Genomic DNA, 72,089 nt, shown 5'->3' on the forward strand with positions numbered 1-72,089 from the left:
GATAAAAGGGCTTTAATTTACCCCATGAAGGACAACTTCTTATTATTATTATTATTATTATTATTATTATTTTTGAGACAGATTGTTGCCCAGGCTGGAGTGCAATGGCGCGATCTTGGCTCACTGCAACCTCCATTCCCTGGGTTCAAGCGATTTTCCTGCCTCAGCCTCCCAAGTAGCTGGGATTATGCCTGGCTCATTTTGTATTTTTAGTAGACATAGGGTTTCAACTTGTTGGTCAGGCTGGTCTCAAACTCCTCACCTCAAGTGATTCTTCTGCCTCGGCCTCCCAAAGTGTTGGGATTGCAGGCGTGAGCCACTGAGCCCCGCCAGACAACTTATTTTAACTAAACTCTTAGCTTCCTTGCTTTGGCTGGAATTAAATCATCAAGTGCTGGTCAGAAACTTAGACTGGCAGTTGATGACATCTAGGCATTCCTGGAATATGATTAGCAAATCAAAACCATGGCAGTCATGGTGCCCAAAACGAGCATGTCCAGTTGTAGACACCACACACACACACACACACACACAGCCTTGGTGCCCAAAATGAGATGTCCAGTTGTAGACAACACACACACACACACACACACACACACACACACACACACACAGCCTTGGTGAATAAGAAGTGGGGAAATATATTTGTTATTACTCAACTAGTGCAGTTTGTTTGTTAGACATGATCTTTCAAAACATGAGGTCCAAAGGGAAAAATTATGAAAGGGCCCTGGAGAATAAAAAGTGTGGGAATCATTGCTGTGGTCCAGCTGTCTGATGGAAGACTTGATTCTTAATATCTCCACCAAATGATCAGCCCCTGTTTGCCTCTCCTAGTGACAGGGAACTCACTACTCTCTGATGCAGAGTAGATGCCTCACCTGGGTTCAACGCCTTCTGTAGTTTTCCTTTGCCCAGTGGAGTGTGGGTAGATGTGATTTCCCACATTTCCAGGCCTGGCTGTGCAGACCAGAAAATACCCCTGATTCTCATTCCCTTGGCACAATCTTCCAGGCTTTCCCCATTTCTCGTGGCTAGATGATTCCAGGTTGACTTTGAAGTCACATAATGGGAGACACAGCACCAAGCAAACTAGGTCCCTGGGTCACCCTTTTCCAGCAGATCCTCTTTGCCAGAAACAAGAGGCATGAGACGAGAAATACAGCTTTTCTAGTGTTAAGACTCTGAGATTTTGGGGTTGTTTGTAACAGCTGTCAGCAATAATTATCCTGAGGGGCCGAAAACAACACTCATTCGTTTTCCTGGGTTCAGAACCTACAGAGAAATGAAGATAGAAATGAAGATAGAAATAAATGATGTTTTTAAGGATAAAAGTTGGGTTGGAGAATGTGCACAGGTGTGGCCACAACAATGGCCTTCATAATATTGCTCCCTGCAGTTAGACAGACTTGTTCATCCCATCATTGGCAACTCTGTACATTTCCAGAGTTCCTTCTTATGGTCATGCTCTTATAGATATATCCTAAAGCAGTTCCTAAAAAGAGCAGACTTATTTGTTTTTTCTCCTGAACTCATTGATCAGGTAAGTGAATCCACCTCTGATGAGGAAGGAGCCTAGTGAGGAAGCAAGACAGGAAGTGTTACCCTGGATAAGGTCCCACCTCATGGAAACAGGAGGCCAGGAAACCAAGGTTCTCATCCAAGGTTCCTTTCAGACATGAGAGTTACTGAGTTACTGTGAGTATAAGCTCCTTGAAGACAGGAGACATATCTCCTCCTTGTGCCTTTCTCATAGCACCTAGCACAATGCTAGGCACAGAGACAGTGCTGAGTCAATGCTTGCCTATTGACCAGTGACACCTCATGAGCATATATGACATTTCCCCCACTGGTTCACTTCAGAAGGAGGAGAAATTGCTGTGGTCTGACCCCTAACACTGCCAGTCCTTGCCTAACCTAACAACTTGGGAGTGTGAAAGGCCAAACTAATGACCCAATCCTTCCTTGGGGAGATACCAGTCCTCTCCTTCTGCCCACCAAGTCCCATGCTGGGCAAGACACTTGACCCTGCTGAGTTCCTGGCCAGCACGTTGCCCCGGGGGTCACTGTGTACCTCTGAACCCCACGTTGACTGCAAGTTTCTGAAGTCAGAGACTGAATCTTATTCATGGTATCAGTTGAGAAGTACCTGCAGCAGGTTGTGGCTGAAAAAAGATGGGGATTTATTCTTTCTCTGCTAAAGGAGGTCTAGGGTAAGAAGACAGGCCTGGAGTGACAGCTGTGTGACATCTTTGATGTCACAGACTCCTTTGACCTGTTTTCTTTACCATCATTAGCTCATGGCTTCCATCCTCAAGGTTGACTTATGGGTATAAAATGGCACTCCTATGTCCACATTCCAGGTAGCAAGAAAGAGGTGGGAGAAAGAGTTATAAGGCCCCCAGCTGAGTCTATTCCTCTCCTTTTTTGGAAGTTCCACCCAACAAAGAATGCCTATACCACATTGGCCAGAATATAGCCAAATGGTCACATCTCTTTAAAAGGGTGCCTGGGAAATACATGTTTTCAGTTGGACTCATTGCTTCCTCTACGAAATCCAGATTGTGTTATTAAGGGAGGAAGGGAGAGTGGGCAATGGCAGGCAACTCAGTCTCTGCCTCACTCATCTCTATATCCCTGGCAGCACCGACCACATAGTAGGTACATATATGTTTCATTTAATTCATTTGTTCTTTCAAAAAATATTTACTGAGCATCTGCTTGGAGCAAGTTATATGTCTTCACATCAGGGAGAGAAACAATGCAAAATAAACAAATAAAAGTATAATATAATGTTAGGTAATAATAAAAGCTATGACACCAAATAAAGCAGGGAAAGGGTGGGTTTGGGGGCAATGTTAGAGTGAGTGGTCAAGAGTGGCCTTTCAGAGGAGATACTGTTGAAGCAAGAACTGGAATGAAGCAAGAGAGTGAGGTATGCCAGGTTCAAAGCGGGAGAGTGCTCCTGGAAGAGGCCCTGCTATGGAGGTGTGCTTGGCACATTCTAGAAACAGAAGGCCAGCAAAGAGAAGTAGTCAGGAGCCAGATTATGTTTGATTATAGAGACTTTAAAATTTCCCCTAAGAATGCTCCTCTGGATACATCCTAGAGCAGTATGAATGAGGGGGAAGGTATGAGAGACTGAGCAGGGGACTGCTGTGTTCAAATCCAGCTGCCTACCTGTTCTGTTTTCTTTTTCTGATCACTCACTTAGACATATATTAGATGCTGTCATTCTATTTGCTGGTTTTTTTTTTCTCTCTCTCTCTGCAGTGCAGTGTGGATAATTTCTTTAGATTTGTTTCCACTAATTTTCCCTTCAGATGTGTTAATATTTTGTTTAAGCAGTACACTGGGTTTCTAATTTTCATTATTATACCATCTCATTTTTCAAAGATTTTTGGTTCATTTTCAAACAGCCTGATTGGTTTCTTATTCCTTCATCATGCACTCATTCCCTCTTCTTCTTATTTATTTATTTATTTATTTATTTTTGAGACAGGGTCTTGCTCTCTTGCCCAGGCTGGAGTGCAGTGGTGTGATCTCAGCTCACTGCAACCTCTGCCTCCTAGGTTCAAGCAATTCTTGTGCCTCAGCCTCCCAAGTAGCTGGGATTACAGGCATGTACCACCACACCTGGCTAATTCTTATATTTTTAGTAGAGATGGGGTTTCTCCATGTTGGCCAGGCTAGTCTTGAACTCCCGGCCTCAAGTGATCCGCATGCCTTGGCCTCCCAATGTGCTGGGATTACAGGCGTGAGCCACCACGTTCAGCTCATTTCCTCTTTGATTTCATTAAATACATCAAGTTTGACTGCTTTATGGATTGTATCTATTAATTCCAGCATCTGCAGTCCTTGTGGAGGGGGGCACCATCGTTGGTTGATTCTGCTGACTCTCCCTTATAAGGATCTGTTTATCTGTGTGTTAGTGTTTTATGATTGTGACTTATGCTCCTATGAACAATATCTGTGGTAATTCACTGAAGCTTAGTTTTAAAGTATACACCTTCAGGGAATATATGTGGCTTGCTTCTGCTAAATACCCAGGTCTATTTGGATTCTTCAGGCCGCACAGGACATGTGAATAGTGGCCCCAAACACACTGTGAATGTGGGCTTGTAATCAGGAATTCTTAAAAGGAAAAAAATTTTTTTTCTTTGTTTCTTCTCCACCAAGAGCCAAAGCCTAGACCAGCACCTTTCAATCTGTGGAATGAATGTTCCTCATTTATTAACTGAGGTGTGTCCTTCTTGGGAGTTCTAACTTATTATGAGAATTTTCAGTCTGACCTCCAACCTTGCTAGGGCCTCAGGCCTTGTTTTCTACTCTTCCCAACAACCACCCAGTAGTGCACAAGGTCTGTGACGACTTTGTCTTTTTGCCCCTGTAGAACACATACACCATTAGCTCCATTGTTGGTCTACCCTATAGATTCAAGCTTTTTTATTGTTTCCGGCATTTAAGGGATTCCTTTTCTCTTTTGCTAGCTTAGCCATTCAAAAGGAATATGGTTTTAAAAAGACTTTATTCGTGATTTTTATTGTGCTAAACAGGGAGGGTTTCTGATATATTTTATAAAAATTGCATGGCCATATTTACATTTTAGAGGGTCATTTTAGGTGGTAGGAAGAGAGGGGATTGCAAGGAGGATGATCTCCTAACAGGAGACCATTTAGGACTCTATTGCCATAGTCCAGGCACAAGATTTGATAGCTTGGAATAGGAGATAATGGTGCAGTGCAAAAGGGTTGGATTTGGATTATATTCTGAAGTTACTGATGAGAAGATTTACTGATGGTTTGGATGTGAGGTGTGAGGAAAAGAGAGGAGTTGAAATGACTCCAAAATTTTGGGCCCGAGTATCTGAGTTCAGAGTACATCTCAGTAAATGAGGGAACGATATGCATTGATAATATTCCCTCATAAGAAAAGGTAGCTGGAAATGTAGGTGGTTGGAGTCCTTTTTTCCAGGATCTGATCATTCCTAGGAAAGTGGACCAATGGGCTTCTAGATCCACAAAGGTGGGGAACAAATCTTGAAGTGTAGTGAGGCTGTTGAGACCTGAAAATCATTCTCTACCTTCCCACCATGCTCCTCCTCAGTTAGATCCACACTCTGTTGTCCTCTAGGATTAAATATAAAATATAAAGGAATGCCTGCATGGGAAAAGGAGTGAGTGCCCATCACTGAAGCATATGCACAGGCTGGATCAGTGGTTCCCAGGCTTTTGGATCATGGTGACCTGTAAAATTAAACTAAGCACCATTGATGGATGAATGGATAAGCAAAACTTGATATACACATACAATGGAATATTATTCAGACTTTAAAAGGAATAATATTCTGATATATGCTACAATGTAGGTAAGCCTTGAGGGCATTATGCTAAGCAAAACAAGCCAGATACAAAAGAACAAATGCTGTATGAGTCCATTGATAAGAGGTACCTTCAATTCAAATATCAGAAAGTAGAATTGTGGTTGCCAGGGACTGGGAAGAGAGGGGAAATGAGCTGCTGTTTAGTGGGAACAGAGTTTCAGATGAGATGGTAAAAAGGTTCTGGAGGTGAATTGTAGTGATAGTTGTACAACACTACAACACTGTGATTGTACTTAATGACGCTGAACCATACACTTCAAAATGGCTAAAATGGTAAAAAGAAAATTAACTTAAGCAGACTACATCATAACTTTGCCAACTTTTAGTTCTGTCCATTAAAGGTATCAAAAACCAAACTGCAATCTGTCATAACCATTATGCCATCCACAGAAATGAGACTTTTAACCCTAAGAAAGTAAGTGCTTTCAAGACACAGGATAATTCTTTGAATGGAAAAGTTTTGGCTTTATGGAAAAGCTAAACAATAAAACAATAAAATAATAAACAATAAAATACATGGCTTTAATTTCTTTTACATTCCACACTGGACTAGTGTGGCCAGTGTCTGCAAAGTCCTGGGATGGCTGGATGGCCCCCTGTTGAGAAAAGTGAGGAGGGACTCAAGAAGGGTTGGATTCAAGCCTCTCGTGACATATTTGCTTAAGGGATGCATGGGTGGTTGGAAGGTGGGCTACAACTAGGGTGACCACATGGGACAGTCCTATTTGTACCTGCTACTCACCACACTCATTAACAGTGCCCCCTGGTCACTCTTCAAACCATACTTGTTTGGGTGCTAAATGCTGTGGCCACCCTGGTATCCTATCTGTGCAGGAGGAGAAGCTGGCCAGGGGGCCTCCTGCTAGGAGAATCTGCTCAGTGAAAGTCATGCAATCTGTGTTTGTAAAGGGCCTTCCCAGGTCTTGGCAAGTGGCAGCTTCTTGATACACGACAGTTATTTTTATCCAGGCTGTCTAGAAAAAGCACAGGCTTCGGAGTCCTCAGATTTTGGATTGAACTCGTTTATTTAGATGACTTTCAGTTAGAGCATTTAAATTCCTTTAGCTTTGTTTTATCATTCAGTGGTCATCGAAACTCTTCTTCATAGGTATATAGTGGAGAATATAAAAGGGGAAACATAACAACTTCTTCCTTCCTTCCTTTTTCCTTCTTCCTTCCTTCCTTCCTTCCTTCCTTCCTTCTTCCTTCTTCCTTCCTTCTCCTTCCTTCCTCTTCCTTCTCCTTCCTTCCTTCCTTCTTCCTTCCTTCCTCTTTTTCCCTTTCCTTTCCCTTTCCTCCTCCTCCTCCTCTATTCCCTTTCTCCCTTCCTTCCTCCTTTTCCTTCCCTTTCCCGACAGATGGTATATTCATCTTTGACTTTAATCCTCAGATTCTTCCTGACCCAGTTAGAGGACTTTCTTGATTCCAGCAGGTGATTCGCTTGTTGGGTGTCTACTTCCTCCTGTCCACGCGAGCATTTTATTTGAATACATTCTGCACTGGGACTGTGCAGGTGTTCTATACAGGTGTTGGTGATGAGGGTGGGGCAGAGAGATAACACTGGTGAGAAAAGAAAACAGAAACCTTCATGTTTCAACGGCTTGGCAGCTTGGGTTGGAATGATATATTCCCACCTGAAATGGTCCAAGAACCTTTCAACCGGTGCTCTCAAGATGGGCAAAAGCTGTCTTCATTTCCAATTTTATTGCTAATTTTCTACGGACTTCTAAATATGATCTTTCAGTTTGGCACCCCATTGGTCTTTGGTTTTCCTGCACAGATTGACTATTCTCTGCTTGAGGACAGGAATGGTTGTTCTCTTCTTGAAGGCGAACACAAGCTGGAACCTCTCCTAAGGGTTCTAAGCTACTCTTCTGGGCTCTGACAATGTCTTTGGGTTGGTACATGAAGAGGCTGACCAAGTCCATGATTTATTTGAGAGATGTTGAATTAACCGGAAAATGATTTCTGCAGGGGAGATACTTTTGCACTGGCCTGTAAAAGGAAGGCAGGAAGGGCTTTACTTGGCAGGAAGGCTGGGGAGCAGCTGTGTTGGAACCCCGCGACACCCCACTCTCCCTGGCCAGTCTTGGTCTTCTGCCTGGTACCCAGGGTGCTTCACAAATATTAGTTGAACAGGGATCGTGCTTCAAGACCAGGCTCATGTTTCACCTCTTCTGAATCCTCCTGGAATTGCCCAGACAGGACTAGTCACTCCTCCCTCTGGGCTTCCGGAAGCAGTACACATTGGGGCATCCAATCATATTGTATTGTAATTATCTGTGGGCTCCAGACGAAGTCCTCGAGGCAGAGGCTGTGTCATCACACCTTTCCCCAACTCCTAGGATGGTGCCTGACCATAACAGGGACTCAGCATATGTTGAGTGAATGAGAATCAGGGATCAGCGTGTCTGGCACTGGTAGTGGTCAGGGAGGTCCTAAGGAATTGGGGGCTGGCTGAATGTCAGGGGCCATTGATTGTTAGGCTGCAGGGCTACAATCTGCTTGGCAATACATTCATTCCTCATTTCCCAGAGATTGTTCTCGTAATACACTGGCGGCATGCCTGAGCCAGGCTCTGACTAGTTCCTAAAACAAGTTAAATCTTTCCCTTTGGGACAATTCCATCAGCAGGGCTAGAGGAGCATGCTTCTCTTATGACCGTGGCTTTCACAGTTCTGTCCGTTGGGTCATTTCCCCTTTGGTTCCTCAAAGACCCTAACAGCAGCCCTGTTATGCTTGGCCGGGTTTCTGGCTGGTGAACAGATGAGCTCTCTCTTCCCAGATCTTGGGGTGAAGAGAGCTATATCCACACCCCCACCCATAGCTGCCTGTGCGTGGCTGTGATGGAAACTAGCTTCTCATCCAACAGATCTCAGTGGAGATTGGAAAGTGCTCATCGGAGGAGGGAGTTGTGTCATTGTTGGTACATGGATGGAAGCCAGGCTGCAAATGAGATTAGTCTTCCCATCACCCTTGCTTTCTACTCCAAGGGAAGGACAATGTCAACTGCAGAGAGCCGGGGCACTATCTGCCTCGAATGGACTGAGTTTCATCAGATGAGAGTCACGGAGGTGAACCCCAGGATGACCAGACAATAGAAGGTGGAAATATCTGTGAAGTCACAGTCCCAGGTAGTCCCTACCTGCAGGATGGTGCATTTTAACCCTTCAAGTCCTACTTAACACACCTGGGGCTTGAGCATGACTTTTTTCACATCTGTAAATTAGCCTCAACCTGAGTCATTTCAACAGACTCCACCCTGCACATGATCCCAGAGGGAGCCTGGGATTTGGGTCTTGGGAGTCCTTCCCTGCTGGATCTTTTGGCTAGAAGGCATGCAGGGGTATCCCTGAGATACATATGGCCTAAAGGGAACATGCAGATGATTTACATCTCTCACTAAAAACGGAAGCGCAAATTTAGTTGAGAAGCACAATAGAAAGGTGCGGAAAGAGCACTGGATCAGGAGTTAATTCCAATTTTGATACTCACCCCGTTCTGTGAACTCGAGGTAATCATGTCATTTTATTTTGTGTTTTATTTCTGAAATTCATTTAACAAAGATTAATATACTTTTTTTTTTTTTTTTTGAGACAGTCTTACTCTGCCACCCAGTCTGGAGTACAGTGGTGCAATCTCAGCTCACTGCAGCCTCTGCCTCCTGGGTTCAAGTGATGTTCATGCCTCAGCCTTGCGAGTAGCTGGGATTTATAGATGTGTGCCACCATGCCCGGCTAATTTTTTTTTTTTTTTTTTGTACTTTTAGTAGAGACGGGGTTTTGCCATGTTGGTCAGGCTGGTCTTAAACTCCTGACCTCAGGTAATCTACCCGTCTCAGCCTCCCAAAGTGCTGGGATTACAGATGTGAGTCACCGTGCCTGGCTGAAGATTAATATACTTTTAAAATAAGTGTCTTGAACTATTTCATGTGCTTTACAAATAATAACTCATTTAACTTTTATAATAATCACCAACATAGGTATTATTATTAAAGCTATTTTATAGATGAGGAAAATGAAGGACAGAAATGTTAAGTAACTTGCCTAGGATAACACAGCTAATAAGTGATGGATTAAGTCTGAGGTCTCTCTAGATTTCAGAATCTTCATCTGTAAGATAAGGATAGAACTTGTTATCTTGGCCACATCAGCATTTAGTTCCTCTGTGTTCCCACTCCACTTGTATCAGTGGCCTGGTCAGCTCATTTGTACAGAGCTTCTTGGACAGAGCTTCACTTGTACTTCTGCCACTATTGGAATGAAAGCCCTTTAAAATGTAAGCTAGATGAAGATGTGGGCCTTTGCCTGTTCATTGATGATAGCCCAAATGACTATCAGAGTGCCTGACACATAGTAGGCACTCAATAGATGCTGTTGAATGAATGAACAAATTGATCTCATCACTCCTAGCTCTTCCCCAAACATGGCTTTCTGAAGGCATGGGCTGTGTCTTAGTTATCTCTGGTTCTCTGGGCTCCAGCATATTCCTGGCACAGAAAGATGCTCAAACTGAGTGAATAAACCCACACGGTTGCCCTTTGTCTTAGGTCAGAAGTCGTCGTTAGTCATGAAGGTATGAGCACACTTAAATGCTGTAATCCAATGGACATTGACACCAGTAAGCTATGGAGTAATCTTTTGTGGTGGAAAAAAAAGATAAGGTGGAGGAAATGGAGTTCTTTCAATTACTGTGTAACAAACCACTCGCAAGTGTAATGTCTTAAAACAACAACGATTTATTCTTTCTCCCAACAGTTGAGCAGTTTTCTGCTCTTATGTTGTATAGCCAATGTTAGCCAAGTAGCTGCTCTAAGCTGGGAGCTGCCCGAGGCTGGGACATCCAAGATGGCTTCCCATCCTCGGGCCCTCTCTTCCTCATGTAGTCTCTCATGTTCGTAATGTAGTTGAAGGTTCTTTACAGTCCGACAGCTGGATTCCAAGAGGCAAGAAGAGAAAGCTTCCCAAACTCTTGAAGCCAGGCTTAGAAACTCTAGAACATTATTTCTACCACATTCATGTGGGCAAAGTAAATTGCAAGGCCCTACCAGATTCAAGCGGAGGGAAAGACAGACTTTACCTCTTGTTGTGAGGAGCAGATGTGTGTAGAAAGATGGGAGAAAGTGTTGGTGGCAATATTGGAGACTGTCACAAAGGTATAAGAGGAGTGGTGGCAGAAACCCCAAATTATCCTCAGGCAAACAAGGAGCTGTTAAGGTTTAGGCTGTGGTTTGCCTGCCAGAAAGTAACTGGTTTCCTACTCAAGTGATAGATACCTGGAGTGTTAAACTTCTCCAGTGCATCCTGGGGAGTCTGAGCTGACCAGATCACTGGGAACTATCAACTTTCAAATTCTTCTTTTCCAGGTTATGACACCTGGAAAAGGCATGGAGAGAAATGATGTGCATAGCACATCGCAAGGCTGTGCAGGACCAGGGCTGCTATTGCCAAGTAGCTAAGAGCATGGCTGTTAGGTTCAAATGTTGATTTTGTCACCAAAAAGACTAGGCAATTAATAGAATCCTGTGGAATTCTGCCTCCTTGTTTATTTAATGTGGATAATCGTACCTACTTTATAGGGCGACATAGATCCTGGTGAATAGTATGAGATCCGGAACCAGACTGCCTGAGTTCAAAACCTAGCTTTCCCACTAATCACCTGCTTTACCTTGGAAAAAAAATACTTAATTGCCCTTAAATGCATCAGTTTCTGATTCTGTAACGTGGAGACAATAATACTAATAATATAATTTAGATTGGTGCAACCTAATTTGAAAGGAATGACAAAAACTGCAATTACTTTTGCATCAAACTAATAATATTACATAATAATATTACAACAATAATATTATATTATTATATTATAATATATAATGTACATATATTTAATAAACATATGTAATATCACAATAATCATAGTGTACAGTGTTGTGAGGATCCAATGAGTTTGTAGAAACATCTAGAAGAATGCCTGCCACAGGATTCACAATCAGTGGATGTTATCTACAGTTATTAGAGTATGTTGGTGAAAATTAAAATGAGATAATGCTTGCAAAAGCCTAGTACATGTATTGCTCATGGTAAGTGATAGCTCTTTTTGTTAGGAAAATGGGTCCTTTGGCCATTTACTCTCTTTCCATGCTCACCCTTGGCGAACTTTGGAGCAAAGGATCCCAAAGTCTCTCTTTAATTGTTCTTCTGCAAGCAACGAGTATCTTATCTAATTGGCTAGATAGAGTATGTGATTTACTGTGCTGCTGTTTACTAGTGGGCAGCGAGAGTCACCCTCAGGCAGGGACAGATTTCACCATCCCCCTTGCCTGGCTTTTGCCTTCTTCCTGCCTTCCTGGGGGAGTTCACCAAAGGGGAGTGTGCCATTAAAAGAGGAAATGCCTTTTTCTCCCTGTCACAGGCTCACTTCTGACTAGACAGATGAATTGAGATTGAATCCCTTCTTTAACAATTCAATTCCTGGTTTGTTGTTACTGTATCTTTATTGTATCTCGGTATCCTCATCTGTATGATGGGAAAAGCAATAGCATCTACCTTAGAGAGTTCTTGGAAGAGTCAAATGAGGCAATATTTATGGGAAAGGCTTATATTGTGCCTGGCACAGCGCAAGTGGTTAACTATAGTTAGTAGATTACGGTTGTTGTTATTATTATGTACATGCAAAGGCCCAGCTAAAATGTCCCTTCTCTGGGAAGTCTCCCAAGCTCCTCCAGGTGGAAGTTTGGAAGTTAGCATTCTTGGAGCTGGGTTTGGAAGTTAGCATTCTTGGAGCTGGGCGTGGTGGTTCCAGAGGCAGGAGAACTGCTTGAGGCCAGGTGTTTGAGGTCAGCCTGGGCAACATAGTGAGACCCTGTCTCTTTACAAAAAAAAAAAAGGAAGTTAGCATTTTCTTCTCCTGGGTTTTCTTCTCACCCTTTCTCTGTATTTTTTTTTTTTTTTTTTGATAGTGTATTTCCATTCCAGTGTTGATTGAGAATAGTTGAGAAGTGAATCTTCTCCTTCATGGTAAGCTCAGAGGTGAGGTTTTGTGCTAGAATCAGTCCCTATGCCTCATTGATCTGTCCCATGTCTGGGCACAAAACAGGAGAAGTATCCACTCTGCCATTTACAACTGTTAATAGAGCACTTACTATGTGCTAAGTCTTTAGGCTGCCCTTTTATGATCCCTTTATCTCTTTAAGGCTGCTTGGGGTGTTTCTTTTACTTTGATCTCACTAGTAGTGAACTACTGGGGGTGGGAGGAGCAAGCTGTGACTCTCTCCAGGGCAGGAGACAGACTTTGGTCAAGCATCTCACAGTTGTATAGCTTTCAGCCCCTTTCCACCCTAAGCCTCATGTCCCTTAGTAAAATGCAGCTCACACCACTTTGCTGTCATTGTTGTTGGGATTAAACAGAATAATTTGTGTCAAAATATCTGGTAGACAGTAGGCCTTTCCCAAAGATAATTACTCTCCTCTGGCTGGGCCTGGGAGCAATTATGTGGTCCTGAAATGTACTGCAATTGTTGCAGGTACCCTCATAGGAGGTGCCCTGGTGGAGATTTAACTTGAGCTTTTGTTCTTTTATTTTAGTGAGGAAGTTGCCAGTTACAGCAAGGTACAGGCAGGAAAAGAAAGGCACTAAGGCCAATTTCCATGAGAAGGGCAGGTGCAGTGCAGGCAGCCCTCATTCTCTTGAGGGAAAGGTATTACAAGATATTTCCTGACTGGGCGCAGTGGCTCATACCTGTAATCCCAGCATTTTGGGAGGCAGAGGCGGGCGGATCCCTTGAGGTCAGGAGTTTGAGACCAGCCTGGCCAACGTGACGAAATCCCGTCTCTACTAAAAACACAAAAATTAGCCGGGTGTGGTGGTGCATGTCTGTAGTCTCAGCTACTTGGGAGACTGAGGCAGGAGAATTGCTTGTACCTGGGAGGCAGAAGTTGCAGTGAGCCGAGATTGCGCCACTGCATTCCAGCCTGGGTGACAGAGTAAGACTCTTAAAAAAAAAAAAAAATTTCCCTTTCTGGAGATTTCAAAAAGAGAAGGTGTTTGCTACAGTAGTCATACAGTGGGTAAAAAGGGATTTGTGAGTGGTGGAAGGTAGACCAAGTTCTGATTTAGTATTCTTGATGTTCTCTTGTATCCTGAGAAATAGCTGAGTATGAGAAAAGGATTAGAAATATACTTTCAGAGCTCAACATGGGGCCCCTGGCTGCAGGTCAGGGATTTGGTCTTGCCATTTGCATGTATCCAAGAAATTATGTATATGTAAGCCTCCACAGTGAGAACCTGTGACAGGTCCGTGGCACTTGCAAATTGAGCAGACACCAGTTCCTCTGTGCCTGATGTCTGAAGAGGACTCATTTTTGTTTACACTTGGTCTCCCCAGGGTTTTGGGACAATTTGTTGGGAGCAGAGGAAACTTCCAGAGGAAAATTCTGGACTTCCTGCTTTTAATGTAGGTGACTGCTTAAGAGATGTTTTGGAAAAAGAAGCATAATGTGATGATATTTGTGCTCTGAGTTTATGGAGCAGTTCATACCGGTTATACTAATCATCCCAGAGGGCATTGTGAAATCCAAAGTGAGATATGGTCCTAATTAACTTGTGTCTTAAGGATTATAGGATGAATGGTTCTTCTGAGGGGAGGAGATAGTCTGTTTCCTGGGCAGGGAGGTGGTGAAGAACGAGGTACATCCGGGATCCAGTCAGAGGTTGTTGGCCTGGGTCGTGAGTCTATCAAGGGGAGTTGTGGGAGGAAATGAAACTGTAGGTGACTTCTGGGCCATGGAAAGCCTTGAATGCCTCACTAAGGGGTTTGGGATACAGCTTTTGGCCGCTTGGGGAGGAGTGGGTCTCTCTGGCTATAACTATAAGGGGTTTCGGGGCTGAAAGAGCTCTCTGTCTCCTGACTGCTGACACAGTCTCCAAGATGGCCACCCGTCTGGGCATCCCAGCGCTATCAGCCCTCAAACTCCTTATCCGCAGTTCGTTCTCAAAAAACAGCCAACGCGGCAGCTCCGGGTGGCCAGGATTGCAACACCAAATGTGTTTGTTCCCCATGTTTGTGAAATACCTCAGAGGCACTGTTCCAGTGCCACCTGACTAGTTTTCTGATTGCCACATGGCCCTGGCTCTATCTGCCAATACTCAACCAGGGCTGACTGGTCAGAGATTTTGAGATGTTTGTGGGTTCAAACGTAGAAACCTCCTTAATGTCTGCTCGGGTGAGGAGATTTTACCTCCTCAAAGCTTCTGAATAACACTTATTGGACTTGGGAGACAGCTCTGGCAGCCTGGAATAAGCAGGGTGACCTTGGACCAGTCACAATCTCTCTGAGCTTTAATTCTTTCAACTGTGTAATGAGGATACGAATTCTTACTTTGCAGGATTGTGACCCACAGGTGTGTTATACAGATGGAAGGTCAGGGAATCAGCTCACTCACCAGGCTTTCTGCCCCTATAGGTCACTAAAAAGCAAGCATGACCTCAAATTTCCGAGTTGTTAAAATTCAATCTTGCATTTAATTTTTGCAAATGAATTGCTGTCAACCTTTGACTGAGAGCAGGAAGAAGCCTGGCTAATATATAACATAATGGGGACTCAGAAGCCCCTGGAAATTGGCTAAGGATTGGTCCCGTGGTACTCTGCCTAAGGATGGGGGTTGCAAGAGATATTTGGCCTTGTGTGTCACTTCCTTCATTGACCTCCTACCAAAGGGAAAAAACTGAAGTTGCAGAGGGAAGGTGCTGACCGTTTTGGGGCTTGTATTATGTGCCAAGCACACAGAGAATAGTTTTGCATGTGTTTTCTCATTTTGTCGTCTCCTCGATCCTAAGAAGTAGCCAATATTACCCCTGAATAACAGTTGCTCATTCAGTAAATATTTGCTGAGTGATTACTATGTGCTAGCTATTGTTCTAGGAACTAGAACATATGAGAAACTGAGGTCCAAGGTGGTGACAGGACTCGGTCAAGGTCACACAGCTGCTGTGTGGCTAATATGCATACAATCCCACCTCTCTTGGGGTTTATTCCAACGTTGTTTTCATTCCAGGTGCTGGACAGACATAGATGCACATATATGCATACATATGTATATACACCCAAACACATCCACACTCGTGCACACACCTGCATATGCACATAAATAAGCACACACAGGCACATGTAGACACACATTGTGCAAACACACACATTTTCACACACTAATGCTCACACACAAATACACGTGCACAAATATGCCCACAGATGCATACCACATACACTATTCTAACACATATTCACAAACACACATGCACTTGCACACATTTTCATACACACTATACCATTTATTGGGGAAAATTGTTTTAAAACTTTTGGCATATTTCAGATAAGCAGTATTATCAGACATAATCTCAAAGATTTCATTCTCTGTAGTTCCCTCCCTCCCTCTATCTCTCCTTCCCTCTCTTCCTTCCGCCTTCCTTCCTTTCTTCCTCCCCATTTCTTCCCTTACTCCTCCTTTTTCTTCTTTCTCTCCCCATTTTGAAACCAGACTTCTCTTCCTCTTTCTAGCCAATAATTTTTTGTTTGTTTGTTTTTTAAGACAGAATCTCACTCTGTCGCCCAGGTTGGAGTGCAGTGGTGCGATCTTGGCTCACTGTAACCTCTGCTTCCCGGCTCAGGTGATCCTCCAGCCTCAGCCTCCTGAGTAGCTGGGACAACAGGTGTGAACCACCATGCCTGGCTACTTTTTTGTATTTTTTTTGTAAAGACAGAGTTTCACCATGTTGCTCAGGCTGGTCTTGAACTCCTGAGTTCAAAGCAATTCACCCACCTTGGCCTCCCAAAGTGCAGGAGTTACAGGCGTGAGCCACCGTGCCTAGCCTAGCTACAAAATCTTATCAGGGAATTATCAGGACTATCAGACTCAGGTTGGAATTTTCTTTTTTTTTTTTTTGAGACGGAGTCTCGCTCTGTAGCCTAGGCTGGAGTGCTGTGGCCGGATCTCAGCTCACTGCAAGCTCCGCCTCCCGGGTTTACGCCATTCTCCTGCCTCAGCCTCCCGAGTAGCTGGGACTACAGGCGCCCGCCACCTCGCCCGGCTAGTTTTTTGTATTTTTTAGTAGAGACGGGGTTTCACGGTGTTAGCCAGGATGGTCTCGATCTCCTGACCTCGTGATCCGCCCGTCTCAGCCTCCCAAAGTGCTGGGATTACAGGCTTGAGCCACCGCGCCCGACCTCTCAGGTTGGAATTTTCAACCAGAAAGTAAAGACTCCCTCCAAGGCTACCAAAAGCTGAATCTGTTTGCCAAATTCTGCCTAGGTTCTTTCCCACATGCAGCTGCATAATCTCCAGAGTCCCCTCCCCACCATCAGGCATGGCATGCTCAGGTTCAAGTCGAGTTCTTGCAGCCAGGCATCCCCAGTCCCAGCACCCACCTACCAGCTCTCCCGTGCATGTGCCAAGTGCCTGTGAAGGCCTCTTCCAAGTCTTTCATCACCCCTCAGGGTGGGGATGCATCTATTTTGGTGTTTCAACACTTTGCTTCCACCTGGCATTTCATTTGCCAGCTAATAGGTGAAGTAACTCATCTTGCTACTGGCAACATGGAAACTGTGCTTTATGGAGAGCTGTGCTCTGGTCCATAAAGTGTTTGTAGGGACATGGCAAGTCCAACCTGGAGTCCTTAGTGGCCACCAGGAGGTAGGCTGGATTGCTGGGCTTCAGTCCAGCTCATCAGTACAGGCAATCAGACTCTTCAGAGTATTTCATCATCCCAGCGACTCAAGGTGGGGGTGGTGGTATTTGAGAAACTTTGGCAACTCCCGTCTCAATCCCTGAAGAGTGCCAACAGAGTCACTTTTCCCAACTCATCTATTTTCCTTGGTATCAGGGACATCTCTCACTCAATAAATCTGAATCACCTTTGCTTTTACCATGAAAGGATCTTGAAAGCGTGCTTAGAGACTCCAAGTTCTCATTGGGACCGTTGGACTCCAGGGTCTAGCATTTACCCAACTGACCACATTGCCCAACTGGATGCATTTGCTAGAGGCAGGTCATTAAGTTCAAGCGCTTGTAAACAATTCCCAGAGAACGGGGACAGCTGATTCTGCAGACAGCTTAGGAATGGTTTTAGCAACATGCACTTCGTCTGGGGCAAGCTACCTCTACTACGTGCACGCACACAGACACATATACACATGCACACACATATCCCACTGGAGAAGATAAAACAGGAAGATGGAAATAGGAGCTCTAGTGAAGATGATGTTGTGGAGGAGAACAGCGCCCAGTAAGAGAAGGGGAACCCAAAGCCAGGTGCCTCATGGGCATGGGGCCAGACTTTGGGATTGTTTAGTGATAAAGAAATGGACTTCCGGAGGTGGGGTTCTCCTGGGCACTGAGCCGATAGCCTTATATGGTGATTACTTACAATCAAGTCTTATGTTGTAACTAGACCATAAACTTTCAGCAGGTAGGGATCAGGGCTCATGCTTATTTTCCCTCTTCTGTTCCACTCTAACTCAGAGCCTTACGCATAGACAGTGTTCACTAAGTGCCTGAAAGGAAAGGAACTTAGGCTACATTTATATCACATGCTGTCACGTTCAAACCTTTTACCATGAGTTAGCCCCTTCTGGTTGCTGAGCTCACTTTCAGGCATGTGACCCCCTCTACTCCTTTATCTGGCACCCGTTACCGTGTGGAACAGCATCAGGCTTCGGTGAGCTGTCTTCTAGCAGGGAGGCAAGATTTACACATACAGAGCAGCGTGTGGTCACAGGCTACAGTGGGTTCACTGAAGCGTGGTGAGTTTAGACAACACGTTGGTCCTGTGACAGCCAGTAAAAGGAGTATTTATCTCTTCCATTAAGAGGAGCTACCAGGGAGGCATCCTTGGAGCAAGTGAGATTAAGGGGTGGCCTTGTGAGAAGGAAGAGAAGAGACTGGTTTAGGCCAAAGGAATAGTGCAAGCAAAGGGACAGTACCAGGCGCACACATTTGTTTGCTCTTTCTTCCTCTTGTTTACTCATTCATCTATCCAAAAATACTTAATGAGCCCTGCTGCCTGCCAGGCACTGTTCCAGGCTCTAGGGACAGAGCTGTGGGCATGTCTAGTCCGTAAAGTTTATAAAGATAACAAACAAATATTACAAGTGAGCAAAGCATTAACTAGAAAAGCACTGAGTGTCTTAAGGGCATTGAATAGCTAGGGGCAGAAGTAGGGCTAATAAGGGCTGAAGGATAAGGGGGGCAGCCTGGAAATGTGACATGAGGCGTTGGGGAAATAGCAAGAAGCGTTCCAAGCATGAAGTTCCAGGGATAGGAATGAGCTAGACTCTCAAAAGTCACTTGAAGTCCTGCGTGGCCAGAGTGTAGGAAGTCTAGGGAAGGGCAGTGGGATGGAGGGAAGAGTGAGTGAACAAGGTGGGGGTGGGAAGGTGAGGAGTAGGGGGTGGATAAGGTCAGGCAGAGGTCACACAGAACCTTTTGGGCCACGATAAGGATTTTGAACTTCTTCTAAGGTAAGCCAAGCAAGTAACACTGTTGACTTGAAAGCGGGTGCAAGCAGTGTAAAGATGCAGCAGCCCCGTGAAATATTCAGGGCAGGAATCTCTAGGGTGGGGAGTGAAGGGAGAGGGAAGCATTGAGAATGAGTCTAGGGCTCCTTGCTTAAGTAACTGGTCAGGTGGAGCTTCTGTTTACGGAGGTAAAGAGCACAGAATGGGGACAGGTATTAGGGGATGACACAGTTTTGCAAATGTGGGTTGGAGGGTTTATGAGATTCCTGCATGGGATATTGAAGATCTCATCTGGAACCCCTGAGAAGATCTTCTCTTTTTCTTTCTGCTTTTCCCTTTCCTGGGCCTTAGCCTCTGGAATATGTTCCATGAATGATCTTTTATTGTCACCAGCCCTGGTTGGCTGTGAGAAGAGAGGGTGGCTGCCAAGTATCTATTCCAAGGTGTATCTGTCCATTTTTCTTTGCTATAAAGAAATACCTGAGACTGGGTAATTTACAAAGAAAAGAGGTTTATTTGGCTCACAGTTCTGCAGGTTGTGCAAGCATCACACAAGCACCTACTTGACTTCTGGTGAGACCTCAGGAAGCTTTTACTCAAGGTAGAATGTGAAGGGGAGCCGGCATGTCATGGTGAAAGATGGATCAAGAGAGAGACACACAGGAAGAGGTTCCAGGCTCCTTTAAACAACCAGCTCTCTTGTGAATTAACAGCACCAGAACTCATCCATTACTGTAGGGAGGGCACCAAGCCATTCATGAGGGATCCACCCCATTATGACCCCAACACTTCCCACTAGGCTCCACCTCCAACACTGGGGATCATATTTCAACATGTCATTCGAAGGGGACACAGATCCAAACTATATCACTAGGCAAGCACAACTCCCAATGTATGAAGGTTCATTGGAAGGTCTGTTGGAATGATAGAAATTATTCCATTCCATTTCATCCCATTCATTTTGTTCAACTCGACCAGTATTTTCTCTCTTCTTTTCTTTTCTTTGTTTCTTTTTTTTGAGATGGAATCTTGTTCCGTCTCCAGGCTGGAGTGCAGTGGCACAATCTCGGCTCACTGTAACCTCCACCTCCTGGGTTCAGGTGATTCTCCTGCCTCAGCCTCCTGAGTAGCTGGGACTACAGGTGCACACAGCACGCCTGGCTAATTTTTATATTTTTGGTAGAGACAGGGTTTCACCGTGTTGGCCAGGATGGTCTCAATCTCTTGATCTCTTGATCCGCCCGCCTTGGCCTCCCAGAGTGCTGGGATTACAGATGTGAGCCACTACGCCCAGCCTCAACCAGTATTTTCTGTGTGCCTGCCCTGTACCCAGCACAGGCTCATGGGGTTAACATGACCACTAGGGAGGCAGACATGCAAGATAAAATTTTACACTTTCTGGAACCATAGACAAAGTACCCTGGGAGAAGAGTCAAAAAGTACTTGAACTCATTTCCTCATGTTTTTCAGAAGCAGAAACTGAGGCCCAGAGAAGTGAAGAAACTTCCCTGAGTTGACATAGTGTTTAAAAGCAGAGGCAGAGCTGGAACCCAGTTCTGAGTCCCAGACTAACATGTTTGTCCATGTTGTATGAGGCCTCCTACTGGCACACGTCTTTCCATAAGTGACATGACACAGATAGTGTAGGAGAGTTTGATAGGCAAGAACTCTAGCTCTAGAGTCAGACAGTTCTGGGTTCAAATTCCGGCTCTGATATTTGTGACCTTGGGCAAGTTATCAACTTCCCTAAGCTTCAGTTTCTCTATTTCTAAAGTGAATATTAGTACCTCTGGGACTAATAACAGTACCTCCAATGTCTGCCTATATTGAGGATTGAATGAGTAGTGCTTATGAAGCATGACTTACTCGCCAGTTGTCACCCCCTGCACTGCTACCACTCTGGTTGAAGCCCCTATCATTGTGGGCCTAGATCTGGGCTATTTTTTTGCGTCTGCTTTCACCCTAGAGATAGCATCTGAGTGGAGCTTCTTGTGTAATTGATTTATTACATAAGGGATGTAGGAGAACCCTGTATGTAAGTGCGGGAGGCTGGAGAAGGCAATGGAAGGGGTTCAGCACAGATATGGTTTCAGATGGAGAACAGCCTCAGTCTGATCCCATGGGCAGTCTGAAGCATGAATGGCCCTGCAGAGCTGGTCCCTCCTTGTGGCTGAGGGACTGGGTATTCTACTTCCAGTTAGTTGGGGGTGTGTGACTCCTAGGCATTTCCCTGTGAGATGGCTCCTGACTATCCACAAAGGTAATACTCTGGAGAAGGGTGCATTGCTCACAGCAGCTTGGGGGTGGGTGTGTTGGTTGGGACCACAAAGACATCTTGGATGGGGCCCCAACACTTTGGTGCTAGCACATCTTTAAACACTCACAAATCTCTCTTTCTAACAAAGAGAAGGTAAGTCTGAGACAATGGAATCTATCTAGCCTTAACTGAATCAACACTGTGGATGTTTTGATTGCCCCTGCATTTTCATGGTAAATGATACTGCATTTCTCCTTGATAGTGATACAAAATTTAATTTGAAACAAGTCCATTAACATTAAAAAAACTGGGTTGATTTACAGACATATTAGTAAACGATGGTACAGGTGGTAGCTGGATAAGGCAAATAAAATACAGGGCCCTCCAGAATATTGGAGTTTGAGGGAGGCCATGTTTGCAGATAGAGCAGGAAAGATCCAAGGTCCCAGATTGAAGTGGGGACTTTATCTTTCACTCTCAGTGGCCCTAGACGACTCATTGCATTAGTGGAGGAAGCACTGTATCAAGAGGACCCTCTGTGTGGTCTGAGCAAATCATTCATGTTCCAATCACTCATGGGTTCCAGCCAGCCTATGTGGGAAATAGAGTCAGGATTATATTGGTTGCTAGTGTCAGAAACACAAATAAGCGTCTTCAGGAAAGGGGCATTATTGGTTCTTGTAACTGTGAAGTTCCGGGACAAGACAGCTTCAGTTCTCGTTGGATTCAGGGATTTCAAGTGTCTTCCCTCTCCTAGCTAAAGTCCCAGAATTGAGTCTGGCAGGCTTCAGATAGGTAGAGGTTTCTGATTGGCTAGGCCTTGGTCATGTGCCCACAGGTGGGTGGAAGGTTCTGATTGGCCAGGAGTTGGTCGTGTGCCCACGGGTGGGTAGAAGGTTCTGATTGGCCAGACTTTAGTCATGTGCCCATAGTGGCCAGGGGTTATGAAGGGTGGGAGAGCAGGCAGGGTCAGCCCTTTCAAACACTGTAGATTAGAATGGGGTGGAGGAGGATGGTGCTGCTTTATGGAGAACCACCTTGCTGTTATCAGATGAAGGGATGAATATGTAAGTAAGAGATGTCGTACCCAACAGAGGACTTTCTGTAAGGTTGTTTCCAGCTCTTTCCTTTGCAGCTGCACTCTGTGCTGACCCCTGATGTTTGCGGAAGAGGTTGAGGCCCCCTCGGGGAGCCTTCCTGTTTTCTAGCCTCCGCTCAGGAATTGCACCTTCTTACTCTCACTTGAAGTGCCACTTGAAGTGCCCCCTACCCTCATCACGTCGTCACCTCCAATACCTCTATTTACCAGGAGAAACCTGCTCTTCATCCTCCTCTGCCTAAAACCCTCTACTTCCGTTTGCAAACAAACCCCTGAGAGCCAGGGCTCCTCTGAGCCTGCTGCTCCTCTTACTAGCTGAGCATCTGAAGGCTCTAGATCTCAGCATCTCCATCTATAAAGAGGATCATAACTGTGCTGCCTCCTAGGGCTGTGGTGAGATTTACATGTTACTACAAGGAAAACATTTCACACCTGACTGCTCGTGGTTAGTTCCATCGATGCGACCTGTAATTATAGTTACGGAATACGAGGCTCTAAACAATCTGCTGCTCACTCTGTACTCAGCCTCATGTCTATGCCTCTTCCCAACTCCCTGAACTCCCCAGCCATGTTGGGCTCCTCCCCATGACCTGAGTACACCTATTTTTTCTTTCCTCCACATTTGCTCATGCTCTTCCCTCTGCCTGCAATGCCCTTTCTTCCCTAGCACCTTAAGACCTGGCTCATGTCCTATTTTCTCTGGGAAACCTCCCCTAGTCAGTTATCATGACCTACCATCCCCACTCTAAGGCTAAGGAATGATTCCCCTTCTGTTTCACGTTTCCCCAGGACTCAGGGGTGTTCCTTTATTCTAGTACACCTCAGTGTGTGTTTCTGTGGTTGTTTTGGGGTCAGTCTCCACACACAGGTGTGAGTTTCCTGTGGGTAGGGACGTGTGTTCATCTCACTGCTCTGCATTCTCAGCATGGAGTCCCACGCGTAATAAAATGCTCAGAGCTTGTTGGGTGAATGAAAGAATAGCCTGTGTACTTGTCTGCTTGAAGGTGAGGACTGTGTCCAACTTCATCTTTGTTTCCCCAATGTCTGGCACCCAGCAGGCGTTCACTAAATTATTCTTGCATGTAATCGAAGGATAGATAAGGCAGATGTGTGCTGGCAGGTGAAGCAAGGAAAGGTATGAAGGACCCAGGAAAGGGAGAATTTGGACAGTGAAATCAGGGGCCAAGATGTGGTTCTGGAGCACTGAGGGGGAAGCTGGACGAGGGAGCTGGGGGAGTCGTGGGAGGCCCAGCCTCTTTTCCCTGAGCTACGCTCTTTCCTAGCTGTATGGGAAGGAAGAGACCCCACCCAGCCTGAACAGGGGTATTAACATGCTCGAATGGCTCGAGGAGTGTTTCACAGGCTTATCTGTTAATAATAAAAATGAAATTATGTGAAAAATACAACAATGTGTGGGTTGCAGGACAAGTTAATGATTTCTCATGTAGTCAGATGTATGTCCCTTGAATGGAGGCAGGTAATGGCGGTGGTAATAATACCCTGGATCTGTTGATAGCGTCTTTCTTCTGAGGAGCTCAAAGCACTTTCTATTCTTATCTCATCTCTCTTTCTGACTTCCCAGGGAAGTCAGTCTGATTATCCCCATTTCTCAGGTGCCTATGTTCTGTGACTCACACTGCGCCTCTGGAGCTCATCCCTTCGTCCAGCCTGGGTGGGGCCCATGTGACTCCCTCCTCCTTGAGCACTGTGCCTGGAGCACCCTCACTTCCTGGGTGACCAAGAAGGCTTGGCTCACTATACAGGGTGCTCTGAACTGTGGGTCTATGGGAGCTAACCACACCACGGGAAGCAGAGGGGTGGTGGGGGCAGGGCTGAAGAGAGGAGGAGGTGGAGGAGGAAGAACCTGAGGAAGGGGGAGGGATGAAAGGTCTGGAGGACTCAGAACGCTAGACTCTGAACATGCTGAGGGCAGGGGCCATGTCCTGTTTGCCTTCATATCCCTAAGACGAAATCCAGTGCATGACATGGCATAGGTACATAGGCCGGATACATGGATGGTCAGGCGACAGGTGGACATGCCATGGTATCTTTCAAGACCCAACTCAAAGATCACCTCTCCGAGAAGCTTTCCTTCGCCCTTCCACTGGACTACCAGCATACCACTGCTGGATTCATAACCCTTGGCGCCTCTCAGGCAGCTCTGTGGTAGAGTTAACTGTCTATGTGTCAGATGTCCCCATTTGGGTGTCAGTTCCTGGCCCAGGCATGAGTCTAACTTGTCTCATATCTTTAGGGTCTGTTAGCACAGGATGTCTCACGTGAGGGTGGGCAGAGAGAGGCACAGGAAAGGCTGGGCTTTGAAGTCAGAAAGACCCAGATTTATACGCGGGTTCCACTGTGGCTCAGGAAACCCCTTAGCCTCCTTGAGCATATGCTCCTTTCCCCCTTCCTCATGATAAAATGGAGCCGAGAAAACCCACTTTGCTGGGTGTGGCAAGGCTAACCATGGTGGCATTGCTTGGCACCTAGAATGTGTTCGGTATTCATTTCCTATGATTAATTTTAGATTTGGTGGTTTCCAGCCCTGGCTCGGCATTAGAACCACCCTTCTCAGGAATAGACATACTTGGAACTCCACCCCTGGGAAAATTCTGAGCCTGTGGATCTGGGGTGGGGCCAGGATCTGCCTGTTAAAAAGGGTCCTCTGGTTATTCTGATGTTGGAGGGTCTCAGTGTTTGTGAAATCAAACAAATGATTGAATGTAAGGTAGAACGTAAGTCCTTGATTTCTCTGGTCTCTAGGGTTCAGTGAGGGGACATAAAAGGCTCCTTGGTAAAGTGGTCTCTTCTAGGAGGGTTGCTTGGGGGGTCCAAGAACTCAAAGCATTTTCTCTTCTTATCTCATCTCTGCAGGTCCAGCCTTGCCCATCAAAGCAGATGGAATGGAGAGGAAGTTCACCCTGGCTTCCTTTGCACTACCCCTGTGACCTAAGTAAGTTGGCCACCTTCTCTGCACTTCGTCTCGCCACTTTGTTCAGCAGGCATTCTCCATGTTTTACATTTGCAGACCAGATGTGGGAGGCAGAAGAGCTCTGTGGACTCCATGACCATCAGTCAAGGGGGTTGTGAGGTGTTGCTTGTTTTTGCTAGAATTTCTCAAGCGTACAAAAAATTAGAGATAGAAATGAAAGTTCGTAACTGTTTAGAGTTCCAGCTGGCATCTGATAGACCCCTAAGGGACCTCCATGCAGACTGGGGTGCCAGCCGGGCCTTCTTTCTGAATCAGGTACCCAGAACTCTCCAGTCGTTGAAAGGCAGACTCTGTATAGGTCAAGGGGTTCAGCAGTGCAGAAGGAGCCCAGGTTGTGAGGCCTGGGTCCAGGCTGACTTGCTGCTGACTTGCTATGTGACTCTGTACGGGCCAGAGAGCCTCCCCAGGCCTTGCTGACTTTGACACATGAGCTGAAATTCTTTCTCTGAGGCTTGTGATCCTGAAAAGGAATTGGATGTAGTGGAGAAAGGAATTTGTCCCAAGCAGGAGAGCAGTAAATTGCCAACAATGGAAGGTTGGAAAGGCCTGTGTCCATAGTACCAGGTGAGAGTCATGGACTACTGGGTCCAGGCTGAGCCTGGACGTGGGGCTTGTAGGAGACTGTAGGATCACAGATTTGAAAGTGGTAGCGGTGAATGGAGAGTGGGGATTACACAGTGCGAGACATTTTCTCACATACTATTTTCTTTAGTTTACATGGAATCCTAAGAGATATTATTGTGTCAACATTCATAATAACCAAGTCATTTTACAGGTTAGAAAACTGAGGCTCAGAGAGATGAAGGTCCCCAAAGTCACATGGCAATTTGGTGGTGCCAGGATTTGAACCCATGGCTGTCTGACTCTACCACCGCCCCACTACAGTTGACTTGGGGCAAGATGGGTGTCCCAAAGCATTTCGGTTGATTTAGATTTTTGATTTAGATTTTTTCTGGAGTGGTTCTCCAGATCTTTCCCCTAGGTGAGGCAGGGGCCGTCCCTTTCCTGGGAACAGGCACTCTCAGTGTTTGAGAAGGAAGGGGCAGCAACATGTGGTGGGGTCAAAGGCATCGGGCACAGGCCACTGTCATTCCCAGTGGGAAATGGATCTCCTTCTCAGGAACCTAAGCAGGAGCTGGAAGTCGTCCCTCTGCAGGCAGTATCTCAGGTGATGGCCCTGAACAGGTGATTGTTTTGCAACTAGTCAGGGAGGGTGGACAGGTCTTGAGGTCTAAAAAGCACAGATTTCCAGACCAGGTCTCACCCAGGAGATTCAAAGGGCAGGATTGCGCAAGGATGACCTCTAATTGGGCCCAGAAAACGAGAAAGTCAACTTCTTTTCCGTGTACTGTGAGTGAGTCACCTTTCCCAGAAGCCAGGCCGTTCTCTGGTTCCTCCTGCAGGCTCAGAGTGGCCTGGCCAGGGTGGAGCAGAGCAGGGAAGGTGAGGAGCCAGTGACAACTGCGTCACACTCCGTCTTCCCCATCTCCGTAGGGAGCATGGAGCTTAGTGCGTTAGACTGAGTAAGAGCCCATCACTCATCCCTGACCCTCCCCACCCCATCCACATGTCACAAGGTCACAGCTGGGTACCGAGGCTGGCGTGGGGCAGATCACTGTGCCTGTGGTACAGAATGGGGTGTGTGTGTGTGTGTGTAAAAGCCACAGAAGCCATGGTACAATCTGAGGGGCAGACAAGCTTTTTGTTCCCCAATCTCATCTTTCCTGCTTGGTGTGGATAGGCTTCACAGTCAGACATCTGTGTTCCAATCTCAGCTCTCCCCCTTCATTCCCACCTCCCCAGTCCACCTCTCAGCCCTTGGATCTCATACTTACAGAGCAACCTTGGACAGGTCATTGCAACCTGCTTGAGCCTTAGTTTTTCTCTTCTGTGTAATGGGAATAACATTACCCACTTCTCAGAGTTGTGAATTATCAAGCAGATTAAATAGAAGAGTGCTAGGAGGGTAGGATCTGTCATGAGGCAGCCTGGCTTTATTTTTATTTATTTATTTATTTATTTTATTTTTTTGAGATGGAGTCTTGCTCTGTCACCCAGGCTGGAGTGCAGTGGCGTGATCTCGGCTCACTGCAATCTCCGCCTCCCGGGTTCAAGCAATTCTTGTGCCTTAGCCTCCCAAGAAGCTGGAACTACAGGTGCCTGCCACATGTCCAGCTAATTTTTGTATTTTTAGTAGAGACTGGGTTTCACCGTGTTGGCCAGACTGGTCTTGAACTCCTGGCCTCAAGTGATCTGCCTGCCTTGGCCTCCCAAAATGCTGGGATTACAGGCGTGAGCCACTATGCCCAGCCAAGACATCCCAGCTTTAAACCATAGCCCTGTGTTCCATCACTAACCCTCTGGCTAATCCTACCCCTTCTGGGCTTCAGGCTGATCAGTGGTAAAGTACGGCTCCCTCCTGGAGCTGCTGTAAGGATCAAATAAGATACCACTCTTGGCATGTATAAGGCACCCAGCAAAAGTGTTAATTGCCTTCTCCATTCAGGCTCATTTCCTCATGATTTTGCCGAGAAAAGAGAGTTGGATCTGAAGATGTCAAATTATTACAAAGATTGATCTTTCCTAGGTTCCTACTTTATGAAATGGGGTAAGAATAGCATATATCTCATAAAGTTGTTGCGAGGCTAATTGAGTTGATATGAGTACCAGGAAGTGCCCCATAAATGTCCGCTTCATGGCTGGCTATATATAGTTCTTCATTCTGCTGGTGATGCAGACCTGGCTGGTGCCTTGGCCTGAGTGATCAGGGCCAAGGTGACTCACCCTGCAGTGACAGGTCTGGGTAGTGATGAGCAAAGCTGGTTGGGCAGGGGCGGCCGGGTCCTTACTGAACCCCAAGGAATAGCTTGGGCATTAGTTTGTAAAAGAGATTGCCTTTGGTCTTGGCCAGTTCCAGAGAAGGTTGGAAAAAGGATGTCTGTGACCACCAGGCCGCAGGGAAATGGGATGCTCCTACATTTTGTCATGGCTGAGGGAGCAGATGAGGACCACAGCAGAACAGGTGGGAGTCTTTTAGTGGATGCTGACCAGCTAGGAGGCCACAGCTGGATGGAAGCTGGGGGAATACCCCCAATCCCGTCATATAGGACAGTAGACACTGGGCAGGGGCCCCAGAGCCTGCACATGGCCAAGTCAGTCAGGATGTGCTTCCTTCTAGGGAACTGACAGACAGTGGGTTCCGTTGCTCCAAAGAGTCCAGTGGTCTTTCCATGACATCATGTCTGCCCTGAGACATGGCCCCCTGCCCTGAGAGCTCACCATCAATGGCAGGTGGCCAGTTGGATGCTCAGGGACCACAGAGGAAGGAGAGAGATTCAGAGAAAGTTTGTGGAAGAGGCAATATGTAAGCCAGGCTTTTTAGGAGGAGATGAGGAAGAAAGTTGTTGTCCCCACTTCCTCATCTCCACCTCATGTCTCCACCTCTACCAACTACAGTCTAGCTTCTCTGACAGATGGAACTACTCTTGTCAAGGTCATCAGTGACCTTCTGTGGTCAACCCAAAGTGCGCATCACAGTTCTGCTCTTAACTAATGTGGGGATCACATTTGACGCTGTAGCTCACTTCTCCCTGGACTTCTGGTTCTCCTCTTGCCTCCCTGGGCGTTATGTTCCTCCTCAGTTTCCCTTGTGAGCTCATCTTTCTCTATTACCTATCATTTTCCATCCACCTACCCATCCATTCGTCCACTTGTCCATTGATCCACTCGCCTATCCATTCATCCATCCGTCCGTCCATCCATCCATCCATCCATCCATCCATCCGCCCATCCGCCTACCCACCCATTCATTTATTTTATCTATCTATCTTTGTACTTAAGGAGAATTTAAAGAAAGTGCTATTTATAAAACTGTGGCAGGATTCAGGAAATCTAACAAGAGAGAGTGCAGCACTCCAGGACTGCCCATATTAGGGATCCATTAGCAGCCCTAGGCCTGAAGATCAAGTGGCTTTCAGAACCCAGAGAGTGAAGTTACAAGGGGGGTTCCTGTTTGGAGCTGAGTCCTTCAGCCTGGGGACATGGCCAACAAGGGATGTAAACACCAGAATTGACTCTGCCCCATGGTGATGTGACTCACGGCTGTGTTCTTTCCTCTGAGATTGGATGCTGGGTCTAAGCACCCCTCCTTCCTGCTCACATTCCCCCGCCGAGGACTCTACTCCAATGGCTGATGCCCCCCGAGTTGCTAGCTCTGGCCCAGACTCCTCTCCTGACCATCTACCTGAACACCCAACTCTCTACTCACTGGACCCCTGCGGCTGTCCCTCAGGTGTCACAAACCAAACCTGCCAACAGAACTCATGGTCTTTCCCCAGGCTGTTTATCTCATGTGTTCTCTGTCTGCGTGAATGGCCATTCTCCTTGTCACCTGAGTCCACAGCTGGTACCCATTCCTGCTCCTCTTCCTCCTTTACTCTCCATATCCATCGCCAAGTCCTGTCCAGTCCACACCCAGAGATGGACAGATGCATCCCTCCCTCCCATCCTCACTCCTGGTGCCTTTGCTTAAGTTCTTCTCATCTGCGCTGCTCTGGATCACCACAATCGCTTCCTGATTAACCTCCCGATTCCCATCTCACATCCTATGGCAGGGGCTGCTGGGAGTTCTTTTAGATGCTGGTTGTCTCTTAAGGTCCATCATTTTCTCTCCGTTCCTTAGTTATACCCAATTTTCAGTTAAGTATGTGATCAATGATCTAAAAGACAATATTTGCCAGACTTTCTTGTGGCTAGAATTGACCAAATGACTAAGTTCTATATAGGCTAGGTACGGTAGCTCATGCCTGTAATCCCGGCACTTTGGGAGGCCGAGGTGGGCTTATCACTTGAAGTCAGGAGTTTGAGATCAGCCTGGCCAACATGGTGAAACCCTATCTCTACTAAAAATACAAAAATTAGGTTGGCATGGCGGCATGTATCTACAATCCCAGCTACTTGGGAGGTTGAGGTAGGAGAATCACTTGAACCCGGGAGGTGGAGGTTGCAGTGAGCCAAGATTGGGCCACTGTACTCCAGCCTGGGTGACAAAGTAAGACTGTCTCAAAAAACAAAACAAAGCAAAACAAAACAAAAAACAAAGAAGATATAAGCAGAAATGACTTGTGGAAGTGCTGGGAAGTCGCCTTAAAATGGAAAGGGTGCATTCTTCTTTCTCCTGGCTCTACCTGCTGCCTGGAACATGGATAATGGCCCGAGCTCTAGCAAGTTCCTTGGACTATGTGGGTTATCACCTTCCACAGCTGAAAGGATGAACTGTAAGAAGTGTATCAGCCATAAGTCACTATCTCTGAACTTCTTCAATGAAAGAGTGAAATAAAGGTCTCATTTGTTTAAGCCACTGTTATTTTTTGTTTCTTTGTTATTTTTAGTTACACATAATTCTAACTGATGTGTCTTGTACCCACGGGGATTGTTGCAGGTGTTTCTGTGCCCCGTGTGCCCCTTTGGACCACTGAGTTGAGCACAGCTGTGAGGGCAGCTCTGTGTGTGCTGTCGGTGTCCTTTTCAAACATGTAGGGTTTGTTCAAAGCCACAGAAGGCCAGTCAGCCCCTGCCCAGGCACAGCCTGGAATAGAAATGAGGACTCCAAAAGAAGGGAGTGGGGAGAGAGGCAAGGGCTGAAAAGATTTCCTATTGAGTCCTAGGGGAGAGTTGATGCCTTCTACAGGCAGCCCTCAATCAACAGGAGATGAAAGTTGGTGACCATACGAAGTTCATTCATGGTTTCTCGGAGGGTGCCAGCAGGACTGGGCTCTGGCTGGCCACAGAGGTAACCAGCTCAACCATATACCCTTTCCAATCTTTTCTGCCACCCCTGTCTCATTCTTTTCACTGTCACTGCTGCTTCCTGGAATCACCTCTCAGATAAGCCACCTCCACAAATGTTCTGCTCTCAGGCTCTGGCACTGGGGAGCTAAAATGTAGTTCTATTTGGGTCCTTCCCCTCCAAAAGTCCCTCTGGAGCCCACAGACTCCTGGGTGATGATGTGATCCCTTGGTCTGGCTGCTGCCTCTGGTCACCTCCTCCCTGCTGCTCTGTCCCGTGCCCTCGGCGCCCCCTGTGTGACCCTTGCTCCAGCCATGCCAGGCCATAGCAGTTCTCTGAAGGGCCCTGCAGTGTCCCGCTCTGGTGCCTTCTCACAGACTGGAGCATCCTTTCTTTACCTTTCCCCCCGCTCATCTCAAGTTCAGCTGGAGCTGCTCCTTGTCTAGGGTCCCGTTCCTCTTTTCCACCATCCTGGAAGTATCTACGTAGCCACCTCTTTCTCCTTTTTGACTTTGTGCTTCTTTTTAGGGCGGAGACTATACACACCCTATTCGGTTTTAGATTCTGGGCACAGCACTGAGCTGGAACACAGTTGAAACTCAGTGTTCATTGCATGGCAGAAGGGGTAGGGGCAGGGCCAGGCTGAGCAAGACCCAGGGCGGGGCACATGCATGGCGGCCTGTTGCGTTCCTGGATTGATAAGTGGGCCACACGTCCAAGGTCCCTCACTCCAGCATCCAGTTTCTCCCAGATTTGGTCTCTCTCATCTTTTTAGCTTCAGCTCCTAAACCTCTCCTCTGACTCAGAGTTCCAGCCCCACCAGCATCTGTCCTGCCCCAAACACATTCTGTGCTCTCAAGCCACTGTGACTCAGGCCATGATCGTCCCTTTGCCTGGATGGCTTCCCTTCCCCCTTGGCCTCCCACCCTGCTGGGGAATTTCTCCCTGCCCTTCAAGGTCTGTATCAGATACATCTGCGTCCATAAGCCCTTCTCTGCAAGGAACTGTGCTTTGTACATTGTGGATTCTTAGGAAAGCTTATTGTGGATGTATTGGATGTATTGGGTAGGGTGGGGGGTCATGTATGTATTTATTTAACAAACATTTACATAGAGCTTAGTATATTCTAGGCACTGTTCTACATGCTGTACCCATATGAACTAATTTAATATACATAACCATCCTATAAGAAAGGTACTGTTATTGTCCCCATTTTACAGAGTATAAAACTGAGGCACAGAGAGGTTAAGTAACTTGTCCAAGGTTACACTGCTAGAAAGGATGTGTTGACCCAAGCAGAGCAGGAGAGATGGTGACAGGTTTCTTTTTAAATCAATGCTATGGAGTAGATGGAGAACATCAATTGCTTGGTGTTTCTTTCTTTTTTTAATCTAAATTTTAGATCTGGTGGGTCCATGTGCAGGTTTGTGACATGGGTGTATGGTGTGATGCTGAGGTTTGGGCCTCTATTGATCTTTTCACCCAGATGGTGAACATAGTACCCAACAGGAGGCTTTTCAGCCCTTGCCTCCCTCCCTTCCTCCTTTTGGCATACCCAGTGTCTTTGTTCCCATCTTTATGTCTGGGTGTACTCAGGCTTTAGCTCCCACTTGTAAGTGATAACATGCAGTGTTTGGTTTTCTGTTTCTGTGTTAATTCACTTGGGATACTGGCAAATCAGCTTCCCCTTCTGGGAGCTCCGTGGCTGAGCGGGGCTAAGGAGCGCAGCTTTCAGAAACCCTGCAGGTGTCCGGGACATCTGGCCACAGGGGCCACTGAATAGCTCTAGAGGTCCAAACTTCAGGTGGGCCATGAGTGGGGGCCTGGCCTTCGTCAGGCAGGGCAAGGGACAAGGCTTCCTCGCAGGAAATCTACTCCTCTGACTTGTACCAGCCTCCTTTCAGCTCTGCCTTGGAGAGTGCGGTGGGAGATGGCAAAGAATATCCTGGATAAGGTTTGCAAATGGATAAGGGGTTCACAAGAAGACCCCGGGACTAGCAGGCAGGGACTTTGACTCAAGGTGCTGAGTGATTTCAGTGGCAACTCACTTCCCCTCTATGGGCCTCAGTTTCTCCATTTGTGAAATGCAAAGATTGGGCTGGATGCTCACGAAGGGCTCTCCCAGCATATTCTTTAATAATTCTAGCTGCATACGTATTATCTTGGGGAGCAGAAGGGAGGAGGGAAATTGGGGTATGTATGGGCTGAATTTATATATTCAAAATTCCTATGTTGAAGTCTGAACCTTCAGTATCTTCAAATGTGACTGTATTTGGGAAGGGTCTTTAACAGGTAATGAAGGTTTGATGAGTCATTGGGGTGGGCCCTAATCCAATATGACTGATGTCCTTGTAAGAAGAGGATGGCAGGTCACAGACACCCACAGAGGAAGGACACATGAAGACACATGGAAGAGACGGGCATCTTCAAGCCCAGGGGAATGGCCTTGGAAGACACCAAACCTGCTCACACTTTAACCTTGGACTTCTGGCCTCTACAATGGTGAGGAAATAAATCTGTGTTCTTTTAAGATGCTCAGTCTGTGGTACTTGGTTCTGACAGCGTTAGCAAACCAATGCAAGGTAACACCATAAGCTGACCCAACTGCAGTGTCCTCCAGCCACAGTACCCTGGTTCCTGTGGGGTCAGACTAGCCAAGGAGTACGGGAGGCAAGGGGAGGGGCTCAGTGTAGATAATCTCGAACAACATGCATTGAGCCTGTTTTGCAGTCAGGGCTGAATGGGTGCACCCTTCCCCTACCCTCAAGGAGCCCTTGATCCCACGAGGGAGATGGACTTACAGTGAGGAATGCTTGTTGTGTGAATCATGCGGGGATGAAACACACACAGCACAGACACAGGCCTGGGGAGGGAATAGTCCATGGTCCAAATGACTTCACTGAGGAGAGCTTGGAAGGGCCAGCTGTGGTGTCCAGCAATCAGAGAACGGAGGGAAGAGCATCCCAGCAGAGGGATCAGCATTTGCAAAGGCACAGAGGCACAAACAATTCCCTGAGGCAAGTGAAATATGTGACTGGAGAGCAGAGCTGGGGAGGCCCCAAGGGAATGCAGCTTATAAACATGGGGAGCCTAGAGCCAGACCATTGGAACTCAGCAGGGCCACTTCCTAGCTGGGTGACCCTTGGCAGGTTACTTGGCCTCTCGGAACCTCAGTGTTCTCATCTGCAAAATGATGATGGTAATAGTACCTACCTTAGAAGATTGCCTCAGAGACTAAGTAGGTAAATATCTACAGCATGCTTTGGACAGTACCCTGCATGTGAATGGCACTTCAGCAACTCTGGCTGTCAGCTCAGCCTTGGTTTTCACACCTGCTCTCCCACAGAGTGGTTGAAATGATTATTTCATCAACCCTTTTGGTTGGGCATGGTGGGGAGTGAGGTCAGTGTAGAAAATCAATCTTCGTCAGCTAGAACTGGGAACTGAGAGGTGCAGAGGCTCCTGGAAATGCAAGGAGAACTTGCCAGAAAGCATTTCAGCAGGGTTCCGGGAGGCCTGCTGCTGAAGGGGGCAACCTTTGTGGCCCTAAAACTCTGTGACGCGTGTGGGGTAAGGAACTGAAAAGGGGACCTGAAAGATATGTTTTCTCAGTAACAGGCCCAAGAGGGAGCAGGGGTAGAGGAACAGTGTTTCGGAGACTCTGAGGATCAGAATTGCTGGCTCTCGGGGCCGGGAGGCCCTGAGAGATCATCTGGCCCTTGGATGCCAGAATGGCAGTAGCTGGACTGGACTTGGCCCGAAGATCTCCTTTGTTTAACTTTACAGTGTTTGATATGATAAAAAGATGCAAATAGTTACCCTCACTTTTTTTTTTGAGATGGAGTCTTGCTCTGTCGCCCAGGCTGGAGTGCAGTGGCATGATCTTTTCTCATTGCAACTTCCGCCTCCCGGGTTCAAGCGATTCTCCTGTCTCAGCCTCCTGAGTAGCTGGGACTATAGGCATATGTACCCTCTTTTTATAATTAAAGATTTCTTACAAAAAATCCAGATGTCCAGCTTCTGGTGGACACAGAATATCCGAGAACAGTAGCTTGCATTCCCACGTGGCAACCATCAACAACAATATAATGGCAGGTGCCCCTACAGTAGGTCATTTTCTTTCCTTGCCCCATCCCAACAGGCATTTGCATGTAAGATTGCCAAGTCTAGCCCAACACTCTTCTTTTACAGATGAGGAAACTGGGGATGTGACTCACCCAATTTTACACATGTGAGCGACCCAGCATCGGATGAGATCCCAGGCCTCCCAACACTCAGTCACACACACATTCCACATCTCTGCTTGCCTTCTTTTGCCTTAGTGCCCTGGTGGGAAGGGTAGAGGAGCAAGGGGACATGGCCTTCTTTTAGTTTTAATTGATAATAACTTTTAAGAAGAAGAGCAGCCATGAGTTAAATGTCTACAGTGTATCAGGGACTTCACACACACTTAAATCCTCATAACAATCCTGGAAAGTAAATATTATTCCTATTTTTTCAGATGAGGAAATGGAGGTGCAGAAAGGTTAAAAAGCATGCCTGAGGTCGCTGGGGTGGTGTGAGATGAAGCTGGGTCCTGAACCACGGTTGAGTGGACTCTAAAGCACCATGGCTTTGTTGCAAGCCTGTTCTTAGGCTCTGGGGCATGCTAAAGTAGGAAAGTTCTGGAAGCTGTGGTCCAAGTGGTTTGCTAGTATTCCATTCAGACAGTTCAGGGCATGTCAGGGGAGGTTTCAAGTTGTTGAGTGTCCCATGAGCCCCGTGGGAGAGAGGGGACTTGATCTCCCTCCCTGGGACTGACCACCCATACCCCCAACAGACACTTCTCGTCATAGTTGGGGGTTGGGGAACACCTTTAGGGGAAAGCTGGGGGGCCTGGCCAGGGCTCAGGAAGAAGGAATGACTTATAAACTAGGGAGTCCTGACCATCTTCAAGGCACCCCCCAACCCCCAGCATCCCTATGCAGTGTTTAATGGCCTTAGCGGAGGGCTCCCCAGCACCACAAGCTGAGCTTAACATGGCTGTTGTTCCTTGGTGTTGAGGCATCCTTTAGTTTGACTGTCTCCCTCATAAAGTATCTGCTTTATGAGATATAGAGATACGTGGGACCCCTCCCATGTATCTCTATATCCCCATCATCTAGAATGTTGCTTGACTCATGATAGGTACAACAAATGTGTGGTTCTGGAATGGATGAATGAATGTATGATGCAGGATTCACTTCTTTCTGGGGTCAGATCGCTGGGGTTTAAGTCTTGGCTCCACCCTTAGTAAATGAGTGACTTGGTCAAATTATTTAACCTCTCTGGGACTCAGTTTCTACATCTGTAAAACGGAGACAAAAATCATGCTTATCTCATGGCTTATTGTTAAAATTAATATATTACCCATAAAGTGCTTAGCACAATATCTTGTCTTGTGCTGTCTGATATGGTGGCCACTAGTCACAGGTGACTATTTAAAATAACCAGAATGAACTAAAATTAAAATTGAGATTCTTCCATTGCACCAGCTGCATTTCAAGTTCTCAGTGGCTTCTATATTGGACAGCACAGATATAGAACATTTCCATCATCACAGATAATTCTCCTAGGCAGAGCTGGTGGGTAATATTGTAAGGGCTGTGTGATGCTAGCCATTTCTAGTTACAATTAATCCTGCTGTTATTGCCGCTGTCTCTCAACTCAAGGTGGAGGGCGATACTAGGTCACTACAGCAGGAGATTTGCCCTTGTGGCAGCCCAGACCAAAAGTCCATACCCTGCATTTGCTTTCTTCTTGGAATGCTGTCCTGCAGACCTTCACTTGGTGACATCCTCCTTGTGCCAATGCCTGGTGGGACAGGCTTTAAGAAGCTTTTCAAAGGGACAAACCAACATAAGAGCCTTTTTCTTCATGAGTTTACCCTCTCTTTGAGGGCTGGGACTAGATTTCCTTCATCCCTGTCTCCCCAGTGCCTGGCACTGGGTAAGCACTCAGAATAAATTTGTTGGGGAATGAAGGAGCTGTGTCTGAAGGTTTGCATGGTTTAAGACAGTGTGTTCACTCAGCTCCATGACTGCATCAAAGCATTTCTAATACCAGATGACTTACAGTGTGGAAGAAAGAGCAGCTAGGAAACAGGTCTCTATCCGTGGCCATGAGGAATAAGCCTCAGAAATGTTGGCAGGATGAGCAGCCTTAGAGAATGATGGCAGCGCCCCGGGGAAATGACCGGAAGCACAGTTTGAGTGGCAGAGGGAAAGCGAATGGGCACCTCAGAATGAAGAAGACCTATCTTGTGCATAGGAGACTCTCCAAGACCTCCTTGAATATGAAAGGAAGAGCTGAGGTTTCAGTATATCTTCGGCAGGTTTGGGCAAGCCACGGGCACCCCTTAGTTTCTATTATGTGTCCCAGCTGTACTGATAGGGCCTGAGGAAATGAAAGTTAACCAGAAACAAATATTTTTGGGTCTGTCACTTTAAAGAGTCTTCAGTTGACTTTCCTCATCACTGGAGATTATTTCTTTTGTGAGTGTTTTCTTTGCATATTCTTTACATATGTATTGTTTCAAGAAGAAATGGTAGCTTCCTGGGTGTTGACATCTGAGGCAAAGTTTTAGATTTAACTTGAGGTCATCTTAATCAGCTCAGGCTGCCATAATAAAATACCATAGACTGGGGTTTTAAACAACAGACATTTATATCTCGCTGTTCTGGAGGCTGGGAAGTCCAAGATCAAGGTGTCGGCAGATTTGGCTCCTGGTGAGAGCTCTCTTCCTGGCTTGTGGATGGCTGCCTTCTTGCTGTGTCCTCACATGGTGGAGTGAGAGATTTTTTGTCTCTTTCTCTTCTTCTAAGGGCATTAATCCCATCACTGGGACTGTACCCTCAGGGCCTCCTCTAAACCTAATTACTCCCCACAGGCTCACCTCCTAATGTCATCATGTTGGAGGTTAGGGCTTCAGCAGATAAATTTGGGGGGCACACAGTTCATGCTGTTGAATAAAAAAGCCAACCTCTGAAATACTTGAAGAAGTTTATTCAGAGCCAAGTGTGAGGACCATGGCCCATGACACAGCCTCAGGAGGTCCTGAGAACGTGTGCCCAAGATGTTTGCGTTATACTTTGATTTTATACATTTTAGGGAGACAGAAGCTACAGTGAAAAACATAAATCAGTATGTGTAAGTTATATGTTGGTTTGACCCAGAAAGGCAGGACATCTTGAAGTGGGTGCTTCCAGGTCACAGGTGGATTCAAAGATTTCCTGACTGGCAATTGGTTGAAAGTGTTAAGCTTTGCCTAAAGAGTTTGTTAGCAGAAGAAATGCTTGGGGTTAAGATAAGGGGGGTTGTGAGATGAAGCCTCCAGGTAGCAGACTTCAGAGAGAACAGATGAAATGTCTTTTATCAGACCTTAAAAGGTGTCAGACACTTAGTTAAATCTCTCCTGTATCAGGAAAAGACTTAGAAAGGGAAGAGGATTCTCTGCAGAATGTAAATTTTCCCCACAAGAGGTGACTTTGCAGGGTCATTTCAAAATATGTCAAAGAAATATATTTGGAGGTAAAATACTTTCATTTCCTTTAGGGACTGTTACCTGTCACATGATGTTATATCAGAGTCTCTGGCTCCCCCGACCCACTTCTCTTTGACCCCAGCAAAAATCTAATATCTGTATTGGCGTTCACATGGACTAATGGCATCCAGCCCTGATGTCAGGCCGTCTTTAGCCTCCACTGATCACCTGCCCACATTCTGCACATCAGCCTCACTCAACTTTCTGTTTTTCTTGCAGCCCAGTCTGTTCGGCACCTCTGGGACTTTGCACGTGCTCTTTCCACTTCCTGGTTCACTCTGCCCCTGCCTTAGCATCTGACTGAATCTTCCTCCTTTGTCAGGCCTCAGCTTAGATGTCACTGCTCTGAACCTTCCCCCAGTCCCCTGGTCTGAGTCGGGTGCATCTTGTCCTCCCACAGGAATTGGCCCACACCTGCCACCTGCCCCCTGAATGCACCAGCAACCCCTGCTGGGCCTCCAATTGCCGTTCAGACTTTCTGCGTGTGAGTTCCAACTCTGTTACTCAGAAGCTGTGTGACTTTGGACAAACTATTTTTCTGTGCCTCAGCTTCCTCATCTTTAAGATAAGATTCTAATAAAACTTATCTAATGATGTTGTGAGGATTAAATTAGTCTGTATTTGAATAATCCCTAAATACACAGAAGCACTATATAAAATGTGTTAAATAAAGTAAATCAGGAATAAATAAATAAATAAAGTAAATCAGGAAGTTGGTGAGCTCCAGGCCAGAAGGAGCAGGTCTGTCTTGTGAACAATTGTATCCTCAGTGACTGGCCCCAGGCGTAGAGGGTACTTCATGTAATACTTATTGAATGAGTCAAAAAGGTGAATTAAAGAATGTTGTCATCAAGTTCATAAGTCAGTCTCAGATTACTGGTTCTGACAGTCTTGGTAATGCTTTTTAAGTTGAGTGTTCTTTAAGTTGAGTGTTGAAAATGGCTTACTCATCACAGGAGTTTATTCATTTACTGCTCCAAAAAGGATAAAATTATACAAATGGCTTTGTATTCTTTTGCTGTTACAATATAGAAATTAATAGCATGGATTTTGGAGCCAGACTGTCTGTATGTGAGTTCCAACTCTGTCACTCAGAAGCTGTGTGACTGTGGGCAAACTATTTTTCTGTGCCTCAGTTTCCTTTAAGATAAGATTCTAATAAAACTTATCTAATGATGTTATGAGGATTAAATTAGTCTGTATTTGAATAATCCCTAAATACATAGAAGCACTATATAAAATGTGTTAAATAAAGTAAATCAGGAATAAATCTCATAAACAGTGTGATAGTCTCTTAGAAGTTAACCTCCTTTTGGAGTAAAGCATTGGCATGGTTCTAGCACAAGGTAACTTCAGGACAAAGGTGAAGTTCATTTTCAGTGTGTGCCCACCCTCTATTTCTATCCCCCCTTTCACTTTCTGTGGTGTTTTGTCTTGCAAAGTTTTATCTTCCTCTTCACCATCTAACAACAAATGCTTTTGGATTTGCCAAAAAGGCCAATTCATACTCTAGTGTAAATGACTGATAGACTCTAATGTGCTTCTCCAAAATTATTGTCTTAACATGAAGTGTCCTGATTAGTCTGGGGAATTCAGGAGGGCAGAAACCACATGCTCTACATGTCAATATCTTCCTTGACCCTGGTTCTCTACAACTCTAAGTGCAGCAGACATTGGCCAGCCCTACTTATCAAGTCTCCCAGGAAATGCAGTCAGGAGTGTGAGGGTTAGACCCATTGAGCGGAATGCTGAGAACCTTGGAGACATATTGGGAAGAGAGGGGAAGATGTGCTACCAGCATTTAATAACAATGGTTGAATTTAAAATACGAAATCAGAATCCTGGTCAACTTACACTGGCACTCCAAGGCTACGGAGCCCTCAGATGCCACATGACCCAACCTCAAAGGAGAGCTGCGGTTTCAGAGTCAGGGTGACAGCAGCCAATGATTTAGAAAGCAGAGCTCAGCATGGGACCCATGGCAGGAGGCTGCTTGGAGTCTGTAAATGACGCCATTGTTTGAGGTTACATGCAATCAAAGAAGGAAAAAAATCAGGGGTAGGCTTTGGGCGGGGGGAGCAGGGAAAAAAGAAAAACAAGCCACTTAAAATTTTAGGGACAACTTCTCTTGCCAAAATCTTTTTTTTTTTTTTTTTTTTTTTTCAAATAAAAAAAAAAATCCCGATCTGAAGCCAATGAAGCAAACAGGAAAGCAGCGTCTGGGCCTGCTCTGAGGGCAGATGGCAGGCTCTTGGGTTTCAGAATGAGTTGATCATTGCGTAAACAAGGTGGCCTCTGGGCGGGGGCAGCCCGTTCTGTAAGAGCTCTTCCCCCACGGGCACTTGGGCCCTTTAGTGTCCACATTCTTCAAGCCTGGCAGTGCCCTGCCCTGGAGCCCCTTCAAGTTCAGTGTTGCTTGGCAACTTACGATGTGCTATTACGACCGTGTCTGTTATTCCCCATGGTGATCCTGTGAAGGTCATATGGATTAGTAGATCCATCTTATGGAAAGGAGTACCCTGGGTTTCAGAAAGGTGGCCTTGCTGGCTCAAGGTCAGGTGGACAGGAAATGGCGGAGCCAAGCTCAGGACACAGGCCTCTGTTTTGCCATTTAGCTAGGCAAGTGCAACAAGAAGGAAGGGGGAGGCATGCCTGACCCTGGGGAGGGCTGAGAGCCTTAACCATAACATCACCTTGGGGTTTGTTGAGTGTCCTTGAGTGCTAACAAGCACAGGCTCTGGAGCAAAAGAGCATGATCCAGATCCTCCTAGCAGCATGACCTTGGGAAAGTTTCTGAGATTTCTGAGCCTTGGTTTCCTCATCTGTGAAATGGGGATAGTAGTAGGACCTGCCTTATAAAGATGCAGTGGGAATTCAATGAGCTAAAGCCTATGAAATGTTTAGAGCCACTTCAGGCACACCCTGAGTGTTAGCTCTTATTGCAATATCCTCTCATGTAAACTCATTTAGGGTTTTATATTTATGCTGAGAGGGATTTATCTTTGTTTTTATTTTACAGATGATGAAACAAGGCACAGAGAGGTTATTTTTCCCAAATCCAGTAAAGAAGCAGAGCTGGAGGGTGAACCAGGGCTACCGATGCCAATTGTGGATTGCTCCAGACATGGCTATGCCATATTGGTTCTGTATGCCAAAATTCCTGGACTTTCTTGCTATTGTTGACCCCCAGGTGTCTTGTTAGATGCTGCCTGGGACCGACACTGAGCAGAATCATGACACGAGTGTCGGTGTCCCTAGGCTTCCCTTTTTGCCCAATTTTCCTTTATTGGTGGAGGCTCCAACCTGCCCTGCAAGGTGCTGGGTGCCCTTCTGCATCTGACTTATTCTTCTGCTCTGATTTATGTGAACTTATTTCCAAGATGTGGTAATTAATCACCGCCTCAGCAAGGGGGATCTGGGGGGCTGACAAAGCACTAGAGCCCCCATAGGATTCCACAAGCATTGGGATGATCAATATTCCCCATTGATAGATTTATTCTGGATTCCCTGTATACTTACTGGCTACTCGTTCTGAGTGCTCCTGCTGTGCCAGCTGCTGGGGAGACAATGGTGAGTCCAAGCAGACATAGCCCAGGGGCTCCTAGCGTTTGGAGTCCAGCAGGGAAGTCTGATAGTAATCAGAGTCACAGTCATGAATGTGCAGCTACACACTGAGATAAGTTATCTGAAGGAAACAAATCCAGCTTTGGGGAGACTGAGTAATAAAGAAAAAATGATCTCAACTTGGGAGTCAGGGAAGGCTTCCTCAAGCCACTCAAAAGTGATGTTTGAGTTGCTATCTGAAAGGCAGTGAGAGCGAGCTAGTGAAGTGAGGATGGAAGAGCATTCCAGGCAATGGAAACAGTGAGTGCAAAGGCCCCACGGAGGAACTGACATTTTAGTTGGGTGAGCATGCAGAAGACAAGGGGGAAGGACACGTGGGATGGGGTTAGAGGGGCCAGGGGTCATTTTAGGAGAACGGGGTTCAATGATAGGGGAGCAGGGAATCTGCTAGAGAATTTTAATTTGAGGGGGTAGGGAGGAGGTATTCATATTATTTAGTTTATATTTGTAAAAGATCCCTCTGGCTGTTGAGTTGAGACTGGATTGGAAGAAGGTTAGAGTGGTGGCAAAGAGACAAGTCAGAAGGCTATAGATGTGGGCCAGGCAAGAGCTGCCAATACCTGGGACCAAGGTAGAGGTGGCGGTGCTGGACATAGATGGATTTGTGAGCTCTTCAGGAGATAAATAGACTGTTTCCTGTTCCAGGTACTTAGGAACTGGAGATACAAAGATGAATAGCATCTAGAAACCCATCTTCAAGGGGCTTACAGTCTAAAAAGAGGAGGCACACGTGTAACAGATACATATGTACAAATACAACTGGCCATGATGGATGATTGTAGAAATGGCCACAATATTTTGGTCTGTGCTGTACCCACACCCTTTACAATGTGACTTCCTAGCTCTTCCATCAAGAGACTGGGGCTATTTCTCTATCCCTTGGATGAGGCCTGGTTTTATGATGTACTTCTGTTGATAAAATTTGGTAGAAGTGATGTATGTCGGTTTTGAGCCCAGGCCTCAGTTGACTTTGTGTGCTTCTACCATGTCTACAAACCTTGCAGAGTTTCTAGGAGAACAAATCCAGGCAAGCCTTCTTGATGATGAGAGACACATGGCCCAGTCATCTCTGTCCCTCTACCTGAGAGCAGGCCAAATACCAGATATGCAAAATAAACATCTTAGACTAGTTAACCCTGGGTATCTGGCCACCTGACTGCAGATGCATGAGTGAGCTCAATCAAGATCAGCCATGCCTGGCCCCAGTAAGCAGATGAATTCAGCCAGCCCATAGATTTGTAAGCAACAATAAATGCTTATTGCTCCAAGCAGGGATTGCCAAACTACAGCCTATGGGCTGACTAGCCACCTATTTTTGTATAAAAAATTTTATTAGAACTTAGTCATGTCATTTATTTATGCATTGTCCATGACTCCCTTTGAGTTACAAAGGCAGACCTGAGTAGTTGCAACAGATATTCTGTAATCTGCAGAGCCTAAAATACTACCTTTTAAGAAAATGTTTGCTTGCCCCTGGTTTAAAGGTATTCAGTTGTGGAGCAGCTTGTTACACAGTGCTAGCCGACTGATGCATAGGTCCTGGAATAAAGGGCAGGTGAGGGCACAAAGGAAGGATTTGTTGGCTGTCCACTGACTATGACATGCGTTGGGAGAGGCTCTGTAGAGGAAGTGATGCTAAATGTGTCTTAAGCCATGTGTAGACTTGGGCTCAGAGGGAAATGATGAGGAAATCAAAGGTCAGAATGATTGTGATCAGGCCAAGGTCATGTGGCAGGTCTCCTGATTCCTGTTCGGGGAGACTTTTTCCCTTGTCCCAGTGGACAATTTAACCTTTTGGATAAGAGAGAGGAGGACCCTGGGGCCAGACAGAGCTGGGTTCACATTCCAGCTCTACCGTTTCTGAGATAGATGATTTCACATTCCAGCTCTACCATTTCTGAGACAGATGATTTTGGGTAACTTACTTAGCTTCTCTGTACCTAAGCTTCCTCATTCATAAAGCGGGGAAAATGACATTGATCTCACAGAGTTGTTATGAAATTAAATGAGATGATGAGCAGAGGTTCTGGTATACCACTTTACAATGATAAAAGAATGCTGCAGAGATAAAGACAGCTTAGAAATACTTGCCATGAGGCTTTCTGTTTTAATCAGGGTGGGAGATTTCAGCTAAAGGAAGTTTTATCACCCTCCTTTGTTGATTGCTCTACTGCTGAATTTCCAGTGGGATGGATGGTTTTGGGCATCAGTCATATATACCCATGAACCCTATATCTCGTGGAGACCACCTGCTTCCCTTCTGGAATTATCTCACCCCGGAGACTTCCACCACCAACAGCTACTTGGGGCCCCCACTCTGGGCTGCTCTCTCTCTCTGTTTCACAACCCACTGCAAATGGTGGCAGAGCCTGTGGGCTGAGGAGATCTGGTCACTTTGTGCATATCTCTAAGTTCCTGTTTCTCTGGGCTGAGACTGAGCCCATCCACATGCCCATTTAATGATGAGGAAAAATGGAAGGTTTTGAGCTGGATTTAAGAAAGGGCTCCTCTGAGCACCTATGATGTGCCAGGCCCTGTTCTGGGCTCTGGGAATTAGGGATGAGCCAGCCATGTTTCTCTTTCTTCACAGAACTCAGAGTTTGCTGCAGGAGGTGCACCTGCAAATGGATGTTTTCAACACAAGATGGAGAGTGTAGCAGCAGAGCGAACCCAGGGCTCCAGGGAAGCACAGCTTAGCTTTGGGCTCAGGAAATGACGTTCAGGATGAGTTTGAGCCGAGTCTTCTAGCGTAAGTAGGAGTCTGCCAGATAAAGACAGAGGGGAAAAGGCATCCCAGATGGAGGAAGCAGCATGAGCAAAGGTGGGGTGAGGAAACAGCTCAGCCTGTGCATTGTGTGCCAGGAGCTTGGTGTTGCTGCGCAGGGAGTCTGAGTCAAGGGAAAGGTAAAGCCAGCAGAGTAAGCAGGAGTGTAGACCACATCGTCATCCAAAGGATTGAAGCACAGAGGGACCTGGCAGATGGGAGGCAGAGTAGATGCAGGGTGTAAGAGATTTCAGTGACCCTGGCCATGAGTCACCATAACAGGTGATGGTTTCTGCTTTCTTGGCCTCCAGGAAGGCAGAGTTTAAAGAAGTTTCCAGCATTAATATGGGTCTGTTCAATTCTGAAGCCCACTAAGGTTTCACCATCGGGTTACATTCTATTTCTTACCAAACCTAACAGAAGATTTTATCATGTTGCTTCATAACGTATGGTGGGACACAGAGGTGGTTGATAAACCATATTGAGTGCATGAGTAGGGGATGGGGGAGAGGAAGAGGAGATGGGGACATCCTATCCTGTGCTGCATGACTCCAAGAGGTGATAGTCAGGGTCTAGGGAGAGCATGTGTGGTTTGTGTGTATGTGTGAGGGTCTAGGGATAAGGCCAGTGATGGGCTCAGAGGAGAAGTTTGGTAAGCATTTGGAAATCCTTTCTACTCTTCCAGATGAATGAAGAAGTGAATCCAAACCTGGAAGTGGATATTTTTAAAAAAGTCCCATCATCATTTTGGGAGCTGAGATGTCCAAGTGTCACAAAAGAGAATTTCTCAATGAGGAACTGACTAGCAAGGGAGAAAAATACCCTTTAAAAACACTTCCTGCTAGAAGTCAAATGGGAGGCAAACAAGAGTTGCACCATCAATGCAGCATTCTTCTGGGTTCGTTCTCTGACTTTAGAAGAGGTTGGTTTCTACAAATGCAGCATTCTGCTCCCGGATCACCAGCTTCCCCAAACTCTAGCCACAGGAGTTGAAACTTTCAGTGGATCGGTTTGTGCAGGGCCTGTGCTGGCATCGAAGGGTTCCCTGATGATCAATCTGTAGGGAATGAGGAGGGAGGCAAGGGCTTCCCCAGTCATGCCAGAGGCAGAGTGACCCAGGACATAAGTCATGCACTCCATTCCTCTGCCTCCATGCGAACTTGTGGTGGCCATTCCAAACCAGTGGAAAGAAATTCCATTTTATTCTTAGTGATTTTTGCATGGGAGACAGCTGACGTTCAGATCTGGGCTCATAATCTTCCACTTGCGTCGATCCTGCAGGAAAAGCTGGCTTTGGCCAATGGCCATTAACCTCCCGCTGCCTGGCAGACCCTTTGCAAGGCTCAGGGATGAACAACAGGATGGCTGCGGGAATGGCCTTTGAGTTAGACCTCCCCCCACACCCTGGGGAGCCCTGGCTCTCCCCTCACCAGTTGTGTCACTTTGGGAAATCTATTCACCTTCCTCAGCCTCGGTTTCCATATCTGAAAAATAGGAGCCATGCTCACCTCATAGGGAGTAAGTGATACCATGATTGTAAAGTGCTCGAGGCATGCTCAGCGCACAGTAAGAGCTCCAGAGGAGTCTCCATGCATGCTGTGTTCATGACCACAGTAACTATATGACCAGACTGTGTTCACACAGGTGCATGCCAAAAATCTGATGACACGGTCCCTGTCAGCGTTCTCACAGTCTCTGGGGAGGTAAACATGAGGTGTTTTGGGAAAACAAGGAAGAGATTCCTAACTCACTTTCAGATGTGTGTGTGTGTTTGTGAGGATGTGTATGTGTTGAGTGGTGTGAGCATAAGTGTGTGAGTGGATGTGTGTGTTTGAGCATGGGTGTGTAAATATGTGTGTGACAGAGTTGAGTGTGGTGTATGTGAATGTGAGTACAGGTATCTGTGAAAGGCTGTGCATGTGTTGGGTGTGTGTATGCATATGTGTGTGTGAATGTAGGTGTCTACATGTTGGGTTGAGCATAAGTGAATAATATGTGCGTATGAGAGAGTTGAGTGTATGTGGTGTATGTGCGAGTGTGTGTGTATGTAAGCGTGTGTGAGTTAAGCATGTGTGGTTTGCGTGTATGTGTGAGGGAGAGTCGTGTGTGTGTATGAGAGTTAAGTGTGGGTGGCATAGGTGTCTGTGTGTGAGTGTGCAAGTGTGAGTTAGGTGTGAGGGTCTGCGTGTGAGAGTGTGTGTTTAAGAGCCGGGTGTGAGGGGCGCTTGTGAGTGTGCAAGTGTGTGTGAGGGTCAGGTGTGAGAGGGGGCTGAGTGTGAGGGGGGGTGAGGATGGAACAGTTTGCAGAGCGTGCACACTAGGAGACGTTAGGGGATGCCTGACAAGCATTTATTCATTCAGTCATTCAGCAAATACATATTTGGGGTCTAACTGTGCTGGGTTTTGCGCCATGCAGTGGGGACATCGCTGGTTCTTGCGCACCTTCTTTGCGGTTCTTCTCTGTGGCCCGCCTGGCTCCACTCCTAGCCCTGCTTGGAGCCCTGGAGGCTGACCCTGCCAGCTGCACCCCCAGGCTCCCTGTCACTGTCTTCTGGTTGAGTCCGGTCTGTAGAGGGCTCTGGCAGGAGACCAAAGGGCAAAGGGAGAGGGAGATTCGCATCTTGGGCAGCAGCTGGGCCCCTCCACAAGTGTGGTTCCTGCCCCTCTTTCGAGTCTCCGGTAACACCATCTCCTCCCCTTGCTCCTTCAGCTGAGTGAGGGGCCCCCACTTGCTAGTTCTGGGAGCCCCAGCATCCAGAATGGTTCTTTCATGACATGATCTTCATTTGCACAGTCTGGGGTGAATTCCTTTTTCTGCTGCATCCTTACGGACACACCTAGCAATGTGCTAGGTGGTTGTTCAATTAGGTTGTTGGTTGTTCAATTAGGCTTGAGTGTCTTTCTTGGGATGAATTCCCAGCCTCCTCTTTGTTTCCCTTCCCTTCCCTTCCCTTCCCTTCCCTTCCCTTCCCTTCCTTCCTTCCTTCCTTCCTTCCTTCCCTTCCTTCCTTCCTTCCCCTCCCTCCCTCCCTCCTTCCTTTCCTTCCCTCATTCCCTTCCTTCCTTCCCTCCCTTCCTTCCTTCCATTCCCCTCCCTCCCTCCCCCTCCTTTCTTTTCATGAATCCAGACTCTAAGTTCTTTAATTCCTGTTCTCTTCAGGTTGGGGCTCTGCTCTTTCAGTTTCAGATGCTCTTCACTTTTAAGGTCATTCATCTGCGTCCAGCTGTTGGCCTTCAGGACTGCTCACCGTGTGTCAGCAGCCCAGCAGTTCCTCCTTCAGAACTGCTCTGCCTCCCCCAGCCTCCTCCCACTTTCGTCAGCTGCTTTCTGCATCATCCCCTTGACACCCCCCCACCCACCGACTGCCAGAGGGCCAAAAGGAGTCTTCTAGTTCATTGTGTTATGCAGTAGATATGTGTAGAGCACCTGCTCTGTGCCTGGCCCTGCTCTGAACACTGAGGATCCAGCAGTGAGCATGGCCAGCAGTGGCCCTGCCTTCATGGAGCTTGTACTCTGTTGGGAAGAGAGAGATGATAAACAAAGAAATACATGATCCTAATAGATCAGGCGGTGGTGCACGCTTAGATGAAAAATGAAATAGGCAGCCGGGCACGGTAGCTCACGCCTGTGATCCCAGCACTTTGGGAGGCCGAGGTGGGGGGATCAGCTGAGGTCAGGAGTTCAAGACCAGCCTGGCCAACATGGTGAAACCCCATCTCTACTAAAAATACAAAAATTAGCCAGGTGTGGAGTGGGCACCTGTAATCCCAGCTACTCAGGAGGCTGAGGCAGGAGAATCGCTTGAACCCGGGAGGTGGAGGTTGCAGTGAGCCAAGATCATGCCACTGCACTCCAACCTGGGCAACAGAGTGAGACTCTGTCTCAAAAAAAGAAAAAGAAAAAAGAAACAGGTTAAGGAGATAAACAATGCTGGCGTGGGGTATGTGAGCTGTTTCATACAGAGTGGTCTTGGAGGACCTGTGGAGAAGGTGACATTTGAGCAGAGACTGGGAGAAGCGAGGGAGGGGCCCACAGATGTCTGAGAGAGAGTGCACCGGGCAGAGCAGGCCGCAGGTGCAGAGGCCTTGAGGTGGGAACCTGTGGGGGTATTGCAGGAAGAGTGACCAGAGGGAGGATGAGGGAGGCAGTGGCAGGTCATGAGATCCTGAAGGCACGGAACAGACCTTGTAAGGCCTCACAAGCATGGGGATCACTTTGGAATTTATTCTGAGTGAAATGGAGGCCTTTGCAGAAATAGAGAAGTAATAAAGATTTCAGGATCACTCTGTCTGTTGTATGGAGGAGGTAGCGGGTGGGCAAGAGCAGAAGCAGAAAACCAGAAAGGGACCGTCCCAAGGACAGGAAGACCTGCCACCCCTGCCAGCACCAGCATATCTGCAGCACAGCATGACATAATGCAGGGTCCACACGAAGTGTTGGTTGCTGTTCTCGTAATTGATAGCATTGTCATCACTCCAGCAATGTGTGAACTTGCGAAAGTTACTTTTTCTTTCCAAGGTTCAGGTTCTTCATCCATGAGATGAGGGTAATAATATCTACCTTTTAGGGCTGCAGTGGGGATTTATGCTGCTTAGGTATGTAATGCTCACAGAAAGTGAATACGATAACTATGATTCCCATTTTAGGGATGAGGAAACTGAGGCTCCACTTAACTGAGGCCATACCTTGCCCATCTGATTCTAAACATTCAGGCCTACCAGAAAGGAATGCCTCCAAATCTGGGGCTAACAGAGATGTTTCATGTCTGTGTTTTATGTTCCTTTGTGGCTAAGGTGAGCTCAAGATCCTTTTCTTCTAGTTCAGTAGATTCTAGGTTCTTACTCCCAGTGATCAAGGAAAGCCCAGAGTCCTACTTCTTTGACCACAACAAGCTCATAATTCTATCCTGTTGGCTCTGAAATCAGTTAATCACATCAAGAGGGACAGATTCGCCTTCACTGTGCTCTGTTCCTCACAGAGAGCATCGTGGAGATGAAAAGACACTATAATAATGGCGATTGATTCCGTAGTTTCTTGAGTCAGACACTATGCAAAGCACCTTATATATGCTATCCCATTTAATCCCCAGAGCAACCCTATGAGATTAATATCATGCTCATCTGCTTGCTACAGGTGAGGAAACGGAAGTTTAGAAAGGTTAAATAATTTGCCCAAGGTCATGTCCCTAGTGAAGGGCAGAACCAGGGTTTGAATCTAGGACTTGATAACTTAGGTGTGTGCTCCCTCCACGAATCTTCTGTTTATTCTTCTATTCCATGTCCAGCTTGGTCATGGAATATGCATGCATGGAATAATTAATTAATTAGATGACTAATTAATTTATTTGGCTGAATGAATGGCACTGACTTGGAACCATAGGGAGAACAGAATAGGTTAGCGAAAGAATGACTGATTGGAATCAGGTGAGTCTAGAAGGAGGCTGGGGCTTCTGGGCTTGCTATCAATGTGGTCCTAGGCAAAGTGTCTGGCAGGATGGAGACCCTCCCCAAAAGATGTCCACACCTGAACGCTTGGAACCTGTGAATGTGTCATCATATGTAGCAGAAAGGACTTTGCAGATGTAATTAAGGTTATGGATCTTGAAGTGAGAAGATTATCCTGATGGGCTCGACTGAATCACTGGAGTCCTTACAAGTGGAGACCCTCCCTGGCCGTGGTCAGAGGGAGAGATGTCAAGAGAAGAAGAGTCAGAGAGAAAGACTCACCTGGCCATTGTGGGCTTTGAAAATGGAGGGAGAGGAGCGTGGGCCATGGGGTACAGATGGTGTGGTTCCCTGGATCAGGGCTTCGAGTCAGCAATCACCAGCTTTGGGTCCTCTCGAGCTGTGTTCTGCCATTGTCACACCTCTCTAGCTGCACACCCAGGGAAAGGTTGCCCGCTTTTTCTTTGTGTCATCAAGGAAGGTTTTTGTTTTTTGTTTTTTGTTTTCTTTCACCTCTCACTTGCCATGTGACCTGAGCTAAATGACTTTTTCTGTTTGAGTCCCTTTTCCGTGTCAGCAAAATAAAGATGTGCTCTGGATAACCTCTCAGACATCCTTTAGCTCTAAGATTCTGTGGGTCCATGTGTTTCCAAGAAGAAAAACCAACCCCCAAACAAAAACAAAACTAAAAGCAAAAGGATTGACATCACTACCTTAGAAAAATAAGAGCTAACCTTTACTGGCTGGAAACCAGACCCTGTTCATTTAACAGCTCATTGAATCCCCTAAAAGGTAAGTGCTGCTCTTATTCCTGGGCACAGAGAGGTGAGGTGTCTGGCCTCAGTCACACAACATGAACGTGACATGGCTGGGCTTCACCCTCGGCAGTTGTCCTCCACAGACCATGCTAATAACCAAGAGCATTGGACCATTTCCATGTTCACTCCTCCATCCTTTGGGTTATCCTGAGTCATCAGCAAGGGCTGATCATGTCTTGCTTACACCCATCTTGTCTTGGCTTTAACTCTATTTTCCTAGTATCGTCAGGTCACACTTTTATGTTTCCTGGAAATCCAGAGCTGAGCTGGAAGAATATTCAGAGATGCTTAATACTCATGTCTTCATATTGTTGGATGATATGTGGGTCCCATATTCTAAGTGATTACAATCATAGCTGATGTTTGTTGAGTACTTATTATACACTGGGTCCATCCTTAGAACTTTATGTGTGTGATGGACAAAAAGATGGAAACAATAGCCACTGGGGACTACTGCAGGGGGTGGGGAGGGAGGGGAATGTGGATTGAAAAAACTGCCTATTGGGTACTATGCTCACTACCTGGGTGAAAGGGTCCATATCCCATACTTCAGTATCACACCGTATACCCATGTAACAAACCTGCACATGGACTCCCTGAATCTAAAATAAAATTTGAAGAAGTCCCAGTTGCCTAATGGATAAGGCATAGGCCTCCTAAAATAAAATTTGAAATTATGGAAAAAAAAAAAAAGAACTTGACGTGTGTTAACACTTTCACTTCTCACACCTGTCTGATGAGTTAGGCCTTCCTATCATCGCATTCTGCAGATGAGGAAATGGAAGCATGGAGCATGGCTGGATAATGTGCCCGTGTCACACAGAGAACGTGACGAGGCATTCCTGGGATTCAAACCCAGGCTGTCCGCCCACAGACACCAGGCTTCTCCACACTTCACTTTACTGTCTTTTTCAAGATAGCCTCTTCTGCATAGTAATTCTATGAAATGTTTTTAGAGACTCTGTAATGAAAGGGTTCCATGGTTGAATAAGTTTGTATAAGCAAGGTTAAATAAATAAAACTAAAGTTTCTCTACTCCTGGACTCTTTTTTTTTTTTTTTTTAAATTTGAGAGGGAGTCTCACTTTGTTGCCCAGGTTGGAGTGCAGTGGCATGATCTCAGCTCACTGCAAACTCCACCTCCCAGGTTCAAATGATTCTCTTGCCTCAGTCTCCCAGGTAGCTGGGACTGCAGGTGTGCACCACCACGTCTGGCTTATTTTTGTATTTTTGTATTTTTCTAGAGACAGGGTTTTGCCATGTTGGCCAGGCTGGTCTTGAACTCCTGACCTCAAGTGATCTGCACACCTCGGCCTCCCAAAATGCTGGGATTCCAGGCATGAGCCACTGTGCCCGGCCTCCTGGATTCTTGAAGAGCCAGATGGTTATCAGGATCTTCATGAGCAGGATGGAGCAGGCACATGCGTTGAGCTCATTTGACCATGGGGACTCTATTTGTGGTGGATCATCTCAGGGCACATGTTTTGTGAAAATTGGCTGTAGAGGCATTCTAGGTGGGAAGATTTTTAGAGGAAGGAGTCATAGCTCCAGTTTCTGTTTAGTTCTCACTCCTCCATTCCAATTGTCCTCCAAATATCCCATCATTGCCCCACTAATGACTGTGCTGGCCCTGCTGTGCACCTGGCAGGCATTCAGGGAATAACAAGCTTATGTACTGAGTTTCCAGAAAGTACAGTGCACTTTCAGTGTACCCAATTGGTAATTTGCCATTTAGAGAATTCTTCCTAAAGTAGATGATTTCTGTTAAAGCAAATCACTATTCCTAACTGATTTATACTTTTGGTAAATCAAAATTTTCATGAAATAGGCTTTTAAAGCAAGCCACATTTGGATTTTCTCCTATGGACAGGAAGAAAAAGTTGGATGGGTACAGAAGGACAGAACAGGGCGTGGAAACCATAGGATAAAAGCTGTGGGTTTTCCCCAAAAGTTGCTCAAAGGAATAATGTGACTTCTGCTTTTCTTCTCCTCTGGGTGGCAATTGGGGAATCCAGCAGCCTGTTGAGAAGACAGAACTAGTTAAGTTGTGGGGAGGTGCAGTCTAATTGTTAAATCTTTAAAAGCCTTGGTTGTCTAACCTGCTGGTTTTCCTGCTTACAGCCCCTGCAGATATATTCTCAGCCTACTTTAACTCTGGCATGCAAGGTTTTTCTCCTTGCTGAGTATCATTTGCTTAATTTCCATATTCAATTCTACTCTGTCCATGATTACCACGCACCTACTATGGTCTTGCTTTGAGTCAGGCACTGTGGCTTTAGTAATCCTTATAATTCACACATTAATTCATTCATAAGGTCCTGGAGATACCGAGATGAGTGAAGCATGATCTCTGCTTTGGAGGAGAATTCAATGGAATAGACACGAATAAGCCAAATAGAGAGTCGATCTGAACTTGTGGCAGAATTTAATGGTCAACAGGGATGGAGAAACACAGAGGTTTGAGAGATCATAACCATGTGCTGGGATAGTTTGGTCTGGAAAGTTTTCTTGATGGAAGGGGCAACTGAGGCGGGCTTTGAAAGATGAGTAAGATGTAGTTATACAGAGAAGTTGGTAGAAAAGACCTGGTAGAAGAAACTTCCTGAGCAAGGAGAAGGACTTGAGGATGTCTAGAGGGTATTATTAGTTTGTCGGTGGCAAAGTGGCACTAGATCTAAGTTCTCTGGCTTTTTCTATGACAACTGGTGACCTTTCCTATGTTAGATCCTCTCCTAACGTCTGACAGTAATGGAAATCTTTAGGTGTAGAGTTTCTAAACAGCCTAGGTAAGTCATTTAACTTTTGGTAACTCATTTTTTTTTTTTTTTTAAATCAGCAGAAGGGGGACAAAGTACTTAATTTATGAGGTTAAGGTAAGAATTATAAGTGAATGATGTATATAAAGCTTTAGAACAATGGATGACACCTAATAATTGACCATTAAATGTTAGCTATTATTATCATTACTACTACTATTCTGGAATACAGGAGGATTTCAGCAAACAGTTGGCCATGAGAACTCTAAGGGTAGGCACACTTAATTATTTCTGCATCTTAATTATTGCCAGATTGTGAGCTGGTAGCTTTCAATAGACCCCCATGCTATTGGGCCAACTCTCTATCTTCATGTGTATCCTGTGTGAGTTCCTCTCGGGTAAAGAATATTTGACCCCTGTTTAGAAAGATTGCCTTTCACAATCTCCCAGTTCTCTAGATGGGACTTGCTGAGCTGACAGAATGTACAGGGAAGAACTAACTATTTTTAGGGTGAACTAGAAAGATTAGAACTTTGTTCTCTTCTCAAATAGCAAACCTCCAACCTGTGGAAATCCAGAGAAGAGTTATTGAAGAATCAGAGGTAGGGAGGTGTTTGTTGTACTTTTGTTTATTTTTATTTTATTATTAGTTTTTTGAGACGGAGTCTCACTCTGTTGCCCAGGCTGGAGCGCAGTGGCATGATCTCGGTTCGCTGAAACCTCAGCTGCCCTGGGTTCAAGAGATTCTCCTGCCTCAGCCTTCCAAATAGCTGGGATTAGAGGCACCTGCCACTGTGCCCAGCTAATTTTCGTGTTTTTAGTAGAGACAGGGTTTCACCATGTTGGCCAGGCTTGTCTTGAACTCCTGACCTCATGATCCACCCTCCTCAGCCCCCCAAAGTGCTGGGATTACAGGCATGAGCCACTGCGCTCGGGCTGTTGCACTCTTACTGCTTAAAATTCTCGCATAAAAATAATAACAGATCCCTGGTGATGGAGCATCTTCTCTCTGTCAGGCCCTAGGTACATGCTTTACACATACACTATTGTTCCATGCTTACAGCAACCTCATGAGATTGGTTTTATTCTTCTATTTTGCAGATAAGAAAATTGAGGCATGGAAACAAAGAATGTTGTCCACAGCCACACCGAGAGGACAAAGTAGAGCTGGAATTCCAACCCTGGTCTGTCCAGCTTCAAGACCCAATCTCTCTATGAGGATGAAAATAATGAAACAAATCAAAACAGATGAAACAACCTTGGCCTACAGGCTAAAGAATGCACCCCACTTACTCAAGTCATAGTGAAGATGTGGAACACATCATTTTGCTGGTACAGAGGCAGATTCACAGATGAGAATGTCAGGGATTCTGTCTCAGAGGTGCTCATGTCCTTATGAGGGAGGTGTAAGGACTACCTTGTTTTTCATCTGCCCATCTTCTTCATTTCATATTGGGATCTCCCCTTCCCAGTTCGCATGCCAGCTGGAAGGTTTGCCAGTCCAAATCCCAGCACTCCTCTGGCCAAGGGGTGAATGCTTGACTCATATTGGAAAATCAGACTATTGGAAAGTAAATGATGCCCCCCTAATCTGAAAATGGCTACAGTTGATTAACCTGGCTAGCAGCACCCTGAAGATAGCTGCCCATTTGTTCCTGCCATCTGGCCTTTCAGCTTTCCTTCTTTCTGAAAGCTTCCTTGTGGCAGCTACTGTAAGTTGGTTCACTCAGCACCCATTCCATTTCCCATCAAGCTGTGATTTCTCTACTCTGGAACGTGGAAGGCTCAAAGCTCACTTTCCCAGACGTCCTTGCAGCTAGGAGTGGCCATGATACTTGACCAGTGAGATGCAAGTGTAAGTCTGCTGGGGCTGTCTATCCCCTTTCTCCTTCCTATTGGAATGTGGACCTGATGATTGTAGCTGTGGCAGATACCTTATGAGCATGAGGGAAAGCTTAAGAGAATTGCAGGCACCAACCTGACACTGCTTAGTGACATCAGGCAGGCACAGACTTCCCCTTGGGCTCCTTGCTGAAGAACTCCATAGTGGTTTCTGTTACTTGTGGCCAAACTCACCTCTTCACTGATACATGATCTGCACGCTTTCTTTGCACTTTTATAAACAGGGTGTGTGCTTGAGGTAGGCAGAGTTTCTGTTTGCATCTAAGAAACCTTAATTGACATAAGGAAAGGAAAGTAATATTATGATGAAACAAAGTCAACCACAACACCATCCAGAATAAAATATATTCTGGCAGGAGGATGGTCACAATACAAGTTCATGTAGACGTAGTCTGTCACATTTTTAAGTTTCCTCACAATGTTTTCCTTTGACTGTCCCAGATATCCTATAAAGTAAGAATTATTTTTATCCCCATCTTAAAGGTTAAAAAAATCTCAGAGTTTAAGTACTGTGGAAATTATTAGGTTGGTGCAAAAGCAATTGTGGTTTTTGCCATTTCTTTCAATTACTTTAATGGCAAAAACCACAATTGCTTTTATACCAACCTAATAAGAGAATAAAGTGATTAATTAAAACTGTGAGAGTTTCATGAAATGGGTGGTTTTAAGCTGAGTTTTGAAGGATGAACAGGCTTTTGAGAAAGGCAGTAGGTGGTGGACAGAACATTCTAGCTGAAGCAAGAGCTGCTAATGCTGGAAGGCTGGGTGAGTTTGGAAAGTGTGGCTGGTGCTCAGGTCTGGGGCCTAGAGAACTTGGGAAGCACATGAGGGTAGGAGGTTTGGAATAGTTGGCAGGGGCCAGATCATGAAGGGTCAGTACCCTGGCAGCCTCTTTGGATTGCAGAGAACAGAGGCATCCAGGTGAGCTCGAGTAATGAGGTCATTGTGAAGATGCATATGGGAACAAAGGAGGTTCTAGAATTAGGGCAAAGATTCTTGGGAACTGGGACTACACCACAACCAACACCACAGAGTGAATGAAAACCTCAGAACAGTCAGACCTTATAGAGGTTGGAATGTACTCTGGCAACATGAATCTGTTCAGAATCAAACCTAGTTCCAGTAATTGACTTATACTGTCTTCCTCTCAGTAGCAAAAACTCATTGGTTCCTACTCTAAAGGTCGGCTATTAACATGAAACCCTTTTGTATTCGATTCTCTGTGTATATCCTCAGCTCACATCCTCCAGAGTGTGTATTAGGATGAAATCAGCTCTGCTGTGATAACAGATAACTCTAAAACCATCAGGGCTTTACATCATTACACAAAGTGCCACCTGAACATGTGTCCTCAAAGTTCCCCATGGCAAGAGAAGATAGGGACACAGGAAGCACACAAGTCCTTAATATTTTTAATTCTTATCTTTGCATTCCATTCATCAGAAGTAGCTACATGGCGCTACCTAATTGCAAAGGAGCTGGGAAAGAGGAAATCACACAGAGTATTTGATAATCGTGAACACTCCCTGCTACGAATCTGAGGGATCTCGCTGGTCACCCTCATCTCTACTCGGCAATGTGCTCTTGACAGGGACACCTCATTGGCCCCTTTCCAGGAATGCATTGGCTTGGCTGCCCTTTAGTCAGATGTCCCCTCCTGGTCCAATGAGCTGTAGCCTGGAAAGAAGAGGTCACGGTCTCTGTGACGTAGGCAGGACAATTTCCATTTGAGGACTTTAATGATTTAATGGAATCACTTCACTATATTATGTGAAGACTGGGAGTTTATGTTGAGGCACTGGGGAGCCATTGAGGGTGTTGGCAGGGCAGTGAGAGGCATGGTTGGATTTACGTTTCTCACAGGTCACTCTGAGGCTGGCCTCAGCATAGTGGGTTGGAGGTAGAGAGACTAGTTGTAATGCTGCTGTTATTGTCCAAGGAAGACACTAGACAGACATGGAATTGAGGTAAAAGGCTGAAAGCAAAGACCTTGCAGAATTGAAGCAGGCAGGAAGTCATATGCCAGAATAATATACAGAGTATCTCACACTTGATTGTCATCAGAAGTGAATGAGACCCTGTCTATAGAGAACGTAGCACACAGACTCAGCATCTGCTATTATGCCCTACTCAAAATGTTTGATACAGGACCTCTCAGCCTCTGCTGGAATACTTCCAGGGATGGGAAGCTTACCACTGTTTCAGCAGTCTGTATATTGTGGACATAGTTAATACTTTGAAAATGCCTTCTTAGATTAATCTCAATTCTTCCCTCCTCCTCCTTTTATCCTTTCTTTCTCCACCCATCATCCTTTTCTCTAGGAAAAGGACATCTCCTAAGGAAGGGAGACAAATCCTTTTGGCTCCCTCAGATTTTCTCCTCCTCCTCCTCCTTCCAGCTTCCCAAGAAATCCCAGAATAGAACTTCCACTCAAGGTCCCATATTGGCCTTGTCTCTAGGGACATTCTGATTTTCCTTTATCAAGATGGGAGCATCCTAGGCTTTCCAGGGAGCAGAGCCTGGACCTCTGAGAGGCCACAGACCACGGAATCAGTAGAAGTTATTGGTCATTAAAATGCTTTCCTGGATATTCTTATAACAGGAAAAGATTATGGTGAGATAATGGGAAATCGCTTAAGCCAGGAGAAGGAGGGTCTTGGGGACTAGTAGGTATGATGTTCAGCTAACTGGGCCCTTATGCTGGCAGTTCTAGGCCTCAAAGTCATCCCAGTGGTCAAAGCCTTCTTGATCACTGAAATCAGGTGTCTCCAGTTAGTGTTCATGTTTTAATCTGAATACAAAGCCCAGTTCCACTTTGCTCTGTTTATGTCTTTAGTGCTTATTTATTGAGTGCCCACTAGGATCCAGGCAGTGAGAACTCTGACGAACCTGGGAGGCAGAGGTTGCAGTGAGCCAAGATCGCACCACTGTACTCCAGCCTAGGGAACGAGAGCAAAACTCCATCTCAAAAAAAAAAAAAAAAAAGGTGATAATTTAAAAAAACAGTAATATGTGGGCCAAACATTTTATATAGATTATTTTATTTAATCTTACCAGTGATCCTATGAGAAACTTTTCTATTCCCATTTTGCAAATGGGAAATTGAGGTTTAGAAAGGTCAAGTAAAATGCCCGCGATGACACAGCTAGGAGCTAGAATTCATGTCCTCACTTGAAAATACTTTTTGCTTTGCTTCCCCATTACACACACATACACATACACATGCACGTGTACACATGCATACACATACTCTGGGAGACCAGAGGGGAAGCAGCACCTAACCAGTCCAGGATTGCAGGGATCACTTCCTGCAGAAGTGATATTGGAGCTGAGTCCTCAGGAAGTGTGCAAGCTTACCAGATAGAGGGGAGGAAGAGCCTTCCAGGCAGATGGAAGGACATGGACAGCATGCCAGGTGAGAGGGTGTGCAGTGGATCTGGGGAATCTCTAAGTTGTTTATGGTTGACATGTGACTTGACTGGAGCGAAGGATGGGAGATGAAGATTAGCAGGTGGACAAAGCTGGGCCAGGATGGGGGAAGACAGGCATAGTCACTGTGACCTTTGTGATGGCTGGAGGAGGTGACCTGACAAATACGCATTCTCTGTAAAACAGGAGTAGCCTTCAGGCCACATTGTTTCCATCTGCTCGCTCCTCCCTGCAAGCCCTAGGCTAAGTGAGAAAGTGCCTCCTGAAGCTCTTATTGTCAAAAGGATGGAGTTCCTGAAAGAATGGAAGATGTGCGTTCACTCTTAGCTTTGTAACTTGTTATTTGAGGGAATCTTGGGCTGGCCTCGTCTCTAAATTTCAGTTTTCTTGTCTATAAAGTGGGGTTATTAATACCAATGTCATCACAAAGTTGTAATAGGGAATAAATCAAATAACATAAAAACATACACATGCTTCATAACTATTTTGTGTTTAACTCTTTGTTCTGGTTACCCATTGCTGCATAAAAAAGACCCCAGAACTTAATTGTGTAAAACAACTTTTGTTTTGCTTCCGAGTCTACGATTTGGGCAGAGCTTGGCAGGGAACTGCTCATCTCTGCTCTACTCACTTTCAGCTGTGGCAGCTTAAAGGCAGAAGCTGGAGTCATCCGAAAGCTTTTTATTCCTAGGCCTAGTAGTTGCTGCTGGCTGTTAGCTAGGACCTTAGCTGAGACTGTAGAACATCTCACCTGGCCTCTTCATGTGGCTCCCTGAACAACAGGGTTGTTGCTCCCAGTAGGAACCTGAGAGAGCACCAGGTAGAAGCAGTAAGATAACCTAGCTCCAGAAATTAGATAGTGTTGCTTCTACTTCATTGTATTTACTAAAAATGAGTCACCAAGCCTGGACCACATTCAAGAGGAGGAGAATTATACTCTATCGTTTGATGAGACAAGTTCCACTGGCTGAGCTAAGGTCACACTGCTGGAGCTGGGGAATGGGTTAATGGCTCAGAAGAAGCTCTTCCACCCCATCTGTATCTGGCTAACTTGCATACTTTCTGAGGACTCAGCTCTGATGTCACTTTGCAGGAAGTGCTTCCTGCATCCTAGGCTGGTTAGATACTCCCCCCATCAAAAGATGGAAATTTGTTTTAAAACCATGTTTTAAAACCAACACACCTTTTGCAGCAAGTTGCTATCATGTGGCAGGCAATGAGTCAGCTGGGGGTGGATATGAGCAGTAGGGAAGATGAAGTAAAGTCTCATTCCTATTTTTGCACTGATTTTAATGAGATTGACAACACTTATATGGCTGATATCTCAGCTGAAACACTCAGATGAAATTGCTTTATGGCATAAACAGGTAAGCTATTATATTGTATTTCACAGAGGGGCACTGTCAGAACAGTATCAGTTGGTTGAAAGTAATACAAGCTTAGTTCATCCTTAACAAAACACTAGCAAAACTGAATTGAACAGCACATTAAAAAGATAGTTCACCATGATCAGGTAGGATTCATCTCAGGGATGCAAGGATGGTTCAACATATGCAAATCAACAAACGTGATATATCCGGTCAACAGAATCAAGGACAAAAACCATATCATTTCAGTAGACACAGAAGGAGCATTTGATAAAATTCAATATCTCTTTATGATTAAAAACTTTCAAAAAACTAGGCATAGAAGGTATATCCTTAACACAATAAAGACCATATATAACAAATCACAGCAAACATCATACTGAATGGGGAAAAGTTGAAAGATTTTTCTTTAAAATCTAGAACAATACAAGGATGCCCATTTTCAACATTTTTATTCAAACTAGTGTTAAAGGTGCTAGCCACGGCAATAAGACAAGATAAAGGGTACCCAAATATGAAAGGAGTAAGTCCAATTGTCTCTGTTTGCAGGTAATGTGATCTTATTGAAAATTCCAAAGTCTTAACTGAAATCTCTTAGAACTAATATATGAACTCAGTAAAGTTGTGGTGTACAAAATCAACATGCAAAAATCAGTAGTGTTTCTATAGACCAATAGCAAACTAGCTAACAAAGAAATCAACACAACAATCCTATCTACAAAAGCTACAAAAAATACATAGGAGTAAATTTATCCAAAAAGGTGAAAGATCTTTACAGTAAAAACCATAAAACATTGATGAAAGAAGTTGAAGAGGATACAAATAAATGGAAAGACATTCTGTGTTCATGGATTGGAAGAACTGACATTATTACAATGTTCATACTACATAATGAGATCTACAATTTAATGCAATCTCAATCAAAATACCAATGTCATTTTTCATAAAATAGAAAGAAATCCTAAAATTTTTATGGAACTGTAGAAGACTCAGAATAGCTAAAGCAATCTTGAGCAAGAAAAACAAAACTAGAGGCATCACACTACCTGACTTCAAAATATGTATACTACAAAACTATAGTAATCTGAACAGCATAATGTTGGCATTAAAATAGGCACAGACCAGTGGGACAAAAGAGAGAACCCAGAAACAAATCCACTCACTTATAGCCAACTGATTTGCTACAAAGATGCTAAGAGTACACATTGGGGGAAAGGACAGTCTCTTCAATAAATGGTGCTGGGAAAACTGGATATTCACATGCAGAAGAATGAAACCAGTCCCCTATCTCTTACCATATACAAAAATCAACTCAAAATGAATTAAAGACTTAAATATAACATCCAAAACTCTAAAACCACTAGAAGAAAACATAGAGAAAATCCTTCATGGCATAGGTCTGGGCAAACATTTTTTTGGATAAGAACCCAAAAGCACAGGCAATAAAAGCAAAAATAGAAAATGGGATTATATCAAACTAGGAAGCTTCTGTACAACAAAGGAAATAATCAACAGAGTAAAGAGACAATCTACACAATTTGAGAAAAATATTTGCAAACTACTATGCATCTGACAAGCGGTTAATATCCAGAATGTCTAAGAAACTCAAACAACTCAATAACAAAAAACAAATAATCTGATTAAAAAATGGGCAAAAGACTTGAATAGACATTATCAAAAGAAGACATACAAATGGCCAACAGGTATATGAAAAAATGCTCAACATCACTAATCATTAGGGAAATGCAAATCAAAACCGCAATGAGATATTGCCTCACTCCAATTAGAATGACTATTATCAAAAAGACAAAAAATAACCAATGATGCCATGAATGTGGAGAAAAGGGAACCCTTGTCCGTTGAAGGTGGGAATGTAAATTGGTACGGCCATTATGGAAAACAATGTGGAGGTTCCTCAAAAGATTAAAAATAGAACTACCACGTGATCCAGCAATCCCACTACTGCGTATTTATTCAAAGGAAATGAAATCAGTATGTCAAAGAGATACTTGCATTCCCATGTTTACTGCAGGACTATTTTCAACTTAGATATGGAATCAACCTAAGTGCCTATCAATGGACGAGTGGATAAAAAAAAGTGGTATATATACACAATGAAATACTATTTAGCTATAAAGAAGAAGGAAATCCTGTAATTTGTGACAACATGGATTAACCTGGAGGACATTATGTTAAGTGAAAAAACAGGCACAGAAAGACATACCACATGATTTCACTCATTTCTGGAATATAAAAAAAGCTGATCTCATATAAGTACACAGTAGAATAGTGGTTACCTGAAACTGGGAAGGATAAGGGGTGAAGGGAATGGGGAGAGATTGGTCAGGGGGTACAAAATTACAGATAGGAGGAATACGTTCTGGTGTTCTATTGCATAAAAGGGTCACTATAGATAATAATATGATATTGTATATTTCAAAATAATTAGAATAGAGCATTTTGAATATTCTCCCTGCAAAGAAATGATAAGTGTTTGAAGTAACGGATAAGTTAAATGCCTTGATTTGATCATTACACATGTTTACAAGTATTAAAACATCACAGTCACCCATAAATTTTTACAATATTGTGTCAATTGAAAATAAAATAAAACCTAAAGAAAGCCTGGTTCAAACTAACTTATATAATGAAGTGACTTCACTGGCTTATGTAAATAAAAGTCTAGAGTGTGTGCTTTAGGCAGCGCTTGGTTCAGCCACATAAAGATGCTTCTGATGAACTGTTTTGTTTTGTTTTTTTTTTCTATTTCTTTCTCTTTGCCTTCCATGGTTGCGAGACAGCTTCTGGAAGCTCCTTGGTTATGTGTCCCTTCATTCCTAGCCAGATAAAAACAGATGATTTTTCTCTTTTGTTTCTGGCAAACATCCTGAAATTCACTCTGATTGGACCAGTTTAGATGACATGACTACTCGTGGACCAATCACTGTCTGAGACTAGGTGGAACTCAATGATTAACTTAGCCAAGGCCACACTCCTGGAGCTGAATAGGGGTGGATTAGCTTTCCCTGAACCTCGTGATGGAAATTAGCAGCAAGGGAGAACAGAGGAAGGTCCTGAGGAGCTACTCATCATTACCCACTTCATGTCTTCCTTCATCATCTTTTTCATCTCCCCTGCCCACTATGCATGTTTTAATAACGAAGAATGTTAAGCTGGGCTTTGGGCTGGGCATGTGAAAGCTTGTTCTTTGTTCTGTTCGAGAAAAACTCTACTGCCAGGCATGGTGGCTCACGCCTGTAATCCCAACACTTTGGGAGACCAAGGCAGGAGGATCACTTGAGTCCAGGAATTTGAGAACAGCCTGGGCAACATGGTGAAACCCTGTCTCTACAAAAAATACAAAAATTATCTGGCCATGCTGGTGCATGCCTGTGATCCCAGCTACTAGAGAAGCTGAGGTGGGAGGATCGCTTGAGCTGGGGGAGCTGAGGCTTCAGTGAGCCATGATGGTGCCACTGCATTCCAGCCTGGGCGATAGAGTGAGTCCCTGTCCTCCTCCCCCAAAAAAGAAAACCTCCAAAGAATTGTTCCTTTGGGGGCCCTGCCTCTTCCCTCTGAGACTCTGGCCTCTAGGAGGCTGAGGCTGGAGATAAACCTCACAGAAGCAGATCATCAACTGGAAGGGACTTAAGGTCACATTGTCCTGGTGTGAAAACTGAGGCTGAGAGAGAATCCCTGGGCCACAGAGTCACAGAGCCTCCCTTTCCTCTGATACTGTCATGCCCTAAACTAAGAACTAAAGTGCATGCATGCACACATGCACTAACAGCCCTGACTAGAAACTTCTCCTCTGTAGTACTTAGTTTTCCTCTCTGTAAGATGAAGTGACTTCTTTGGCCCTAGGTTCTGCAGTGAAGCAAGAGTGAATTAGCTAAATACAAGCCCAGCTCTCCTAGGAATTGTGGTGCACCTGCAGGAAAGCGTGGTGGGTGTGTGCATTTTGAACAAGCTTCCTAGGTAGCACTGAATCCCAGCCTCACATCACTTTAAACCATCACATGAGGTCCCTTCCACTCCTGCCTCCAGACCTCTGAGCTTAGCCTCGTCTATTAGTCTGTTTTCACACTGCTAATAAAGACATACCCAAGACTGGGCAATTTACAAGAGAAAGAGGTTTAATTGGACTTAGATTTCTGGGGGAGCCTAAAAATCATGGTGGAAGGCAAGGAAGAGCAAGTCACATCTTACATGGATGACTGCAGGGAAAGAGAGAACTTTTACAGGGAAATGCCTCTTTTTAAAATGACCAGGTCTCAGGGGATTTATTCACTATCACAAGAACAACAAGGGAAAGACTGCTCCCATGATTCAATTACCTTCTACCACGTCCCTCCCACAACATGTGGGAATTCAAGAGGAGATTTGGGCGGGGACACAGCAAAACCATATCACCTTGGCTGCAGGACTAAGAGAAAGGAAAAGGCAGGGGTTGTCCTGAGGGAACTGCCCTGGGTGACTCTCCCGCAGAAGGAAGGAAAGAGACTTTGGTGTACTGGCCAGAGCCCAGTACGCCTGGCCAGGACTTTGCAAGGGTGCTTCTGGCTGAGCCTGAATATTCTGATGCCCTGGGCAATGTCGTCATGCAGTGAGGCCACATGCCGGCCAGAAGCCCTTTGGCTGACCAGTGCCATCTGTGAGGCAAGGAGCACTGCATCCCTCCCCCACCACCCCCCACAGCACTCAGGTTACTGAGTGTTTCTAGAAGGAAAGGGTTTTAGGAGGAAGGTCAGACTTGGAGTCGAGACCCCCAGATTCCAGTCCAGATGCAGCTACCTATGGGCGAAATGGTCCTAGCAACTATGAGCCTTAGTTTTCTCATCTGAAAAGGAGGACTGACAGCTGCTGCCCAGGCTTCTTCTTTTTTAAGGCCCAGGATTTAAAAAGGCAGTGAAGCAATTGGTGAAATGACTCGGTTGGCAAAACTCATGTTGGAGGATTATTATTCCTGTCCAAAATAACAGCAGCTTCAAAGCTGGAACCTGGAGGCTCCCGCAGAGTCCAGCACTGCCAGCAAGCTGCCATCTTGCAGATTGAGATGAAGATACAAGAGGCAGAGAGGAAAAGCTGCTCCTGGAGGCTTCTTGCCTGATTCTTTGTCTCTCTCTCTCTCTCTCTCTCTCTCTTTTTTTATTAGAGGCCTGCAGGGGATCTGGGTGGCTTCCAACTTATACAGCGCTACCAGATAGAATAATTTGTGCTGCCTGGGCACCTGTCATCACCTCCAGAGAGACAACACACTGGAGGTGGAAAACAAGATGCATACAAGGCTGCTGCCCCACCTGCCCTCCCCTCACTGTGCTCCTCTGTGCCTGTAACTCTCTGATTCTTGGAGTTTCCTGAACTGTGTCATTTAGGTGCTCTCTCACGACGCTGGCTAACCTGTCTCCCATCTGTAAGATTGCTTCCCAGATATTTGAAGTCAACCCACATTTTCATTCTTAAATATGTATCTTTGGCTTGGCATGGTGGCTCATGCCTATAATCCCAGCACTTTGGGAGGCTGAAGTGGGAGAATCACTTGGGCTCAGAAGTTCGAAATCAATCTGGGCAACATAGGAAGACCCCCATCTGTACAAAAGATTTAAAAAATTAGTCAGGCATGGTGGTGCACATCTGTGGTCCCTGTACTCAAGGAGGCTGAGGTGGGAGGATCACTTGACCCCAGGAAGTGGAGGCTGCGGTGAGCCATGATCACACAACTGCACTCCAGCCTGAGTGACAGAGCAAGACCACCCACGCCCTCTCTATATTTAACAGAAACTTCTCTGTTGTAACTGTAAGCCCAACTCCCTTGTGAGTAACAACAAGTTACTGTAGGTATAAATATGTGATTATGAAAATAAAAAATCGTGTGCATCCTAAAGAAATTTAAGGACACAGATACATATAGTGTTAATTACACACAGTGCAACTGGAATAATGTGCAAAGTGCTTTGAAATCAGTATTTGCAGGTGGTGTGTTGGAAAAGACACAGGCTTTGAGGCTGGACATCTGGGTTTTGATTCCAGCTCTGCCACTCACTGTATAACCTTGAACAAGTTTCTTAACCTCGCTGAACTTTGGTTTTCCTATCTAAATAAGGGAGACTGATCACTTCATGTCCTTCCAGTGGTGTATGTACCACATGTTGGAAAGCCCTGGAAGAGCGGATGCAGTCAGTGCCTGGGGAGCATGTATAGGTGTTGAGATCCATGTGCAGCATGTTGATGTGCATGCAGCAGCTGATTCTGATTTAATCCAAGTCTTCAGGACATATTGCAGATGAGGCAGCCACGGATTAAGGAGAGATTAAGTGACTTTCCCAAAGTCCCTAGCCAGGAAACAGTGGAAATGGGGATCAAAGTGGATCATTGGACCCCAGACCCAATATATTTGGCATGATTGACAGCATTGAGCACACAGTGGTGGCCAAGAAAGTTTTTGAATGAGGAAAGCAACTGCAGAGAGGTGGCATGCGACAGCTGAAGGAATGCGGATTAGAATGCCGACGTAAGAGTTCTAGAATGTCTGTTGGAATCAGTGGCTCTCCGCTGGTGGTCATGAAGCTGCAGGTGGCTGGGCTGCAGGAACTCTCTCCCTTCCTCCTGAGGGTAGGTCGAGGGCCTCATCTGATGGATGTTTAGTTTTTCTATTTTTCCTTTCTCAAGAGCAGGTCCTTCCCCCACCTTTTAAATGGTGAGTTTGAGTAAGATTCCATTGGGAAGAGAAGAAAATCTCTCTCTCTCTCTCTCTCTGTGTGTGTGTATATATATATATATATAAATATTTTATATAAATATATAAAAATATATGAATTATATATATATAAATATATATATATTTGCTAAGAGCAGGTTTGAAGAGTTTTGTTTTAGGTGACCTTCAAGGTCTCCCCTAAATCTCATTGGTTTTATAATTGGAGTATGGGCATTTCTGTATCCTGGTTATGTAGTGTTAGAGAAGTCGGGCAGCATTCTGTCTTCACTCCTTCATCTGTAAAATGGGCATGAGGAGACAAACCCTACTTCGCAGGGTTATCATGTGAACGTGCCCTGAGAAGAGCAAAGGATTCTGCAAAAGCATGGGATTAGTGAATTGGTGTCATCATCAACGATTTCTTGCATGGTATCTCTGAGCTGCATTCTGGAAAGGGCTGGAGATATAGAGAACCACCAGACACAGAGACTGGTGGGAAATAAAGAAGCATGGGTTGACAGTCTCCCGGGAAATAGGTAAATGATCCAGCAGTTTCAATGGGGAAATGATGAGTGCCCCAAGGTAAGCATGGTGGCAGGTCACAGACCCTGCCTGGGGCTGGGGGTGACAGGAAGAGAGTGGGAGTTGTAGGAAAGTGACATCTGGCATGGATCTTCAATGGGGGCAGGGGGGAAATAATAATTACATTGAGTCTATATGTATATATATTATTCACACACAGTTTTATGCACCCAAAATTAAGACTTGTAAGCTTTCATTTCTCCTTTTGTGCAAGGATCTTATAGAGACAAAAGTAAACGCAAAGAATACCATTGGGCCAATGTTGTGAACTTTGTTAGTGACTTTTGCTCCACCCTTTTTGTCAACAAATAGAATTCAACCAACAAATGTGCTAGGGTCTGTTCTCTTGAGAACACTTAACACACTTCCAGCACCATCAACTGTGAGAGCCTAGAGGGCGCCCGAATATGTCCTGTCCAACCTGTGCACAGATAAAAAAAATCTGGAACCTAGAGAGGTGAGGGATCTTTACCAAGGCCAGGAAGTATAGAAGTCAGGTTGAGATCTGGGGGCTCCTTGTGTAACACAGGCTCCAGGGACTTCAGAATGGGAGCAGTGGTGTGTGCAGAGGCCAGGCCTAGAGGTCTGTAGTCTGAGGGCCAGGGTTGAAGTCCATCGCTGATTTCATCCAACAATGGTTGCCTGTGTATATGTCCGTTAGTAAGCTGTAGGCTGAGGGTATAGAGAGAAATAAACCATTCTCCTTGCTTTAAGGACACAGGTACATAAAGTGTTAATTACACGCAGTGCAACTGGAGTAATGTGCGAAGTGCTTTGAAATCAGTATTTGCAAATGGTGTGTTGGAAATAACACAGGTCTGAGGCCGGACTCCTGGGTTTTGATTCCAGCTCTACCACTCACTGTGGAACCTTGAACAAGTTTCTTAACCTCTCTGAACTTCGGTTTTCCTATCTAGATAAAGGAGAATGATAACCCACCTATCAGCATTGATGAATAAAGAGTAAACAAGATAACACTGGTACAGGACCCGGGTCAATAACCGAGGACTAGCATCACCAAGTGTAAGGGCTTGGGCGAGACAGTCAACCTCTTCAACCTTCTGAGAGCTTTGAATGCTCTCACCATACAATGAGGTGATGGAAGTGAAATGTGCTTTGTAAAACTGCGACACGTTGAGCAAATCATTTTTGGGATTTTTAGCCAGTCCTCATTAGCATATGAAAGGCAAGGTGGCAGGGCCATTGTCAAAATCCAGTGGGTTCTGTGGGCAGGAAACCAGGCCAGTCTCTGATTTTATGCCTCTTTCACCCACTGCCCTCTTAGCCTCCATTCATTTCCCTTCCATCACCTGAAACCTAACTGCATTCTGGATGAGGACCTATAGATCTTAGGCTTGGTTTCTATTAGTAAAGCCCTTCTCCTGGGAGAGGGACTTACCATCAGGCCTGAGAAAGAAGTCAGGCGTGCTTGGAATGCAATTGCAAAAGAGGTTACAAGAGCCTGTGAGAATGCCGAAATCAAGTGATGTCGAGAGGTTTTGTTATTTTTGAAAAAATGACTCATTCTGAGAAACCCTGACAGCCTCAGAACATTCACCTAGTTGCTCGTATGCATAACCCGGAGCCCACTGCAGAGGAAAACAAATCCTGTTGTCACGACTGAAGGAGGGGGTGGTGGGGGCAGTGAGGGCTGGTGGTGGCATGGGAATAGGGATGGGGTGACCATTTAATGGAGGAAGAGTTTAAAAATGACTCCTGCTCTGTGAGTGAACTGTTTTAATTTCGCAAGTCCTTTTCTCTAAATTGTTGTATTCAAGCCGTTACAGAACACATCCGCTTGGAGGCAACACATGTTCTCTTCGCATTCAACTGAGCCAGCCAGGGGAGATAAGATGGTTCCCATTTGACCCTCAAACGAAATGGGCTGTCAGATGGCTGAAACTATTTGTCCAAGATGAGGGGGCAGAAGAAGAAAGGAGAGAGAGAAAAAGAAGGAGGAGGAGGAGGAAGAAGGAGAAAGAAGGGGGTGGGAGAGGTGAGGAGGGGAGGGGAGGAGAGGAAAGGGGAGGAGAGGAGAGAAACGAAAACCATGCTTGTCTTGTGGAGAAAGACTGGGAAGGGCTGTTTCCAGTGGGGGCACCTGTTGGCCTCCTCATTGTGAGATGCTCCGGAGCATACGGGACCTTGAGTTAGGAGATGGGTTCCGGTTCTGCCCCTGCCCTTAGCCACCTGTGTGGCTTTGGGGAAACAGGTTCCTTCACCAAGTCACCAGTTCAGATCTGTAAAAGTATGGGCATGAGTGGAGTAAAATAGACCGAGAGCTTCTGAAATTTAACAGGCACATGAATGTTCTGGAAAACGTGTTACAGTGTGGATTGCTGGGTCCCCGCTCCAGGAATTCTGATCAGGAAGTCTGGGGGAGGGGCTCCCGCGTGAGGCAGATGCTGCCCTTTATTGACCTCCCTTGAGTAGCCTTGGCGGATGATCTTTAACGCTCCTTCCTGTTCTGCCGTTCAGTGATTGAAAATATTCAAGAGCTCGCGGCCATTGTGCGCTGAGCCAGGGGCTGGGAATACAAAATAGAAGAGGTTTCTGCCTTTCGGGCCTAGCAGTGTCAATGTGGAAACAGACGGGTGAGCGAATGGCGTTGTCACACAAGGCCCACGGGGGAAGTGCTAAGGCAGGAGTGGTCAGCGCCTTGTGCGGGAGGCAGGCAGGGCTTCAGGGAGGAGGGTGTCGGGGTGAGCCTGTAGGGGGAGCCTTTGGGTCTCGGTTGTCCTTAAACAGCAAGATGCGTGTGGGGCGATTTCTGGGGAGAGGGCGGTGTTGGCTGTTTGGAACGTGGCCCTCAGAGGACTGCTGGGCCAAGGGCTCGTTGCATGAGCTGTGGCTTCGGTGCTGCTCAGAATGATCTTCGGGCTCTGCCCTCCAGCTGAGTACAGCTGCAGTGCCTCTCTCCTTCGAGAGCCTGGGAAGAGCTAGCAGGAGCAGGTGGGCCACCTTCAAGTTTTTTTTGTAAATAGAGTGCACACATACATATCCACACACAAATACATAGAGATAAATGTGTACACACACAAACACACCCACACACAAAGTTAATCTTCCTTGTCTGCAGATTCTGTACTTGTGAATTTGCCTACTTGCTAATATTTGCTCGCAACCTCCAAATCCATACTCACGGCACTTTCTCAGTCATTCATGAACGTGTGCAGAGCAGCAGAAAAATGGACTCACTCAACACCCATGTTCCCAGTCGAGGTGGAACAAGGTGGTGCTTTGCCTTCTTTTTTTCAGCTCATACTGGAAATAAGTCTCCTTTTTGAGGCCTAGTTAGTATCATGTTTGGGGGACTTTTGTGCTTTTTTGGGTGATTTTGAAGTTTTAAATGGCCCTCAAGTGTAGAGCGGAAGTGCTGTCTATTATTCCTAAATGCCAGAAGGCTGTGATGTGTCTTATGAAGAAAATACATGTGTTAGAGAAGCTTCATTGAGGCATAAGCTATAGTGCTGTTGGCTAAGAGCTCAGTGTTAATTAATCAACAACATCTATTAAATAAAGTGTCTAAGCAAAAACACACATGAAACAAGGTTGTGTTTGATTACTTGATGAAAATGTTCTGACCAGAGGCTCACAGGGACATAATCCTTGACTTCCTCTAGGAAGAATGATTCACTATCCTCTAATTCAATGTTCACGACGACTTCATGGAACATAACTGCCACAGATAATGAGGGCTGACTGTATATGTGTCTTTGTGTGTGCAGGCATGTATGTGTGTAAATGTGTACATATACACCGAGTGTGTCCACTGCTTAGTATTGTCAGAGGCATTTGAACCAGAGCAATTCCATCTTGAATAGGAGCTGGGTAAAATAAGTCTGAGACCTACTGGGCTGCATTCCCAGACGGTGAAGGCATTCTAAGGCACAGGATGAGATAGGAGGTTGGAACCAAATACAGGTCATAAAGACCTTGATGATAAAACAGTTTGCAGTAAAGAAGCCGGCTAAAACCCGCCAAAACCAAGATGCCCACGAAAGTGACCTCTGGTCATCCTCATTGCTACACTCCCACCAGCGCCATGACAGTTTACAAATGCCATGGCAGTGTCAGGAAATTACCCTATATGGTCTGAAGAGGGGAGACATGAATA

General features: G+C 45.6%; 1 long non-coding RNA gene across 3 annotated transcripts; it reads left to right on the forward strand.

The window, feature by feature from the left end:
- Positions 1-20,101: 20,101 nt before the first annotated feature.
- On the forward strand, positions 20,102-55,592 carry LOC103887104. Of its 3 annotated transcripts, XR_002523973.2 has the most exons (5): positions 20,102-22,215; positions 25,122-25,200; positions 33,384-33,529; positions 41,608-44,961; positions 45,662-47,260. It is a non-coding gene; the product is annotated as an uncharacterized LOC103887104 (long non-coding RNA). The 3 variants fall into 3 exon arrangements; XR_651053.4 differs by having other exon boundaries at positions 41,608-47,260; XR_002523972.1 differs by lacking the exons at positions 33,384-33,529; positions 41,608-44,961; positions 45,662-47,260 and adding an exon at positions 55,096-55,592 and having other exon boundaries at positions 20,105-22,215.
- The last annotated feature ends 16,497 nt before the right edge of the window (positions 55,593-72,089 follow it).

This window comes from Papio anubis, chromosome 8 (assembly GCF_008728515.1).
Source record: "Papio anubis isolate 15944 chromosome 8, Panubis1.0, whole genome shotgun sequence".
Classification (NCBI taxonomy): Eukaryota; Metazoa; Chordata; class Mammalia; order Primates; family Cercopithecidae; genus Papio; species Papio anubis.